The sequence below is a fragment of the Parasteatoda tepidariorum genome, chromosome 11 (genome assembly GCF_982258835.1).
Source record: "Parasteatoda tepidariorum strain Cologne lab strain chromosome 11, Ptep-v5.0, whole genome shotgun sequence".
In the NCBI taxonomy this organism is placed as follows: domain Eukaryota; kingdom Metazoa; phylum Arthropoda; class Arachnida; order Araneae; family Theridiidae; genus Parasteatoda; species Parasteatoda tepidariorum.
In genome coordinates this window covers 44,187,730-44,247,342 of record NC_141765.1, presented here as the reverse complement: position 1 = coordinate 44,247,342, position 59,613 = coordinate 44,187,730, and the positions used below count along the sequence as shown (strand labels likewise).

General features: G+C 28.5%; 1 protein-coding gene across 1 annotated transcript; it reads left to right on the top strand.

The window, feature by feature from the left end:
* The first annotated feature begins 16,416 nt into the window (after positions 1-16,416).
* LOC107450523 (fatty acyl-CoA reductase 1) lies at positions 16,417-59,103 on the top strand. Its single transcript, XM_016066338.5, has 12 exons — positions 16,417-16,620; positions 33,226-33,342; positions 38,874-39,049; positions 41,960-42,032; positions 42,256-42,365; positions 42,582-42,759; positions 42,872-42,916; positions 44,399-44,517; positions 48,425-48,664; positions 50,219-50,348; positions 54,641-54,768; positions 58,781-59,103. Exons 1-12 carry the CDS (start codon positions 16,519-16,521, stop codon positions 58,884-58,886), a joined length of 1,524 nt encoding a protein of 507 aa, XP_015921824.1. The 5' UTR covers positions 16,417-16,518; the 3' UTR covers positions 58,887-59,103.
* Positions 59,104-59,613: the final 510 nt, after the last annotated feature.

Here is a 59,613-nt window from a genome sequence, read left to right as displayed (position 1 = left end):
GTACTTCTGAGCATATTTCGATTGAATTAGTTTTTAATAGTTTATTATTTTAATTTTCTGCTTAAAATTACAAAGGTATGATTTCATAAGGATAATCGGCTTTTTACCGTTTTTGCCCCACTCGTCTTCCTGCTCTCAACAAAATGAAGGAATTTGTTAAATAAATAATAGTTAAATTGTTTTCAATTATGTTAAGCAATAAACTGTTTTGTCCAGACAGATTTCACCTCTGGTTAACGAAATCATTGACAGTGTTCAATAGAGTAATTACAAAAAGGCCTTAATATTCTTGTCTCCTTATGGCAAAATATTATATAAATTTTATTCATAATTTTTGAAAATAAAAAGCATAATAAAACTAATCAATGAACATAGTAACTACAACTATAGAATAATTTGTAACCCAAAAATTTCTTAATATATTTTATTTTAGTGTTTAAAAAAGAAGAAAAAAAGGTCTTAAGTGAGGAAAAGAACAATTTTTTTGGATGATGATCTTAATAACCGCTTGGCTTTAGAATCATTTTACTATTTCCTATTTTAAGTATTTGCTGTTTAAGAAAATAAGGCATACCGAGGATTTTTTCTGATTATAAATTATAATACAATTATATGTTATGATGCTAAAATTTAGAAATAATTTTAACTTTTTTAAGCATATTTTTGCAACAAAGCAAAAGCACCAAACAGAAGAAGCAGATCGCTGTAAATTTTTATACGTTATAAATTTTACATTTTTCATACTTAATAACGGCAAGATCGAAGTGGTGAGAAAGATAATGAAAATTTTATCATGAATCTGAGCTCCCCCGGGCCCGAAAACTTTTTTCAGTACACGAACGGAGTTCGCGACTGACTCGGACTGAGCCCGTCTCATCTCTATTGTGGTTTAATGGCACAAAAGCCGGAAACGGCTATTAACTCAATTACATGGTGGTAATTCGTCGAAACATGTTATTCAGCATAAAAGTCTATTAATCTAATTACCTGATACATTACAATATAACGAAATGAAGTTTTGAAGGAAGAAAAAAAAGAACATGGTCTAACTTTGAGACTTCTACCTTCGTAAGTCCCGCAGTGGACTGATCGTTAAGACACGGTTCCCAGCAGATCACTGAAGTCAAGCATCACTGGCTGCTGTCAGTGTGCGGGTGGGTGACCACTTGGATCAGTCTGCGTAGGGACCGAGGGTGTGCGGTATTGGTCCTCGTTAAACTGTGCTACCGTAAAGTGCTCGACTTCGCGTGCAGGTCGTTGGGCTACCGAAGCGGGGGTGCCATCCCTTCAGCAGAAGATCAAAATTGTGATGGCATGTCTTCGGATCATCCTCAGGGATGTTTCCCAGACCGTCGCCAATAGCCCGTTGTGCAGCTCTAGTGCGACGTGAATTAACAACAACAACAACAACAATCTACCTTAGTAAAAAAGTATTTAAAATTACAAAACATTTTCGGCTTATTTCCCTCATTTCACCCGATAATTGCAAAGATCGAAATGAAACTTTTATTTTTAAATTTTTTCTTTTATCTTATAAATAACACGGTCCAAGTCCGAATCCGGATCCGTGAGCTCAAATCGAATGAAGTCGAATGTGTATTTGAATGTTATTAGAATTTTTTTTTTCACATGAATTAATCTACAGAGATGAATTGGCCCTTCCAAATATATTTATGGGAAGAAACTTTTTCTGTTTTATACTTTTTTATTATTTCGAAATTTCAATAATTGCATATTGTTCGAATAATTCTGCTATTCCTACCCAAATAATACTTTTTATACTAAATATTTTTAATTTTATTGAAATGAAACATTTAATAATTTTATTTATATTTTTAACCTATTATAAGTGAAGTTCGCTAGATTATAAGTTACATTTTCTTTAGAATAGGGAGTATTTAGGAAATTAAAAAAATTTTAAAATATGTATAGAATAAGAAAATTTCTATTCCATAAACTTCAAATTTTAATAAATTTTAATTAATTTTAAAAAGGTATCTACTTTAATTAGCTTCGAATACGTATTCAATAACATTTCATCCTGGCTCACAGGACTTAATCAAATCGGCTGTTAAATTCATATAACCTTTAAAGCGAACATCATATAACCACTCTGTTTTTCAGATTTGCTTAGCAATCTTAAAAAGACTTATGTCTGGTGATAGTTTTTCCGGTGATTTTTTTCCCGAAATGTTTTAATTTATTTATTTTTAACTTATTTATTTATTTTTATTTATTTATTTATTTATTTATTACTATTATTATCAACTTTTATTTTGGAATTTGTGATCTATAACAACGGTTCCTAATATTTTCTTACTGCGGAACCTTAAATGATCGACATTTTCTTTAGCGGAACTCCGAATTAACAAATTAAGTTCATTAGCAATTATTAGCATATCAACTAATAAGACTACTAATTATTTTTAAAATAATTAAAGTTAAGAAAGACTCTTGCTGTTGGGCTAAAAGTGGGAGATTTTCCTTAATGCTGGTTAGTTCCATCAAAAATGTTCTCCACGAAGGCTAGTTTATCCCAATACTTGTTTTAGGAGTTAATTTGCCTTCTGCATTAGGTTCAAAATTATAAGGATATGGAGTTGAACATTGATAGTCGTAAACTCAGAATTGAGTCGGCTGTTCAACGGCGGTTATAAAATTGAAATAAAATGGGAAGAATGAAATTTTTTCATCGTTTAGCAAAAATAGTCTTAAAATTAAGTTTAATGTCAGGCAGTGGAATTCGTCAGTTTGGAGCGTCATTTGATTGAGCTCTAAATCTAGTTTTTTTTTATATATGCATAAGTTAAAAATAATATTAAATAAATAATAAGCTGAAAAAGACATTAAGATAAACTCAGTTATGGTATCGTTGAAATGAAAACAAAAGAGAATTGTTGGAAACGTTGAGAAAAATCCTCAAAGAAACATATTTCTTTGTTGTTGAATTTATTTTATTTAGAATTGAAAAGCTAGACGGGAAATACTAATGCAATTTTGAATGAAAGAAATACTAATGAATGAAATGAAATACTAAAGATTTGTTGGAAACGTTGAGAATAATCCTCAAAGAAACATATTTCTTTGTTGTTGAATTTATTTTGTTTAGAATGAATTTATTTTATTTATAATTGAAAATATAGACGGAAAATACTAATGAAATTTTGTGTAAATGCATATATGCTTTTCATAATTCATTTAACACACTTATATAAAAATTACTACGCGTATCTATATTTTAAAAATTTTGCTATTAGTATTATTTCACTAAGACATAAAAATAATCCTAAAATTAAATAAGTGATGGATTATTGATTGAATATAAATGTAATTAAAGATTTCAAAAATCATTGCTGTTGAAAAATTTCTAACTCTCAGATCCTCTGTAACCTTTCTACGGAACCCAAGCCCTAGATCTAGAGTTACGCGGAATACCTTTCGGAAACCGTAGATTCAGACTACCATGTATCCATTGTCTATTAAAATTTTTTAAAAAATAAACAATTTATATACCATCACGGTAAAGCACTTACTAATACGAGAATTAATTGAAACAAAGAAATAAGTGTGTAAACAAAATCGGTAAAAGATAGTTTCAAACTATACCTGCCATACTGATATTCATAATGTAATATCAAAGAGGCCTATGAGGAAAGGTTACACCCATTCTCAGTTTCACTTTCAACGAGTTTTTTAATTATTTTTTTATCAATGTTTATTCCATTTTGATCTAGAACATCAGTTTGAAGGGTCAGTGACATTATTTCACAAAAAAAAAAAAAAAAAATGCTTTATTCGCTTTCTTAGAAAATCTGAAGAAAAACCACATTACGAAATTTAAGGTAACACGAACGATTGGCTTCGTGAAGGAAAGAGGCTCTACAAAGGTATTAATTACCAGCTTTTGTTTTCTGTTCGTAAATATAATGATTTTTATAAGCGATGCAAGGAATGGTATAAGTGTAGATTTATATCCACTACTTTATTTATTTATTTTGTAGATATAAAAAAAAAACTTTTATTTACAGGTGAAGATTGAAGACTCAGAATTTCTTGAAAGTGGCAATTTAAATTTTAAAAAGTGAAGGACACTTTCCAATGACATTAATGAGGCAGTAATTTTTGTAAGGAGTCACAGTTCTGTGGGTGGTGTAAAGATATGAAAGTTAATGAGAAGTGAAGGATACTTCTTTAAAGAAGGCCAGAAGAGTTGAGTTAGAGTAGCAATTATATTATTTCTGCATACATTTATTTCATTATTTATGTCTTTGATTTTTTGGCACAGTTCACTCTTTTACTGACATAACAAATTGTTATTTTATTTAAAAAAAAAAATTAAAGTTATTTTTGAGTAAGAATTATTATTTTATTTTCGCCTTTTGATTTACTCAGACTTGAAGCATATCAACAATAAAATAAATATATTTTAGAACAAAATAAAATTATTATTATATTCAAAGCAAGAAATAATATTCAGTTTCTATCTATCCCATCAAAAAGTAAGGTGAAGCTTTCAAAATGTTAACAACATATAAAGAAAAACGTTATTAACAAAATGGTGTGCGGATCTTATTTTTTTGTGGTGATTAGGTAATCGTTCGATTTTAGGTTTTGTGGATTAAAAATCAGAGAGCTATATTTTTTAAAATTAATTTTACAAAATAACTGAATTCAGAAGAGGAATTAAGGAATAATGTAAAATTTTTTGTTATTCTTCTTCAAAAACTGTCGTATTTTTTAAAAACTGCGAATCAGATTTATAAGGTTGTTTGCTGGAGATAATCGTCTAAACTACTGAAATAGATCATATAAATAACTAGTATTATTTTCGATGGTATAAACTAACTTCATGAAATTATTTTAATATTATAAATTGTTTCCATTCTCGGTAATTAGAAGATATTTGTCGATTTTTTCTGTAGGTGCGAGGAAGATTAGAGACATGAATTTCCATAGTCATAATGATTTTCATAGTCCTAAGCACTAAATTATTAAAACTGTTAAATTTTCATAAAATTGTTTTGTAATTTTCACTACTAGGAATGAACTATTCTACATTTTTTCAAGAAATGTTTATTTTAAGTTTTCAGTGATATTTTAATTTTTCAAAATAATGTATCGAACAAGAGGATTCCTTATAGGAGAAAAACCTAAAATTAAATAAAATGTTAGTTATCAATCTATGAAAGGTTGAAACAGATAAAAAAAAAATTTCTTCAAATTTATGTGTATACGCACATTACATGCATACTAACATACAATATATGTACTACATATGTATGCATGTACATATAATTTATACATTGTTCGTATACTTGTACATACAACGTAGGTAAGTACGAATATATTATGTAATAACAATATATGTAAGCATATAAACATTAAGCTTTTTTTTCTTCTTATTCATGCCAGCATTTATATACAGTGCTCGTTCGTGTATACATACGAATACGCATACAGCGTAGTTAAGTGTGCATGTATGTACAATATATTTACTTATTTATTCGTGCAGTATTTTTACAATTATTCGTATTCGAGATTGTAATCGTTAGATTATGATTGCTGGTAAAAATGACTGCTTATAATCGTACATATTGATTACATTGATTGCTTAAAATTTCCATCATTTGTAACCATATACCAGTTATCGCGTCTTGAGATTACAGATGATCATAATAACTTTTTATCTGAAATCGTTACTTGTAACTTATAAACATGATTGCAAGTAGTTTATTACTACGTAATTTTTATTTGCAGTTGTCACAATCGTAGTCAATTAAGGTATTCCGTGCCCATTTCTGTTAAGCAGTGAAATTATTCACTTATTCTTGACTAATGAATAAAGATTCAAAATAATGAATGATTTATTCTTTATTCAAAATATTTCTGACTAATGAATGATTTATTCTTTATTTAAGTATTTTTGACTAATGAATAAAATCTTTATTCATTATTCAAGAAAGTTTTGAATAATTATTCATTATTTTTTATTCATTATTCTGAATGAAGAATGCCCATATCTGATGCACGCATATGGTTAAATCATAATAAGCAAATTTTAACTGTCGGTTTCTCATTAGAAAATATAATTTAGGTTCCATTTTCAATATCAACAACTCACTATTATGAACATTTTTTGGAATTTTTACAAAAACGATCGAATTTTCATGTCTTTATTCACAATAACAAAGTAAGAAGGACAAAGTAAGAATTGCTGTCATGCATTTCTTTTTTCAATTGAAACAATTAAAAAGGAAGAAATTGATGAAAACTTCGAAAATTTTAGTTAAGGGGAAAATTAGATTGTAAAATCATCATTTTTACCTTTAATTATTGTTATTATTGTTTCAAACATGTGTTTTTTTTTTCAAAAGTACTTTTTCTTACTTTCCATCTTCAACTTGCAAAATTCATAATAATTTCATCACTATTAAAATAGTCCAACCGAAAATTTTAAGGAACTAAAGGTTGAGTCGTTGTAAATAATGACTCAAGCTTAATTTTAAAATGTTTATTGTTTTATAATACTTTGAAGCATCAGAATTTTTGGTATGCACCTGATCTTTTAGTCTAAGAAAAATAATAATTGAATTTGTGTTATTAGGAGTTGCCTGTGCGAGAAGATACACTGTAAAAACTGTGATGCAATACTCCTCCGAGTTATGTGCTGAACAATCCAAAATGCCCTTTAAATGAACTCTTTATTTCAGGTTAACACCAAATCAAGCTTTCATATACACTTTAAGTTGTGTAGTTTGAAATCTTAACTATTCCTAACACCGATAAAGAGGAGCACCCAACAGTGAGATTACGTTCATATCATCCTTTCGCAGATTATATTTTCACCTCTGAAAACTCCTATGTTGACGAAAATTGAAATCGTCAGATACCATTTTCGATTTGATTCTCGGCTACTGTGGTTGTTCCAGTTTTATTTTTCACTTTTATTTTTCCTTTTTATTCGCAACTTCACATTTTCTGTTTCAAATAACTTTTGTCTTCCTCATTCTCTTCTGGTAAGTTTTGATAATCGGTGCATATTTTTGAATAATCGTAATATGCCGACTTTTATTACCATCTTCATATTTTTTGAAGCCAATGAAGTTTTTATCAATAAGTTTCATTTGAATCTCGATCATTATTTTAATCAGAATCTTATGCTCGTAAAAGCAAACATTTGTATTTTATTATTTTAACGGGGTTCATGCGGTTCTTAAAACATCAAGGAAACTATGGCATCGATATTGCAATTGTGAAGTTATCCTTAATTACAAAATTAAAATTTCAAAACTTAAGATTTTGTTTACAAGACATTTGGCGTTATTGAAATTGATCAATAAATCATGTGATAAAAGCTGATCAAAGACATTTGTCATCGTAGTTTTGTTGCCATCATTTCTGTTTTTTAGGAACCTTAAGAGCTCTGTTTAAAAGGAATCTATTGTATCAGATATTTATATGCATTGATGGTATGAATAGTAAAGTAAGTTTGTAATAAAAGAAATCAAGCATCGAAATTATAGTAGCGATATATGATGATACATGTAGCTGATCGCAATTGAAGAACATACTGAGCGACATCTTATGAATTTTACATTTTACGAATTTGCGAAAATCCGTTTAGAATGTATAGAAGCATCAGGATGCTATAAGCAAATTATCTTTATCCAACCACACAACTCACAAAGCTGGCAGAATGAAGCGATTTTTTTAATAATGAAAAATCAACAAGATCAACGAAACATCAAGATTGAGTTTTGTTTTTTGACTTACTCTAAAGGACTCAAAATTAAAAGATTTCACCCTTTATAATTCTAACTTTCGATGTGATGACCAGATTTGCACGTACTAAGACTCAATTTAATGGTCAAAGAGCGCAACCTTAAATATGTTTATCAATCAGAGAAGACGATATTTTACACAAGTTTATTAAGTTATGAAGTTATGAAACCAGACACAGTAACCCACTTTTACTTTTTCACTGCATTAACAAAACTCCTTCTGATCCAAAGGATTCAGATTTTTGACTCACAAAATCCAAAGCCACAATCTGGAAAATACAATAGTTTAGTCAGGAGAACGGTCAAAAGTTTGGACCATTTAATACGATACATAATGTATATATATATATATATATATATATATATATATATATATATATATATATATATATATATATTATTTTTAATTTCACAGTTTCTTAGCACCAGTACTACTTAACACCAAAAGTAGTGAACAGTGATCATTCTAGATGTTTCACTACTCAGGAATTTTCTTGGTTCTTGGTGTAGGGAAATGCTCAGTGGAACACTTCTACCGTAGATACCACCATTTTTTATGTTCAGGTACACGAAATTTCTTTAAAGTGTGGAATTTAGTTACACGTTTTAATAAACCGATTAATTTAATTATTCAATTATTTACTGTTACTAATCTAAAAGAAGTTGAAGACATGAGCATACATTTGCTGTTTTAAAATACCAAGGCTTATGACTATTTTCGTTGAATGCTTACATTTCATTCACAAAACAAAAAATAAGAGGTTGGTTTAATATAGAATTAGCTTCACTAACTGCTTAAACGCTAACAGAATCAAAAAACGATTCCTAGTCTCTGGCTCCATCTTCATATTAAAAGCTTGTCATGAAACAGTGATATGACGCTTATTTTCCAAAGGTGACACTTTTACATCAAATTGTTTCTTAGTATTGTTTACATATAAATACTTCACAAGGTTTCGGAATTTTTCACTAAGTGACAGCACAATACACAGAAACACATTTTTGTCTTTATGAAAACTATGGTGTTTTTCGTCAAAAACACTCTCCTGAATAACTGCAAAGTGGGATTCATCATTATTTTGTCCCATGCCCTTGAACTGTATTGACTATGATGATAGCAACATTTAGAAGAATTGAAAAATAAAGTTAAAAACGTAAATTAGAAGTTAAAAACGTTCAGTGATGAACTTTCTTTTTCTCTCCATTTTAAAATTTTAATTTTATATAGTTAAAGAAATTTTATAAAAAAATTTTTTTTTGTATATGCCAAGTTTATTGCACATAATATGAGCTTGATTATGCAAATAAGTTCAAATTAGTTTTAATTAACTTCTACTGAAATTAAGATGGTTTCTTTTCAAAAACTAACCCTTTCTTTAATCTTTATCATCTATTTTTCATGCTCTAATAAAATACCACAACCATGCTTTTGGAATTATTTGAAGATATTCTTAACCTAGTTCGTATCGATTATTTATTCATTAGATATCCCGATATCCCGATTATTTATTCATCAGCTTTTTAAAGAGAAAGAATTGTAAGACTTTCTTTTTTATGAGTCTGAAAGTTCTTTAAGCTTGCAAAACAATAAAATCCTCTAGTCATTGACGTTCATATTTTTATTATGTTTTTTAACTTCGGCATGGAGATGAGCTATGTTCTCTAGAATATCTACAAATGATTTTCCTTTAACTTTTTTTCAAAGCTTTCTTATTATTGTTGTGAAAATAATTGGCAGTAAGCTTTTATGAAAGTGAATTAAATCTCCATTATTTACAGTTTCTAGTTTGTGGTAAATGAACAAAGTTTCCGTTAATACCCGCCCAAATTAAGCATGTCATTAACTATTTTAAGCTATTATTTTTTATATATTAATAAAAAAATTCATGTTCGTGACATTTAATTTTATGAAGTCAGTATTTCCCTTTAATTAATTAAGAACCTGCAATTATCCTGCTAGAATAAATTTTGAAACATTTTTCGAAACAAGATGGCTTATACAACTTCATATAATAAAATCGTAATGAAGAACCCTGAAGTATTTATGTTCTTAACGATATTTTGCTAGGCCTTGCGATTTATTTTTAAATTGTAAGTATGAATCTACCTAAAAATGATTATTATGTAATCGGAACCAGTTTGAAAAGAATTTAAGTTTCCATTTGAATTTTATATATTGCTCAGATTATTTTAGAAAAGTAACTTTTATTTAATGTAATACAGAAGGATGTGACTTGATAATAATATAAGCGTGATACAACACACAGAAGTGGTGTTCCCCTAAGTGTTTCACTGCATCAAGATTGTTCTCTTATACACTACTTGGTGTAAAGTAGCCGTCACTAATTTTTTTTCTCTTTTGTATTCAGTAGCGCTAAAATTTAAAACAGTAAGATGCAATACATATAAGAGTTAATTTTTTATTTTTAAATTTATTTTTACGATGCAATATATAGTAAGGAGATAAGCTCGTAAATCAAACATACACTTAGCGCAGAGAGAATATTAAGACGAATGCGAACTAGATTTAACAGAATGGCAACGGATAGAAATTATACATGATAAAATCACTTGGTGCATCCCCCAGAGATTTAAAAATTAAAATATAATTTGAATTATAAGATATAATTTGTTTATAATTTGAATTATAAAATATAATTTGTTGTAAAATATAATTTGTTTTCCTTATAACACAACTAACAACATACATACGTATTTAAACGGAAACCTTTTGCTTTGGTTGATGTATAGCAGCGTCGAAGAGTTCCAATAACTCACGCCAGCTTGTATTAAAATGTAAACAATCTAGAGACAATATTCAAAGCTCACCAACATCGGTGTTTTCGGAAGTGACCTGATATAAAGTGCTTCTTCATCCAATTTTTCAGGAGAATAAACATCATATTCGGAGAGTTATTACACCGTAGTTTTTACAGTGAATGAAAATGTAGCCAATCCGATATTAATTAGTAGCTAGGCATAAAATAAAAATAGCGGTATACCTTGAATAACTTTATACCTAATGATAGGATTTTTATTATTTTTACTATTTATATTTTTAGCGGATTAGAATAAAAATTCCAATTATACATTTCATACATTCTAAGGAACTACTGAAAAAAATGGTGCCCAAGTGGAATTTAACAGAATTAAACTCTGTTACAAGTTATAAAAAGACCATTGCGTTATAGGATTTAAGTAATCATCCACGACTGCCTGCATTCTGCTTTATTTCGTTATCAAATTATACAAATATGCTTTCTTAACAATATGAAAGCTTTTAAAAGTTAAACACGCCAGACAAAAATTTAGTTCATGCTATCTTTTACGATATAGTCATATAATTATTTAAAAAAGGTTATAGTTTCGTAGTCTTGCTGGAATCCTAAACTTGGCGACACATATAGACAAATACGGAGAACATTCTTCATCAAAAAGAAATAACTATATGACGGTGCAGGAGCACTGGATTTGATTGGGCCACTAAAAATGGTGGTCTTATGCTCTTAACAAATTAAATGCGAGAAAAAGAATTTTAACGTTTGTTTCGCCGGAATTGTAATGGTTGTTAACGTTTGTTCGCTAACGTAACTTACATTAGAAGAAAATCGTCTGCGAGAAACAATATTTATTATTCTTTCATCAGTTTCTTTAAATGCGAACAGAAAGACGTACATTTGTTGCGATTTTCAGTTATTATTTTTGATAATTTTTATTAGGGTTCATGGATTATTTTGATAATAAGAAAGTAAGCAAAAAGGAGGCTGTGCAACGTAGTTTCAAAAGTTGGCGATGTTGATATGCGTTCGCGATGGGAGCTTGGCTATCATTTTCCGTGCACTTACATACAGACAAACTCTTTCCATGGGGATAATGTTTTTTTTCTTCTCTTTTCTATTTTAAGTTACAAGAGAGAATAGTAACAATAATAGTATTGTTAATTTATTGCTAGGTAGTATTAGTTAGGAATAATTATTGTTAATATTAGTTAAGGATGCACATTGTCCAGACACACTAGCATACAATAATATACAGAAAAAAAAGTAAACTTCAAACAAGAGTTTATAAATTTCCGTACATTATTTGTCAGGAAATTTAAAAACGTATAATATCGTAAAGTTTATATCGTAACGAAAAAAATTATACATTGTCCTTAACGTAACTTACATTAATTTAAATAATAGTGAAAAAAAGAGATGAATTATGATGGCAATAACCATCAAAATTATTCTGAATAAGAAAGAGAATATCTAATGAGATTTTTTCCTCGATTCTGTATGACCGTGACCTGTGAGTTTCATGGCTTAGACAGAAATAAAAATTACTTTTAATCAACTTTTTGTCTTAGGCGTATTAAAGTTTGAAAGAGAATGAATGAATTTAGGTAAATGAAGCTGTCATTGAAGTAATTTAAAGTTGGACAATTGTGCAATGCATTAAATGATATTTATTGACCTCTACGCTCGAAAATGACATTACTCTTTTTTAACTATAATTTTTTTGCTATAGATTCTTTTAAAAACATGTATGATTAAAGAATATTTTATCAATTAATATTATCATGTATATCGATTAGTTTTAATTTTTCCAGTAATTTTTTTTCGTCTTGTTAATATTGTTGCTTTCAAAAGATTCGAAAAGTAAATATATTTTATAAAAACCGTAAGTTGCAAATTCGCTACTTACACCGGATAACTCTAGATAGTTAGGTAAATTTAATTTAACAATTTGGTGTATTATATTTGAATATATGTAATCAAGAATAGGCTGAAACAAGTGGAAAAATATTTTTGTAGCAGTTGAATTTTTGGAAGAAAAAAAAAACATAAATTTGATATTTGAAAAGTTTTTAATATAATGCTTCTGATTTATTATTTTTTTGGTGAATTTAATGAAAATTCAATAGAATAAATTTTAATCCAAATTTTATTAATTAACCTTTTTATATTTGTCAGATGTAACCATTAAGCCGTCGAATGTCGGAAATTCCGCGAAGACCATCCTTAATATATATTTTAAAAATCCTTGGCAAAAACGAAGACAAAAGCAAACACACTTTGGGGTTCGCGAAGATAACATAAAGAAAAGGAAGAAAAAATAAAAACGTTTTCGAAATTTGATGAGTAATTGTTGAGGTAAGCGAGAATATATTTGTGGTTGTTGTTTCTAATGCGACATGCCAATACCAGCAAGCCTGCTTGGTGAAACCAATCGAATTTAAGGTAGAGGGGGTGCATTTCTTGTTTTTGAACTCTTGAAACATGCCAGCTGTTGAATAAATAATCCCAAGAAACTGAAGCTTTCAGATATTTCCTGATTAAAAACTTAATTCGCTTCAAAAATGTATAAATAAGAAATAGCAGTTGACATGTTTTAAGAGCTAAAAAACAGGCGCCCGTTTTCAAGGCTTGCCAGACGTAATGAGAAGAAATAAAAGTGATTTGAAAAATGAAATGAAAAGTTGTAACAAAAAGATAGAAAAATTGAGGTGAGAAACAAAACTAGAAGAAACACAGTAACCGAGATGAAAAACAGACCACAGTGGCTAAGAGAGGCAAATCAGGCGCTATGGAGAGGTGGTGTGGTGAGGAATTAATGTTGTTAACAAGAGAATCATCATCCATATGAATAAAACAAGATTCCAGGGCATCAAGATGAGCTGATGTGACTGAAGTGGAAATAATTTTGGCATTGTCGGAATTGAATTTATGTTAAGATTCCAACAAAGTACAGTTAATAGTCCAAAAAATCTGATAATGCCAAAATTATTTCCACCAAAATTTTTAAGCTAAAATTATATTCTTGAAAAAGAATATTATTTGAGCGCCTGAATCATGTTGACTGTTATTTCTAATCTGTACATTTTTGAAGCGAATGAAGTTTTTTAATTAATATCTTTCCGCTGCAGTTCCTTCTGGTTATTTATCTGATTTCTTTCATAATCGAAAAATCTACTCTAACTTTTATATCAATCAATTTCTAACTAACTATGGAGCCCAGGGTAGTTATCAGTCATAAATGTTCGGGAAGGACCCGACTGTAAAGTTTGCAAGAGTTATGAAGATATCGAACACATACTCACTGCCTGCTCAGTTTATAATGATTTAAGAATTATATTTTCCCGAAAAATTTCAACTTTGATACCATTAAAAGAAACTGGAACAAAAAGAAAATAATAGAGATTTTTAAAAGACTTTTTGGATAGAGAATTGAGGATTTGACCAAAACTGATCCTTCAATAGTATTCCCTGGATGCCTAGTATGGGAGGCGGGACAAGTTTAAAGCCGAGCTTTTGATTATTTAACATAATGTGCATACTTTTTGTCTTCATTTTTGACAAGGATTCTTAAATTGTATGAAGAGCGGTTATTGAGAATACTTTGTTTAAATTATGTAATCGAGTACTTTTGTCAACAAGAATTTTCAAATCATATGAAATAAATTTACCTCTTCAATAAATTTTGTAATTTTTTTTAGTTAGGTATCTCTAAATTTTGAAAAATTTTAGTAAGCAATATGTGATCATAATTCTTTTTTTTTTTTTCTTCATGTTTTCAACAATTTGTCGATTAAATTGTTTACTTGCCTGAAGGAAAATTGTATATATTTTTTTCTCAATATTTAGGATTTTCCAGCGAAGAAATAATTTTTTTTTCTTTTAACAATAATCAGGAAAATCTGTAGATACAAATTAAAAAGATCTGGTGAAATATGGATATAATAAAAGATATATATTAACTATTTATTGAGATCGCTAAAAATTGGAAAAGAAATTATAAAAACTTTTCCCTGCCACCGTACTATTCCATTATTTAGTATTATCTTTTTTCATATATTAAAAAATCGTAGGAGACATTGCCACTGTTTGGGTGCTCAACTTAATGTCTCATTTTGTTTTGCTGCTGTAAAACTATGAGACTTGGAAACTTGAAATTGCGAAGGTGTGAAGAAAAATTTTTAGGGAGTGCGATGGATTAAGAAAATGTAGTATTCGATTTATAGTTTAAGAAATATTAACAGTTTAACTTGAAGTAAAATATACTACGTGGGCCACCCTACGGCATGCGAATATGCACTTAATTTGAAGTCTGACGTGTCGAACGGGCCACTTTTATTTATAAACTTCATCCAAAATTATATATATATATATATATATATATATATAAAATAACAGGGCTACATCCCTGTTATCATTGTTGTATTCAGCTTTAATAATGAAGTCATAATCCATAATACGTTACATAAAGGTTTATTTAAAGGTAAGCTGTTGGTCATAACAGCTCGCATCCCCACTCCACAAGGGAGGGGCAAAATGATATTTGCTTTTTTGAAAAATCTCGATTTAAAAAAAAAAAAAAAATTATAAGAAGCAACTACAAGAGTTAGGATGAGCGGAGCCTCTTAATCAAAAATTTTGTTTTCTGTTCTGTGTATCAGGAGTAGGAAAAAAAAGTTTCAACACATAAAGTTTATTTTGTTGAAAATTATTTCCTGAAATTTCTGGGATTTTATAATGTATGTTGAAATTTATGACTCTGCATCTCCCCCCCCCCACCCTCCAGGCTTCGTCCTCGTTTCGAGGTAATGCAAGCATTTTTGTTTCAAGAATTACATGGAGCATTTTTTTTAATGTTCGTATTGTTTCAAAGGATAAGAAAAAGAAAAAATACATAAAAGTAAGTTATAAAATGATTTTTTAATTTTTTGCCACAATTTACACGCAATTTTTAAAATAATGAAATCGTTCTCGATTTTATCCATTTTTCCTCGTTAAACATTTCATTGATTTTTTTTTATTGAAAAATATCTGAGAATCTCTATTAAAAAACATTAAAATTGTTTTGTTACTCGCTGCCTCTCATTTATTATAATTTATTTTACTTTCAATGTATTTCAGTTACATCAATTTATGAGTGCCTTTTAAAGATTTAAATTTTTTTTTTAAACCTGGAAGCAGGTAATTTTTATTCAAATAACTATTTTTTGACAGCTAATAATGCTTAAAATTATTTGTTTTTAAAAAAAGCTTGGTTTAATTTAAATAGTAATTTGATTTTGTAACTCATTTTAATATTGTTAAAGCGGAACAGATATTTTATGGTGGTAATAACTGCAGGTAATCTGCATTTATAATCAAATACATGTCTAGGTATCAACTCTTAATAATAATAACAATAAAAATTGTCTTAACAAATTGTATACGGAAAAAAAAATTCGTTAGAATTATTGCTTCGGAAACAGTATAACCTTTAAGAGTGTTAAATTTGTATTCCTTAGAGATATAATGATGCATAAATAATGTATTTGAATCAATATTTATGAAATACAATGCCCTTTTATAAAACGAGGAAATAAGTTTTAAGTAGCTTTCCATTTCCAGAAAAATGAAAAAAGAAAAGAAGAGAAGACAAAAAAAAAGTATGGATTACTCATTCCTTGATACTAATCTCTTTCATCTTACACTCCAACAACACTCTTTTTTTTTCTTCTTCATAATAAGAGATCATCACTAACGAAAACGAACTTTAAAGAATTATATGTATATTGGATCTAAAAAATTGCATATTAGAGGGAAATCTATATGGTGAAAGCAATTAACGTAGCTGCAGGGGAGAGTAAAAACGTCTGAGTAAAATCTTCAGGGTCACGTTAGAATATCAGTGAAAGGGGTTCTTTCGAAACGAGTTGTTTGTTACTTAAATGCATGAATGACCAGTATCCTTCCTAATTTCAACAATGTTCCCTCAGAGTGAAGATCGGGTCAATTTACGCCGCGTTCCTGACTTTTATAATGGAAAATCTATTTTCATAACTGGAGCTGCTGGATATTTAGGAGTTGTGAGTAAATAATAATTTTCGTGTTTCCGTTTTCATTTGAACGAATTATATTTTTATTTATAATTACATATTTTAATATAAATTTTTATTTTTGACATATATTTGAATTTTTTGACATATATTTGAATTTTTTTCAAATTTTAAATGTATGTAATTAGCATATATTTAAAATTTGATAAATTTGTTCTACTATTATTATTTTATTTAAGATCTTTTTTCAACTTTTAATTCCTGAATTGTGACTAAATGATAAAAAGATCAATTAATTTTAAAAGATTTTTTTTTAATTTTATAGTTTCTTCAAAACATCAAGGTTATTTTTAATGCTTTGACGGCGAATTTTTATTGGACATATTTTTCATAATTTTTTTAATTAATTTTTAATAATTTACATCAAAATAAGTAAAACATATTATAATTAGCATTTAAATAGTTTACTGTTAGGAAATACAGGAAATACCGTTGTCTTTTTTTCGTCTTAAAGGCAAAATTTTCCAATCACAGCTCACTTCCAAACAAAAATATATCAAATTTGCAGTTATTTAGATATAAGGGAAACAGTAATTCATCACTGACATTTTTTTTAGTTTACAAAACTCATTAGTCATAAATTTTTGAATAGGAATGAAAGAAAAATTTCAAACTACTCTTTTTTTGGATTTTACATTTTAGTACAAATATTACTCTGATCTTTCAGTAACCATTTTTTTAGTAACCATTAGACTGTTTTTTACAATTATTAAAATATCAAATATATTTTTGCTTGTAATTAGAGAGTCATAAAATATATATATATATAAAAGGTTCACCGGTGACCCAAAGGATTAAATAATACGGATGAAATTTATCTGATCAAATTTGATACACAATAGCACCTGAAAGAAATACTGAGATATTTAAGTTGAAAAACAAATATGAAAATCATACACCGGTGAGAAAATTACGTGAACAATTTTTCAAGACCTATAAGCTAGTTCATTTGACGAGTATTTGAAATTGTTAACTGTTATATATATGTAGGGGAGAGTCGGGTAGCCCCGCTCACTTAAGGAGTATTGCTTATATTTCTGTATAATACTGAGTAATAATCAACATTTTTGCATGTTTCTATTGTTTTATCATCTAATTAAATAATGCAAAAAGAATAAACCAAAAAAAGAATAGTTAAACTTAAAAAAATAGAAATTAAAAAAAAACATGTTTTTCAGCTCTTTTCAAAATGTGTCGGGTAGCCCCGCCCAGTTACAAAAATTGTGTTTTTTGGCTATTTTTTCAGGTGTAAATGAGAATGACCAATGTATTGACAATAGATAAACTTCATTTATCATTTTTATAACAAAATTATTTTATTTATTACATATTTATATACTTTTAGTGAATTCTATCATTTAATAACAATTATATATATTATATATATTAATATATTATAATATTAATATATATTTATATTAAATATTTAACGGAAATAATTTAATTTAAGCAACAATAATTAATAACAATAGTTGTTTCTCAATATAAACCTATTTGGTTGATCTCTTCTTATAAACTTAATATAAAATACTTCGTATAAAATTACAAATTCACTTTGTATTTTGATTGCATTCAAATGCTTCTGTAGATTGATTCGTTCACAAATAAGTGAGAATAAATAAGTAAGCAAATAGCTTATCATAATATTTATGATTTCTTGATATTAAATTTAATTTGGATATATCAATTACATTTTAAAAATATTTAATTTTTCATTTTTAAATATATAAATTTATGTTTCATATAATATTAAAACATATATTTGTTGTTAAAAATGCATATAACATTCAAATTTGAAGCAATAAAATAATAATCTTTGCAACCGTACATTTATCGACGAAATAAAATTGGGCGGTGATACCCGACATTCATGCGAGCGGGGCTACCCGAAATCCAATTTTTTTGTAAATTTGTAATTACTCGAACAATTTTTCACATATAAACTTCTTTCTTTGTGCAAATTAAACTTAAGACTACATACTTTAATGCTGTATGTATAGAAAAAATTATTTTATTAGCATTAAAATGAAGTTTAATCGAAACATTCAACCAATTTTTCTTAATTTCACGACTACTGTGTTCAACATATTTTCAAAACCATTGTTTACCATGTTACCAGCTGCATAAGTACTTGAAACTTTGAAAATAATCTTTTTTTAATATAACAATTAATGTCCGATGGCCCATGGACTTGAAAAAATATTCTATACATAATATGAAATTGACAGTGGGTATATAATATGAAATTGACAGTGGGCGGGGCTACCCGACTCTCCCCTATACATATAAACCCAATTTTTATTTCCAAATTTTATACATATTATAGTCAATTATATTACTGCGTGCGATTGGCGTGAAGAAATAAGGATAGTCTCGTAAAATTCCAAAACAAAGAGAAATTAGAAATACAAAAAAATGTATGAATTCAGTTATGAATTTCTAAAAATCTATAATATTTGTTACTAATAAAATCAGAAATAACTTTTCTAGACCAAAAACTTGATTGCTAGAGATTTGACAGTAAAACATTTTTATCTATAAATAAATGGCGAAGAAAATTCTCGAAGGGAAAAGATACATCTATTTTTCTTAAACAAATATTTTAGCAATGTCTTATCTAAAAGCCTAGCTTCCCTTTTTTACTTTAAAAATACCTGTATTATCTTTTGCCGATTGAGTTGATTTTTGTTTTGCAAGTACTGTTTGAAGAGAAGAAAATATAGATATGTTAAAGGATGTCGAGTTCAATCAAAAGCTGTCTTATGTCAGTTAATATATTTTCAGATGTTCGTTTTCAATATCTAAAGGTATATCAACAACAGAAATAAAATATATTTAATGGGTAATGCAAGTCACTCATAGTTTTTTTAAATATTTATCTAGCACTTATTATTTATATTATTAGCCATATCCCATACATTTTGTTTATTGTCGTTGTACGGAGGGCAAAAAACGGGAGGAGTTTTGAGAACAAATAACAGTTAAGATTTTTAGATTTAATATAGGCTAAGATTTTCTTGCAGTTGTAATCTAATAGGATAACCTTGACTAGGATAATTAATTAATGAAAATGATAAATTAAGCTGTGAAATCATATGCAAAATCCTAAATTTTTAAGATATATATGATCTTTTTATTTTAAAAAGGGATATCGATTTTTTACTCTCAATAAATGAGGTAGCCACAATTAAGAAAAAATACATTTTATACATTCAGCATCATATACAACTTATTTTGGAAATTTTACAACATGTAAAACTGCGTAATTTAATATACTAAAATACAAAAATGTGAATAAATTTAGTTAAATGATTCCCAAGAAATTACAATTGATTTTTTTTTAATGAAAAATAATTAGACTGCAGCTTCGTTGGAACTTTATTTAAAGAAGCTTATCATTAGCATTTTTCATTGACACTACTACATTTGGCATTTTATTGAATAATAACAGTAGTAATATTTTTATAAATAATAATAGAAAAATTATTATATATAACTAAAATTTATTTAATGGGAAAAAAATTTTCTTTCGCATAATTAATAGTTCCAAAAATTAAATTACATAAGAAGTTGCGATTAAATTGAATTAGTAAAAAATATCTAAAGTAATTTTTGAAAAGAGGGAAGGTTTCAGTGCTTATAATTAGTTATTTGTTATCAAAATTATACGCTGTAAAAATTTACCGTATTTTTACAGACTTTCCCTTTACATCTGACGATTTAAAGCTGTTTTGTTAAAAACGGTTTTTCTCTGTTTTTCATCCTAATCGTAAGCGGATTAAAATCGTCAGTTCAAATTCTAGTTTCTGCTGTGCAGTTTTGCTTACCATACGATAACTCTACCTTATTTTAAAAAATCATTTTGCGATTATTTTCGATATTTGCTCTTATTTTTCGGCAATTATTTCATGGTTTTGAACATCATATAAATAAAGTTGCGATTCGATTTTATTGCCGAACTGATACTCTACCTGATTGTTATAATTCTTAAGATATAATTTTTTGGTAATTTAAGTTGTCACGCATTTTTAGACTGGCGGCCAGTCTAGTTTTAAAGATTTTTACACTTAAATATTATTTCAATAAGTAAGTCTTTTAAGATAAAAACAGTTTTCAACATAGTGAGACACAGGGCCGGGATAGTCTGGTTGGTAGGGCACTGGGCCCATGTCCAAGAGGTCATGGGTTCGATCTCAGCTGGCCGAAGATTCTCCGTGTAGTAAGTGGTGTTACACGTTAAATCTGCTAAGTCACAATGTCCTCCATGTTCCCATAAAAACATACCTCTGGGGGTACTGATCCAGGAGTTTCCTTGTATTCTGGATTGGTTCAAAATTAAAAGGCTACGGAGTTGAACATTAGTAGTCGTAAACCCAAAATTAGGTCGGCTGTTCAACGACGGTTATAAAATATAAAATAAAATAGTGAGACATAGATACTAGAGCAGCTGTAGCTCAGAGGCCAAGGCTCTCGCCTCTTAAATAAGATGACTCAGATTTGAATCTTAACGTCAACCGGCCGTACATATATGCTGCTCTTGATTTACAGTGTACTGTCTGAACTCGAATCTACACTAATAAATTTTTTTACAACAAAAAGAATAGTTGTCAAAATAAAAATAAACAAATTAAAAAAAATAAAAATAATAAATATCCCAAATAACTTTCTATCTAATGATTGCTCATTTGCGTACTAAGATGTTGCATAACGTACCACGGCCATCCGCTAAACTAAACAATCAAACATTTTTCAGCACGTCCGATCATCACTTATTCCTTTTAATTGTTAAGTAGTCTCGATAGGTTCAGAATAATTGCAAGATACTATTGTAAAAGTGCATATTGCTGAACAAAATCTACTGTGTGCGAAATAAAAAAGTTAACACCTTGTTTAACTTTTGAACTAATGATTGAATTTTCACGCACATACAAGGACTCAATCTTGATGGTTAGATAGGGCCGCAAATTAAATATGCTAATTAATTTATGTTATGTTACATGAAAAAATATTTATTCTGAGTAAACATATCGTTTTTTAGACGGAATCGGATTCTTGACCCACAAAATATGGTGAGGGGGGGGGGAAAGCCGAATTCTGGGAAATATGGTGCCAATAGGTAAGTCAGGAGAGCGGTTGAAAGTTGAACTTTTATGTGTCAATTATGCTTTCGGCGTATTTAGCCATAACTCGAGAACTTCTGAAGCGAATCGAAAATTTTTTGCACACGATTATGAAACATAAATTCATGAAAAGAAAAACTTTTAATAATTGCTTATAAGTTTTTAATAATAGGCGAAAACATTTTGAATTGTGAGGTATACACATTTTTAGATCATTTTAAAGAATGAAAATTTTAAACGACAAAATACCAAATTTGAGCTCAATTGGTTGAGTAGTTCTTGAGAAATAAAATTTTAAACGTACGACTTCTTAAAATTGGCTGTAGTCTGGAATATAAATCTAAATATTGCGTTTGCACGCAACCAGCCAGCTACTGTTGAATATATATATATATATATATATATATATATATATATATATATATATATATATATATATATATATATATAAGTACATATATATATATATATATATATATATATATATATATATATATATATATATATATATATATATATATATATATATATATATATATATATATATATATAAATTCAACAGTAGCTGGAAATATGATTCATTCAGTAAATGCTGTTAACCTTTGGTTGAAAAAATATTTCGACCCATCGTAATTTGGCGTTTTCTACACCTCGTGCTTCGTGGCTTGCATTACTAAAAAACTTTTATTTTAAAGGAGCATTTTTACATGTTAGTCACGCAAGCCTAGTGTATTAAATACAAATGCTTACGATTTATGATAATAACTTTTTTTCAAAACCACTTTTGGATTTTCCAACATTACTGAATCATTGCAAATAATAAGACGAATGTATGCAATATATGAAACTAACGTATGCAAAAAATGAAATTCAACAAAAACATTTATTTGTGAAATTTAACTGGGGTAACTGGATTAATTTTGTTTTTCACAAATGAACAAAAATGAAATATAGTTTGCCTTCAATATTTTGGAAATTAAATTCTATTGCAAATAAATAAAACATAAAATATTTAAGATACTTATTTATAAATATTTAGATAATATTGCTTATAAACGAAAAAATGTATAAGTTAAATAGCGAATTAGTGCCATTAAAACTGTTAAACGAATTGATTGTTCTATGTAAACACTTTATGACGAATTTTAATATTGATTGCATTATAGATTTAATGGAAATCTGCATAGAGACAAAGTTTATACTACTAATTTTATGTTTTCCTCACTGCAGCAAATTCCGGATCAAATTACTGTAAAAAGTACGAGCACTTAGGGTGCCCGTTCTTTTCACCAAAAAATCCATTTTTACCCGAACATGTTATGGAACAAAAAATCTGATATGCCTTAATTTCTAGAGTAATAATTACCGTAAAATAACTGAATCACTCTAATTAAATAAATATTTCTGTGAAGTTTACGGTACGTTAAAAGCGGATTTTACGATTAAATGGATTTTACGGATGATGCACCCAAGTGCCTGTATATTATACCGTAATTTAATCAGGAATTTTTACAGGGTATATTCATGCGTTTTTAAATATGATTTACTAGCTGTTAGTCAAAACTAAGATAATATGTGAGAAATAATTACATATATATTTGAATTAATGAAGCGTAATTTACAATTATAATTTCAATTAACTTTTATAACGATAGAAATATATTAAAGATACAAATATAATAAAGATACAAATATAATAAAGACACAAATATAATAAAGATACAAATATAAATGATGATCAATTGATTTGAAGCATTATTGAGGTTACTATAATAGGAATACTTGCTCGGAATATAATAATCACGCTATCATCGTTTCCAAATTTCCAAATTCAGTACATTTGCATCAATAAGTTTTGTTGCAAAGTTTGTTAGATGAAATATTCAATTTGACTCTTTCAAATTCTATGAATTAATATTATTATTATATTTAAAATTAATATTTAAATAAGTGTAGTATTGAAGTTTTTCTTTAAAAATCTGCTGTCCTGTATAAATACTTGAAGTATCAATTGAGAGATTGAATTAAATAGTAATACTTCTTTATTTCAATAAAAATATAAAATACAGTTACAAAAAAACAACGAAGAAAGCAAAACATTCCAAGACTGACAATAACTTGCGAAAAGAATTTTTTCTTATTAAAAACCTAGGCTGACATATGGTCCCAAAAGAAAAATTTAATATTCCAATTTCTCAATGGTTATAGTTTGATTCTAAGTTTATTTCTAGAAATCCTTGTTAACCCAGTCATATAAATTTCCTTTTTAACTTAACTTTTAATTTTTAACTTAGTCATATAAATTTTATTTTTAACACTCATTTTGAATGATTTAAATATTTATAGAGAATTTGCATTCATAGGTACATCGCGCTGAGAGCATGTAATAATGTATAACTTTTTTTTTGAACGTCAGTTGTTGAATGTCATAAACGAGTTAAATGACATGATGTTTTAAATGCCATACCATAACACATACCATAAATGACATGAAGTTTTCTAAGTTCACGTGAAAGGTTGGAGAGTTATACAATGTTTTTACATTTTCTTTCTTCTAAATAGCTTGAAAGACAAAGATTGTATATATAAAAGATTGTATGCACTTTTTCATGACATGGGATCAAGTTTTTTTTCCTCTTTTTGCATGCATTACAATAATGATTTCAAAGTAAACCATAGAATTCACTAGACAAAATTATTCCATGTTATTATTTTTAAATGTTAATGACTCTGTTTTCCTTCAAATAGTACTAATAAAAATACTTCCGAATAAAATGAAGAAAAGAAGAAATAATAAGTGAAAGCGTTTTAACAGTAATGACCTTCTTAGATAGACACGCTTTTGAATAAATCTTAGCACTTTAATATCAAATTAATCAAAAATATTTCCTAACACGTGAGACAACTCGTGACAACTAAACATAGATCAACTGTTAACCAGTTCAAAAGAATATTTCGAGGAAACACAAGAAAACATAGGCATAAGATTGAGCTTAAGGTTAAAAATGTTTTCTGGAACGAGAAGAAAGGTCATGTGTGCTGGATGATCTTTTCACTTGAAGAAGCAATCTCAGATGACTTTTCTGTCATTTATCTTGTCTTTTCAATAAAAGATAAAATGGACGGCCAAGTCATGGTAGTTAATGACTTCAATACAATTTTTCCAATATAGTGTGCTTTCGATTTTGATTCCAAAAAACCTTAAATTACTCATTCCACGCCCATTTTAGAAAATATTGGAAACTCAAATTTATTTTTTAGATTTATTTCTTCGTAATTCTTGCTCTGTGTAAGTAAGATAAATGTGATTCTAATTTTCTATTTTATGAACAAGAGAAATGCAATGCAAATCTAAAAGAATAAAACAGCTATTGTGTGGATTATTTACATTTTTGGCAAAATAAGCATCCGGTAAGACTAAAATGACGACAATTTGAAGATGCTCAAATTTACCTTAAACCAAGTTTGTGATCTAGTTGTACCACATTATTGCGTAATCAAGTAATCATTAGGAAGCGTCTTATTCATCTTGATATTTAAAACAGGTTGTATCTAATTTGTGATCCTTGCTCGTCGAGCACAAATGATTTCACTAGTGCAAATCTGTTAAAATTCGAAAAATTTAAAAAAAAAAATATAAAGTAAAATTCCTACATTATCATGTTAATCGATAAATTATCAAGGTCATCTCAACATTTTTTTCAAATTACACAAGCCTGAGATAACTGTGTTTCTTAGTTTTTTTTAGAGAATTGAGACCTATGAACTTTTTTAAAGATAAATTCAAAATTGATTTTCAATTTCGCCAGCATGTCAGAAATTTTTTGAGAATCGTTAGTTTCCAAAATTGCTGGCCTCTATTGCTGATACCGTGTTCTTATATAACAAAGCATTTGAATGCGGGGCGGAAAAGGTTTCTTCAAATGAAATGAGCTTAACTTTGATATTGTATAGTAAAGTATAGCATTCCGCCACAACCAATTGTGTGTTCGTGATTTTTTAATTTTTTGTCATCAACCTCAACATCCAGTTCTGCGCCAGGGGAGTCATGAAGATTAAGGCCCTACCACATTTCTGTGACCAACAATATGATTGAGGTAATGTGGTCAGCACTGCGCACAGGCCGCCTTTACCCCCCAGCTTCAGACTAATAGTCTGAAGCCGGGTGGGCTTCAAGACGCCATTGGAAACTGAACCTCAGTTCTTCACAATCACAGTTCAGTGCATTAAACACTGAGCCATCGCGGCTCAATATTTATTGAATTTTTATTTATTTACTGTAATTATTACGTATTTTATTTGGAAGAGACATTCTTCCCTTTAAACTCTTCTTTCCTCTAATTTATCTTCAGGAAACTTGACGAAAAAAAACTATGCAGAAGCACAAAAATTTAGGGTATTTAATGAGCATGAAAATTTCTTGCAATGCCACAATATGACCATTTTCTAGGAAATCCTGCTGCTCTTTAAGGAATTGTTGGAAATTTTCGGAACTGAGGAAATAAATAAAAATTTCAACTGGATACCAGATAAAAGAAGATTATGTAAACAGAAATCAGATTACTATGAGGAAGATTGATTACTACTGCATGGACGATATATGGGAACATGAAAGAAGGAAACCGTTGAAAGCATGAGTGGAAAATGTAAAAGAGTGTCGAAAGAAATTTCAGCAGAAAGAAAAAAATTGCCAGTATCTTGGACTGTTAAATATTAAGGATAAATGAAGAAGTAAGGATGGTTTTAAAAAATATGAGATGCCTCATAAAAAGTAAATTGATTATAATGAATAAATTAATGCCCTAAAATAAGCATGAAGGCTAACTTTATGGTAGTTTTCATAAAATAATTTAGTAGCTAGTGAACTCCCGCCTCCCTCTTCAGATTTCTCAACTGTGAAGCTATGAGAATTATGTAAATACCTTTCAAAGAATCAAAATCGAACCTTAGAATAGCATAGGGAAGGTAAAAAAAAACTTTTGAATCTATTTTGATGTCTTGTATTTTCTAAAATTTTCAAGCTTGCAAAAACTTCTGATGCAATGAAATGAATTTTATTTATTTATTTTTTGGATTCAGTATGAAAAACTGCATGGATATCAGCTATGGGAATTCAAAGTTTGCAGGATTCTGTTTTTGTAAAATATTCCATAGGATAAAATATAAATTTATAAAATCAAAAAAATTCAGTAGTATACAAGTAACGTACATATATATACAATCACCCACATTTTGTTATTATTTTTTTCTGCTATCTATCCATATCTTTCGATGTCGTTCTTAAAGATTAAAAAAATAGTTTCCATTGTTTGATATTTTTTTATGTAAATTTATAAAAACAGTAAATTATAAAAAGATATGAATGAATTTGGTATTGTACACAAGCATTAAAGTAAAAAGCTTAAAAAATAATATCAACAGTTTTTTAATAATACGTGAAGTATAAATATAAAAATCAAAACAATAAGTAATTATAAATGTACAAAAAGCACACATCAACCATGTAATAGATAATTTTTAATTCTATCAATTTAATGACCAAAGTATTTCTAAGAGAGACAATGTTTTTCTTTTAATATGAGATATTGCGTTTTGATTTCATCCTTTCAATATGAAACCCTCTCATCGATCTTTTTATCATTTTTTTCTTTGATTTCCCAGATACAAAGCAATTGTTCAATTTCTTTGGTATGGCATGTATCGAAATGCATCCTCTCTAAAATTCGTATGTCTTTAAAAATATGCATAAAAATCGATCTTTGTTAAATCTGAAACTTAAAACCATTTGAAATATTGTAATGTACTCAAAATACAACTTTTGCACCTTGCATCGAATCTTTCTTCCAAACTTCGAAATTTTGAGCTTGCATACAGTAAAAAAAAAAGAAAAAAAGTAATAGATGAAATTATAGTTTATTGAAATTTCTTTTTCACACAAAGCATATGTCCCTAAAGGGAGAAAAAATGACCTTCTCTTGTCGATTATTAATTACGTATTTTATTCTTGCGTTTAAGGAAAATTCTAGAAACGTCTTTTACCCTACCAAAAACTTGTTTACTAGGAATTTATATAAAAATATATTTCCGCGAGTGTTCATTCTCAACTCACGAATCACCAATGAAAAAAAAAGTGGTTTTCTACATTTATTCTCACTTCAAGAATATCAAAACAATTAAATCTTTATTCTAGAAGCAATTAGAGTATTATTTATTATTCGCCTTAAAGCATTTATATAGAGTTTTCCGTATATTGATGTAAAATGTAAAATTATATAGCTTTAAATAAAATGTCAGTGAAATAAATGGGATATTGTTTTTGAAGACACTGAAATGTTTTCGTTTTAAGTTTTAGAGTATATTAAAGCTTTTAAATATTTGAAAATTTTATTTTTTGTGAAAATAATAGCAGATATAACATCTACTTACATAAGTTGAAAAGTGATTTTAAGAGTTTAAGATAGTTGATATTTCATATTTCATTTTGATATTTGATTTAATATTTATATTCGGTGAAAATAATTTCGATGATTAAAAACTCATGTTATTATGACATAGACTGCTATATTAATTAAATAATTAATTTTTGAAAATAATTGATCACATTATAAAAAATGTACACGTCTAATTACAAGTATTAGTTATGAATTTTATAATTTTAAATATTTTCTATAATTTTAAACAGCAACACATAACTATAGCAAAAATTTTATTAAAAATAATAAAGGACATTTGATTGTTAAATAAGTCGCACACATTTTTAGATCATTTGATTTGTTTCTGCACAAATTTTGATTTTTAAAAATTATTAATTACATATTTCAAGTTTGCACGAATAGATACAAGCCTCGATTATAAAATGTAAAAGGTTTTTTTATTATTTTAAAAACTAACGTGCAAGTATAGCGATAATTTCATTACGTAATGAGAAAATTGTCTGTTAAGAGTTTAACAAGTTACACAATTTATTAGTTCAAAAATAAGCAGTAGCTTAAGAATTTATATTATCATACGCTATCATATATGCTTTAAAATTTTAATTTTTTCCAAGATGACCATTTTATTGTTCATGTTCAGCAATCGTTCATGTAAGATTTAAAAAAAAAAAAAAAAGAAAAAAAAAGTAAGCGTAAACGTAAAAATTAAGGAATTCGTTACGTCATAACGAAGACAATGCCCGCCGTTGTCTGGCTGACTTATCCACAACTTTATCGAAGAATCTTACAAGTACAATGAAAATCAACTTTGCTTGTGTGCTTAGCTTTGCTTGTAAAGCTGATAGCTCATTTTAAGAACAAATTAACATAAATGGTGATAAAATTCTTTCTAGTAGGGCAAATATAATCACCGTTAAGTGTTTTGATTAATTAAAGTTACTTTATTTAAAAAGTGTGTGGGGAATTTTATTTATTTGTCTTGCAAATTTTTCCCTATGAAAGATTTCAAGTCATAAAAATTTCTTGATAAAAACAAATATGTTTAAAAGAAAGGAAAATTTCCTAGTAGGAACAAATATATCATTAAAAAAGTTCCTTTGTATCACTAAATATGTTTCTTTCCTGCTGTTATTTTTTGAAGCTCCATTCTTGAGACTAAACTTTCAGAATTGATTAATGTCAAGGACTAAGTTTACGCGTAATTCGTATGTTACATTTGTGGTTGCTTAGCTAATAAGCTTAGTATTTTTTATTCACTGATTATAGAGTCCTCGGGGGTTTGCTTAAATTACCGTAGTGTATGGTCATGACATTCCTGGTAAAAAAAAAATGCATTTTTTTGTTAATTAAAAATATACGGTTTGTAAGCCATTCATTTAGTAATTTTTCAGTTCATATGGCAATGATTTACCTGTAATTCAGGTTTTCAGAATTGTAATTCTTGTTACCACACATTTAGTAAAACATACAAATCTGAAAAGTAAATTTAACCGAATAAGTGGTTTTTATGCAAAACTCTTCTTAAGTTTCACGATAAAATTACCAAATTTTTCCTAATTTACCAAATGTTATCACTCATTATGAAACATTTTTTGTTGTTAATTCTATCAACATCATTAGAAAGCACTTCGGTAAAAATTACCGAGCTTTTGGCCGTACATCTAAAAGCACGGTAAATTTTACCATAATTCTGGTAGTTTCGACCATACTCTTCGCGTAGTTATGACTTCATTCAACTCAATATAGTTCTGAAATTTTATTTGCGTGAAAATAATTTTGTAATTTCGTGATTTAAACTCAAAATAAACATTCTTTAAAAGTAATTTTTTCATAACTTGTAACACAAGCCGAGTTTTGTAACACTTTAATAAATTTCATGGGACATTTTTTTTAAGTTTTCACTATTGTTTTGAGTCGCTTCGTAGCGAGTAAGACCAAAGGAAAATGCAATGAACAATTTTTAATTTTAATATGATTTATAATACTGTTCTCAACCACTGGTCCACAAATGCTATTCATGGCTCTGTAATCTTATAATTACAGAAGGAAAACTTATTGAACTATCTTCAGATCTAGGATTAAGTTCACACTTTAATTCAATGAACAAATATTAAATCTGGATAAAAGCTAAAAAAGATATCCCCATCTTTATGCAATAACAATTAAGATTTTGTTGCCTTTTTCTTCAGCTTACATATGGGAAACAACATTTTTAGTTATGAGTGATACTAAAACCTATTATCGAAATCGAATTAATTTTGCGGTTGCCACCTAGAAATGACTAGTTGGTATTAAATCCCGTTATAAATGTCTTGAATAAATTTTTTTTTATTAACACTATCTACTAATGGTAAAATAATTTGGTTTCCCTATTTTGTTTTTTGAATACGGAAATTAATATTTGCTTTAGAATTAATATAAATTTTATTAATATTTAAATAGGTTTAGGCTCAAACTCTTTTTCATCGTAATGAGTATATGAATGACGAGAAAAAAAATTTGTACATGTAAAAATCATGCCATTAGTCCAAGGAACATGTCCGCGTTAAAATGCAGAAATATTTAACCGGTCCTTCGAGTAAATCAGGTTGAGAAACACTGATGTATAATATTAATAAAAAAAAAGTTTTCTGTGAATTTTAATTATTATTTGAAAGTATAAAGAGAACTGATTCCAACCATCAAAGAAGTATGGAAGGAGCGGGAAGTAAATAAGCCTTTAATCATTGATACTTAATATTCTCTAATAATTCTCGAATAAATATGTAAAGAGTATCTAGAAACGTGTGAAATATAAGGTCCTCACCCTATCAGAACCAGATAAATACAATGCGTGGTATTTCAGAATTTTTGACAATGTAAACAAAAATGAAAGTAAATTTTTTTATGCAGTCTTATTACAGACAAATGTACTGTATTAAATTAACTATCTAAAACTAAAAAATTTATAATTTTATTATCGTTTAGTAATTTCGAATTCGAATATATGCTTATATGCACTCTATAACAAAAAAATCGACGCACCAAGAAGCAATCATACGATTGCTTTGAAATTTCGTATGCATTAATGTTTTGAGCAGATCAGGCTGGAATGATGCCGACTGGGGACCTATAGTCTTCAGCGACGAATCCCGCTTCCAACTGTGTCCTGACGATCATCGAAGACGCGTTTGGAGACGCACAGGGCAGAGGGGGGATTCTGCCTTCACTATTGCAAGCCACACCGGCCCTCAACAGGGCATTATGGTCTTTGGTGTCATTTCCTTTGACAGCCGGACCCCTTTGGTCGTCATTAGAGGTACACTTACTGCACAGCGGTACGTCGACGACATCCTAAGACCTGTTTTGCTACCGTTCCTTTTGCAGCGCCCTGGGCTGGTTTTTCAGCAGGACAATGCCAGATCACATACAGCACGTGTTGCTATGAGCTGTCTGCAAGCTTGTCGAACTCTTCCTTGGCCTGCCAGATCACCAGATCTCTCTCCCAACGAGCATGTCTGGGATATGATGGGAAGGCCATTGCATCTGGCACGGAATGTTGATGACCTCGTTCGACAATTGGATCGAATTTGGCAGGAAATACCGCAAGAGACCATCCGGGAGCTTTATCGGTCTATGCCACGCCGTGTGGCAGCTTGTATCCAGGCTAGAGGTGGGCCAACACCTTATTGAACTTTTTACTGAAACTCTGCAATAAATTATTCAATTGTTCTGAAATTTGAATCATTTACTATTCTGTACATTGTCTTCCTATCCACTAATTATTGTTTTAATCGGACAACTCCTTCTTGGAGCGTCGATTTTTTTGTTATAGAGTGTATGTACTCTATGTAATTTTTTGAGTTATCAAGCGTTATTTTCTCCTATCCAATAAATGTGAAGAGGTTATTTCTTAGGTTTTTTGAAAGATATTGCGTTGTAAGTAATATTCTATGTCAATTTATTTTTAGAACTTTAATGAGCAATGACATTTAAAATAGATTATTGGAACTAATAGACTAATGGAAATAAATAAGACAGCTAATTTCTGCCGAATGTAAATTTAGTGACAAATAAAGTTTTTTTTAATCGCAATTGTTGTATCTAAAATGTCCAAGGGGAAGTTTAATTCTATCCAGGAACGCGATTCTGTTTAGGTGCTTAAGGTAGTGTTTGCAAGTTCAATTTTGATACTAGTTTTTACAGAATTTAGGGAAAGAATGCCTCAAATTTATATCCCAAAATCAATGAAGAATCTTAGCGTTTACAAGCAAATACCATGCTAAAAATATGTACGAAATACAATTAATTGCTAAAATATGTACGATTAATTAAACTTATCTAATTTTTACTACATTGCAAAAATTTCTGGACCAAAGTAGGATAAAAAATACCGGCACTCAGGATGCCGGTACTTTTTCTTGCAAACTTCAATTTTACCGGAACATGTTACGGAACTAAGAACTCTTAAACCATAATTTTTACCGTAATAATTACCGCATAATCACTTAGTCACTCAATGATTTTATTACCATAACTGTAAAATCGATTCTTTAAAAAAGCAGCTTGCACCGCCTTATTCCATTCAGATCCGCATTGAACCAGATAAATGCTCTCTAATACACTGTAAAAAATATTCTGAATCAAACTACGGTAAAAAGTACCAGCACTCAAGGTGCCAGTACCTTTTACCTGAACATGCTACGGAACAAAAAGTCTGTTATACTGTAATTTTTACAACAATAATTACCGTAAAATCACAGAATCACTTTAATTAAATAAATATTACTGTAAAAATCACGGCATAATATTTTACGGAAAAAATGGATTTTACGGTAAAATAGATTTAAAAGGAGATTTCGGTAAAATAGGCCCCCAAAGTGCCGGTATTTTATTCAGCAATTTTATCCGGAATTATTTATAGTGTAGTTGATATCGTGGGTTAAAGTAGACATAAAGCAAATTTATATCTCATTTATTTCCAATTTTATGTGAACAGATTATAAAACATATTAATGACTATAATTTTTATTCAATTTTAGATTATTCTAGAAACTCTTCTGAGAGCATGTCCAGGCATATGCTCCATTTACATTCTACTGCGAGAAAAAAAAGGAATACAACCAGAATGTAGAAAAGATGCCATTTTCAAAAGGAAGGTAAGTGATATTAGATTATACGGTTCTCTAATTTGCATATGAATCTAAATTTCACATACACAATTTTTATTTCCCATTAATTTATTTCGCAAACTTGATGGAATTTTTTTTTCTCCATTGAGAATAGTTATCACGTATAATTTCTTCCGGTATATTCAATGATTAAAATTTCATCACAAAATGAAGGACTTATAAGAGGTCATAGACTTTGAGAAATACTGGTTATATGAGAAAGACATTTACCTCGAGACGAGTAATATTGCTTAATACTTTGATTTTACTCTTAAAAACACTGAAGGTGATACCCAATATGGACTTGACCCTTTTTTATCCTTGAATGTCCTTTAAATAAATATTAAATTATAACATATTAATTTCGTTGTATATTCAAAATAAATGAAAATTAAATATAAAAATAACTTTTGTAAAGATAAATTAAAATAATCATTATTATTTTTTGGCAAACGTTACCTTTTTTTTCTCGTTCTCATAGTTGAATCCACATCAAATAGTTTTGAGTTCGCTTTTTTTGGTGGGTTTTAGTAACTATTTTTGTTATAAATATTACATATATTAGTTAAGAGCGAATATTATTTTCTTTTCGATTTTTTTTGTATTGGGCAAAAATAAAATTTCAAGAATTCGTAAAGTGGTGAGGTGTTAATAAGAATGAGAAGTATATACTTCATTTAGAAAATGAATAAATTTGTAATTGTCTTTTTTTTTCCATACATTTGATGCACTTTAACAAAATTGTTATATTTTTTTTATAACAGTTATCATATTTTATTAAAAAACCTATTATTTTCTGATTTTAGACAAAAATTATCTTTTCTTGATTTTTTTCTTGATTTGCAAAATAAATTAACTTCGGTATAATATTTTTTGTAAAGCTAAAGGTAAATTAAAATGAGTAAATAAAAATAGTTTAATTCGAGAAAAGTAAGAGCTGGCTTTGGATACTATTTATTTTATGAAGTGCAATATTGGAATGATTTTTAAAATTACAATTATTTTATGAATTTAAGTTGTTTTACAATTTTTTTTCTAGTGAGCACCGAAATTATAATACGTGTCGTAATATGATGACATAATACAAAGATTCGAATTATATTTAAGTAAGTGATTTGCTTTCATCAAAAGATAAATTTTTTTTTCTCGACTTATTGTTCTTGCAATAACGCTGAAGCATTTATTTAACTAGATTCGCCACAAAGGTTGAACCTCGTATTGCTAATGACAAAGTGGAGAAAACTGAAAAAAGGGCAAATTTAATTTTCAAAATAAAGTTCAAAATTTCAGCATTTGTAAAATTTCCCCTCAAAATCGTTTCAGAAAATTGATTATAATTTCTTTGTCAGAAAGGTTCCGCATCATAAAATTTCTCGATTAATAATTACTTGTAATTATCGTATTTATAATTTCACCCATAACACTATCATAAAAAATTTTCAATTTCTAAATAAGATGCAAATTTGTATTACCATGAGTAATTAATCTTAATAATTGCAATTAAATTGTTTAATTTGTATTCAGTTGAATAATATATTCAATTTAAATTAGTTTAATACACATCTTTTACATTTAGTTTATTCTAAAATATATATTTTGAGTTTTTTTATGTATGATTTTAAAATTTTGTTGAAAAACATGTGAAAGAATTTTAAAAATATAAATTTTTAACTGAATTCTCACAGGTTTTTGTCGTCAGGCCACACTCAACTATTTGAAACACTGGCATTACTCTGTAATATCAAAATTAATACAACAATTACGCATGAATGAAAACTATTCACGCATATTGAGTTCGACAGTTGTTATTTAAATCATTATGCAATAGATTTTTTCTTCGTTATTTGAGAGATCAAAAGAATCATCTGATGTTCACATTAAAACAATTTCTTGCTTCTGGGAAAATTAGCGATGTCATGATAAATTTATGACATCACTGATTTAGATTTCATTTTAAGTATGCTAATTTTTCTTTTAATATGTTATTTTCTTTAGCTTTATATTTGATAACCCCCTAATCTTTTACGAATGTCGTGTTAAAAAAATGACTATTGATAATATAAATAAATGTCTATGTTAGTTGATTAATTTATGAAAATCAGTAAGTAGAGTACATATTAGAAGGGTACAAGAACACACTACCAAATGTCTTAACATATTTGGAAATTTAACAATTATTTTCAACGGTTCAAAATATTTTTTGTTACAGTGACTCAAATTGAATATTTTAAGAAGGTAATTTGCAGCGCTCCTAATAAAACACTTCCTTGGAATTTTCATGAAATATATCGTTTATTTTTTGGTTATAAAGGCAATAATACAGCAGAGGAAACAGAATTCATAATTTTTTTTAATGTAGTAGTATGTAACTATTTATTTCTACATACTATTTTAAAAATACTAATGACAGGTTCTGATGACAGGTTTAAGCCACATCATGGAGTTTTCATTTCAAAGACTTGGAAAAATATATTGAATAGATACGGGCCACGGTGGCGCAGCAGATAGAGCGTTCGCATCCCACTGAGGTGAACCAGGTTCGAATCCCAACTGTGCTCCCGACTCGCATTGACCACTGTGTTAAAGTAAAATATAGTCAGTGCAAGACTGATCATGAGTTGGAATTTCCTTGCAATCGGCCTAACCATGGGAGGATTTTGGGGATTTTCCTCTCCATTTAACGCAAATGCTGATTAGTTCCCTCAAAAAGTCCTCCACAAAGGCTAGTAAGACCTTATACTTGATCAAGGAGCACCCTTTTCTTCTGGATTGGGTTCAAAATTACAAGGTTAAGAAGTTGAACAGTGATAGTCGTAAACTCAGAATTTATTAGCTGTTCAACGCCGGTTTTAAAAGGATTAGCCAAGTTTTTTCTAAAGGTGAATTTTTTTTATATGAAACACTTCCTAACCATTGTTTCCAGATAGGTACTTAACAGGTTAACAGAACTCGGCAACAGCATAATACACCGAAGCATCTAATTACTTTAAAAAAATCGTGTTTTTTTATTTTATTTATTTATTTATTTTTTACCAAAAACACTCTCTTGAATAATTTGAGAATATTGCTTTTCATTAACCCCTTAACTTGTGCGCTCGAGTTAATTCGAGAGCGCTAAACAGGCCAAACTGTGCACACTCGAGATAATCCGAGCAGCGTTGTATTTTATGCTGCTATAATTTTTCCCACTCGAATATAATCGAGAATTGAAAATAACAATGTGTTTTTTTAATATAAAGCGTTTTTTTCTTCTTTTCTTTTTTTTTCCTTTTTTCTTTTTTACATTAAAACGATTGATTTTTTTTTTGCTGGTTTTTTTCAAAAAATCTGCGCATTAAGGGGTTCAATTGCTTCCAAGCTTATTATTATACAGGATATGAGACCTTCACACCTGTCTGAAAAACGTAAAGCAATTATGAAAACAGAATGTGAAATAAGTGTCAATCATTTCTATGGAAGACTTTATTTGCATGAAAAATTTGACGGAGAGGCATTGGATACCCACTGTTCCCCTTTGGTTTCTTAAAGGGGATTTTGATAGATTGTAAGCGAGATTTTTTATGACAAACATTTTTTTAAATGTTGTTCCTTAATGACTTAAGTTATGGCAAAAAGATTTTGAAATCATGGGGATCTTTGAAGAAAGTAGATTTTAGTGGAATTCTTTTTCGACCAAATTTGGTATAATAATATTAAATATTATAGAAATTAAGAGGCAAATCCTTGAAGCATTGATTTTGGAAAGAAGTAGAGCATCTTACGTTTAACGCTTGACTCGACCTTGATTAAATCGAAATCTAAATTATAATATACAGAGTTAATAATTTTATGATGCATATGCAGCTTATAATAATGAATGTAATTAGTGGCTTACATCTATCTACCTGAAATGATGCTTTAGGCATTTAGTTTGGTAAAAAAGAAAAAAAAAATCCTACATAAATGAATTACAATTTCGTTATTGTTCCAGCCTTTAAGTTCTTCACATTTAATTTTTTATACCCAAAAAGAAAATATAGTTGATAGATTAGGAATCATTAATGTAAATAAGCTTTTGTAAATAATTTAGTCAATCATTAAAAACAATTAATAATTTGCTTTTTTATACTGAGTTTTAAAGCGATAATCAAAAAGCGATTATGACGAAAAATTGAATAAGTAGTTTTTAACAACTTACGTTGGTAAATATATAAAACATATTTCTTGCAAAATTTAATATATTTTATTTCATTTTGTTTTACCTTAATCTTACTTAGAATTCCATAACCTTGACATATTTTGTTACTAGCAATGAATTGACAATTACTCCTTGACATGAATTAGTTTAGCTAAATTCCGATGGTTTTAATATTCAGACACAGAAGAGTATTTTAATAAAAATATTATTGTGTCTTTAGAAAGTTCTACTGAAAAAAATTAAAAATTTTTAGTACGCGAAGACTAACTTAAACAAGATTCTGAGGTTTTTTGAAAGTGCGTGTTTTGTAATTACTTAATTGCTTAATTAAAATTCACTGTGAGCAAAATAATTGAACTTCATTTGCAATTATAATGCTATACTCAATGAAATACAATTAATAATATTTAATATTACAGGACGAAAATATGATTGCGAATGATGCAAAAATATGAATGCAAAAATTTGATCAGCATATAAATTTTAAGTTCTTAGATATCTGAAAGGAATACGATTTGTAATGTGAATGTGTATTTCAAATAACCATTCAAATTTTAAAAAAAATTGTTTCACTTACTTAAATAGAACGTTGGTTTAACAGTTCTTACTTTATTTAGTTTCCTTCTTTTTTATCTTTTGTCCAGAGTAAGCTAAAAAAAAATTTAATAAGCTCCTTTTCGGGAAAAAATAAAAAAATAAGCGATATTTTAAACAAACAAATTTAATAAATTTCACATGACTGATAAGTCTTAAATATCAAAATAGTTTCCTTAAGAAAATTCTTTACTCCTTGTATTCATTTTAATATCCCTGTATATCTAAAATTAAGAACCAATTTTCCACAGTGTAAAAATTTCGTATTAAATAACGGTAAAATGCAATGGGTGCTGGTACTTTTTACCGTAATATTCATTTTTACCGGAACATATTATGGAACAAAAAATCTCACAGTGATATTTACCGTAAAATCGCAAAATCACTCTAGTTAAATAAAGACTATTGCAAAAGTTACAGTTTAATATTTTACGGTGAAAAAGGATTTTACCATAAAATGGGTTTTACGGATGATGCACCCAAAGTGCCGTTACTTTATACTGTATAGTTTGATCCGGACTTCTTTACTGTGTATTTACGAGATTAAAACAGATGAAGAGACTAATATTTTCACAAATTTTAAAAATAAATATTATGGCTATGAATCACAAACATCAAAGCGCAAAATCTACATTTTTATTAATTTAATATCTTTAATTTTAGTTCGACACTTATTTTTATTTTACTATGCCCAGAGAAGCATTTATTAATATTGTAAACCCCTTTGCAATTAATGTGTTTCTTATAGATATTTTATAAACTGAAAGAGAGACAACCAGATGTATTTAAGAAAGTTCATGTTGTAGCAGGAGATGTGACATTGCCTAATTTAGGAATGAGTCAAGCTGATCTCTTAAAATTGATTGAAGAAGTTTCAGTGGTTTTTCATTGTGCAGCCAGTATTAGTTTTCTGAAACCCCTCAAGTAAGTTTCATCTTTTGATGAACCATTGATTGTCGTTCAGATCATTATTACAGTTTATAATCAGGTCATTATTAGTCTATATTCAAGTCATTAGCAAAATTATCGGAAAATAATCACCAATTATTCGTTAAGACGGTTTTTCAAAGGCTCCTATGAAATGCTGTTTTTTTTTACGAATAATATGCTATTTTTATAACTGCTGTGAGTTAGCAACAATTACTCATGACTGTTAAATCAAGTTTAGCCCAGCTAACGCACTCCATGCTTATTCTGAAAATGACGCAAAACTTCAACATAGAGAAAAGCCACAGTTTAGTAAAAATGAAAAGCATTTGAGGTCTAATTTTTTAACATATAAAAACTTACTCCAGTGTTGCATTCAAAAAACGATGTTAATTTGGGATGACGGCAAATTTATCGCAATCTGTAAATATTTTATTATTTTTTTGTTTATGAATTGAAAAAAAAAAAAGAAATATCCTAAACTGGTGCAAATCTTAGACTTTTCCATTTCCCCACACGAGAGAGTTTGAAAGAAAAAAAACGAAGAGAAAGGAAGAGAAAAAGAACTGATAATAACTGAGAATTTACTTCTTAGAATGTGCTTATAGAATATTTTCCTCTTACTGTCTATGAACTAGCTTGGACTTGTAAAGAAAACTAAGTTAAATAGCATAAAATTTTTAAATTATGGTTTCATGAACATTTGAGTGAAAATAATAAGCACTTAAAATTACGTTTTCTCATTTGAAATCGCAAAGTTATTTCAAACGATTTCTTGTTTGAAATTTAAGAGTCTCGTTTGAAGTTTGAATCTCGTTAAATCGATAAATCGATAGTTCTAATTCACCCATCAAAATGTTTTCACAAAAATACTTGTAGAATGCAGGATTATGCGAAAACTTGCGGAATTTATCGCTCAAAAGATAGAATTTTTATTCTATTATATTTAATCTTTAAGTTTTAGTTTCTTAAAACGCAAAGATTAAGGTTTGTGGAACGATTAGGACTTGGCAACTTATTTAGCCTTAAAATTGAAGTTTTTAATAATTTATTACTTTCAAATTACTTTGAAATAAATAAAATAAATTTTGTATCTAAAATTTATTAAAAGCAGCCAGCTATAGTTCGTTCACCAGGAGTTGGCACTTGGCTCCACCTCCTCGGACGAAGAGTTTATTTCAGAGCAGGAGTAAGAGGAGAAACGTTTCCGGTCTGGAAATTGAGACAACCCTTAATGCGCGCCAAACGCAGACAGTGAATTATTTTTTAATCACTTATTTTAATCGCATTATCATCTGCTATTATACCTTTCGTTACTCTAGCTAATTAAATATATTGCTGCAAAATGTCTTAAAAAGGACAAACTATTCACTCAAAAGAGAGAAATATCCTCAAATTTATGAAATATTCAATGTTAAAAAAATGCTCATAAAGGTTGCAAAATAACTATTTTTGTCATACGATCGCCAAATATAGACCTCTTTCAGGATTGCTCGCATCCTTTTCCCAAAAATAGCGAAATAGTATCGTCGGATACCACGTGATGAAGGCGGAGCCAAGTGCCAACTCCTGGTGAACGAACTATAGTTTACCTGTGATTATACTTTTGATTTATGGATCAAAATTACTGTAAATGAATATCATTTTCTCAGTAATTCTTGGAAAAGGAAACAAAGTATTGAAATGAAATTGTTGCAGATTTTTTAATTTATCTGATTAGGGACACATAGTCCAAATTTGAGACTTCTATCTTTGAAGAAGAAAAAAAAACGTTTTATTTTGCATTACTGTTAATTAGACTAATTAACCCTAATTACCTTAATTATTACTACATATCGGAAATGAAACGTTTTAAATTTTTATATTGATCTCATAAAGAAGACATTGTCCAAATTTGAGATTTCAATTTCTATTATTTAGCATTACTGTCAATTAGGCTAATTATACCGATAATTACAAAATATTGAAATGAATTTTTTTAGTTTTTCTATTTATTTTATAAGAACCGAACAGTCGAAATTTTAGCTATCTAACTTCATGGGAAGTGGGAAAATTAATGAGTGATGAGTCAGGGAGTAAAGGCTCTGCCTTTTATATACACAGATTTTCAAATCTGAAATCTATTTACAAAACAATTCAGTCCGATTGGTGAGTGGAACTTCGGCCAACTTCTTTGTGAGTTCATTAAAATTCATGGATGCCAAATATATTTATTTTATAAAATAATAAAATAACATTATAAATAAAAAGACTAAAAATGGTTTTATAGTTTAAATGTGTAGAAAAATGTTTCAAGTTTCTTAAATCTAACGCAGGTATATAAATTAAAAACAATCTTATTTGTCGGACACGAAAATATGTAAAAGTATTCGACGAAGTGTTTTTTTTTGGTTAATATTAAAAGGTCATGAAATTAATTTATAATTATATATTTTAATAAATTCATTTAGGAGTTTCACAATTTTTGGTGATGTAATTTCTTACATCTTTGAAAATTTTAGAAGAAACGTTGTAACGGATGATTTAGTTTGAAATTAGGTAGTGTTCATATCTGGTTATCTCATAATATTTTTTTTTTCTAATTGGTGGACATGAATGTTGTTTAGTGTTAGTTCTATGAGCTATCAAAGAATTCGTAATCTATATATAAAAAATAGAATTTAGGAATTTTGAACATTTTCTCACAAATTTGAAAATGTCAGTTAGGTTTTAGAAAACAAACAAACAACTACATAGAATAGTACCGTGCTTTATTCTATAAAAAATTGAGGCTGATCGCTTTTTCCCCTTTTTCATAACAGTTAGCTTAATTATAATTTAAAAAATCGGTTTATGCATCTTATTTGTTTTGAGAAAATGTTCTATTTATACCGTTCTTACGTAATTATAAAATTATTTTTTTTTTAGGTTTATGGTCTTGCAAAATTCAAAAGCAACTTACAATGTTATAGAGTTCAGCAGAAAATTGAAGAGAATAGATGTAAGTTGAAAATAATCTATTATGTATGGTATTCCTAAAGTTTTTTTTACAACTTCAAGCTTTTATTTTAAAATATGAAAAGATAAGTTTATGGAATTTAAAGGTCTATCAAAATCCATGAACTTATCCAAATATTGGATTTGATGGAATAATATTTATCAATTTAGAAGACAAAATAAATATAAATCATCTGAATCTAAATAAAGGTTTATATATATTTCAGGCTTTAGTGTATACGTCAACCGCTTATTCAAATAGTAACAGACAAAGGAAGATCGAAGAAATAATTTATAGATTACCATTTCCTTCTCAAAGATTTTTGGATGAATTGGAGTGAGTTCTTACTACAAATTTAATTTCTTTTATAAAATTGCTTTAATAAGTTTTATTTGTTAAAAATGGTTTTTAACAAAGGTATTTTTAAGTAAAACTGAAAACACGTAAGAAAATAATTTTCTAAAAAATCATCTTTATAAATTTTAACTAATAATTTTTTTTAGTTTATATATTTTTTTAATCTAATTTGATTTTTCAATTTTTATTCAACAGCAATGGTAATAATGATAATTTGAATGCTTTAATGGACATGTGCAAACCCTCATGGCCGAATCACTACACCTTCAGCAAATGTTTATCAGAAAACATTATTTTAGATTACGCTTCAGATTTACCAGTAGCTATTGTTCGCCCATCTATAATACTATGTTCATGGAAAGGAATATTGCCGGTAAGTTAATAATCTATCAAAAAAGTAGTGATTCAGATGAAATTTAAGAACTTCCTAAGTTTCTCTTCTATTTACAACAGAATAAAACATTTTATTAAATTAATTTTTATAGGGATATATAGAAGAAGGCTCAGGAATGGTAGATTTAGGAATTGCAGTAAGTGTTTTTTTTCCTTATTTTTTTATTAAACGGGAGACAATTTTACTTCCATTAGATTAGTACAAAATCACGTTTGAATTAGACCTATGGAAAGTTCAAAAGTTTTAAATGTTCAATCTCACCAGAAATGCTAAAACAGTGGTTATAGTTACACACAGCTGGAAAATTACCCGAAAAATTATTTTCTAAAAATATTACGAAAATTTATTTAGTTGTAGCATCTGAATTGATTCGGAACAACTTATATGGACTTAGATTCTTTTCTATATAAACTACTATAATATGGAGAAAAAACTTCTAAACAAGGAATTATTTGTGAAGTTTTTTTTTCAGAGCCTCAACAATTAAAAAAGTTAGGAACTCAGTTTCTATGCAATACTTACAGAATAATCACGTTTAGCTTATTTATTTGAAGGACTTGTTGTAATGACAAGAATAGATTTATGAACTGTTGGAGACAGCCTAATGCAATTTAAAAAAGCAACAGATTCGTATAATTTTCTCCCACACTAATTGCTACACAAGAGTTGACTGGTTTTACATTAGATTCTTTCTTTAAAAAAATAATAGGCTCTTATTAATGTTCCTGGCAGAGTATAAACAAGAAATTTAATTTAATCATTCTTCCGAAGCTTTATTCTTTACTTTCGCTCATAAAGGGCAAAACAATGACAATTGATCGCGACGGTAACTGTTTAATATGTAACAATTAAAAAATATTTTTTGCTATTTTCAATTTAATAATTCCATAATTCCGCAAAAAAATTTACTCCAGAGAATATTTTTTCAACAAAGTGACTTTTTTGTAACCTACTTGTGTCTAATATCCTTTTAAATGACAGTGGCTTTTTTCAATAAGAAAAAAAGTGGTAGAGCAAGTATTTCATTATTATGATTTATTTTGAAGAAACAAGAGAGTTTTGTTTAACACAATATATTAATAATGTATAAATTTAGCTAAATAATAATTAAATACCAGATTTTTTGGATCTAAAATCATGACACGGTGTATTTTTAACGATAAAATGGTAGATAATAGAAATATCAGCATGATCTTAACAACTACATTATCACTTTTTTTATTAATGCGCTTTTCATGCATTAACACCACCTTTTGTGGGTAGACATTAATGAGTTAATAAAAAGTAATGCTTCTTTGAGGACAAGAACGGTGGATACAAATGCATAGGTCTGTCTCATTGCACATTGGAGAGAGCCGCTCAAATCTTATTTTCATAAAATAACATTTTTGATTCAGGAATGTTTATTAATATTCAATTTTAACTTCCTTGAAGGCATGCCTGTTTTCCCAGATTTGTTACACAAGTCACTTATTTCGTTTGATAAATCAAAATACCACTCGAAATTACTAGTCTTGGCATACTTTTGTCTATAACTTGCACACTATCATTATTTGTTATAGTTACGTTAGATTTTTTATGTTTGACGAAGTCATAAATGATTACTATTTATTTTTAGGTTGGTAAAGGTTTTGTCCGAGCTATTCCTGGCGACCCAAACACTAAAATAGATTTAATTCCTGTCGATATTGTGGCTAATACGCACATCGTAACCGCTTGGAGTGTAGCAACTGGCAGGTAATTTTGGCATTATCATACATATTTTAAAAACTTAATTCTATCAAAAAGAAAGATTTTTGTTTTTATTGCTTTGAGATTGTTCTACAGAATATTTAATTTCATTCGTTTCTAATTAATTGATTTTATAGGTTCTTAGTTTTATTTTTCTAAATTAATACATTTTTAAAAATATTTGCATTTTTGCATTTTCTATTAGCCTTACAAATAAGACACTTGAAATTTATTATTGACTTTCGAAGCTCATTTAATAAAACTTTCATGTTATAGGGGAAAAAATGGAAAGTTTGTTCATATGAGAACATTGGCCAACGCTATCTTTTACATATTTAAACATTTATTCAGCTGATGAGAATCAGATTTCTGAATGGTATTAAGAAAAATCACATGATGTTTCTGTATGTAAACCCCAATTTTTAAATAAAACGACTGAGAAATCACACGTGATATCATTTTAATCCAAATTTTTATCTTACTTACTTTTAAAAACTTGCAAGTTTTCTTTTTCTACCCTTGCAAATTAATCAATATATATGGAAGTTTAATTCTGTGTATTAATATGATAAAAACTTATTGTTTACTTTAATTTCTCTTCTAATGTTTTATTGCTCCATAATTTTTTTTATTTTACTTTATTATTATTTTTCCATTTTTTTATTTCATTAAAAAATGATTTAAAATATATACTAAAAACACTATGTATTCAAATTAAAAACATTAAAAAGTCAAAATTCACTAATCGTTGACTTTTTTTTTGTTTACAAACGAAATAAAAAGTAGAACGTCGGTGAGTTTTCGATTATCATTAATTTTAATATTATTAATATTATAATTCTGCGTGCTTAAGAGGACGCCATACCACGTGAGAAATTTTTGATTGCAAATTCACCTCCATTACTAATATAAAATTTAAAAGAAATAAAAAGTAAGCTCAGACAATCATAGAGTAAGCCATGAAGTTAAAGTTTTTATGGCTTAGAAAAATATTCAAAATACCAAAATACAAACAAATTATTGGAAGAGATCTTCTCCTTTGCGTAATCTTGCATTATCTTCACATAATTTATTTTTATTTAGCTATTTTAAAAATTTCTTTTCCGTATTTTGAACTTCATGGCTTACTCTAGATTTGTCTGAACTCATTTTTTCTATACCTTGAATTTTAAATTAGTTATGAAGGTGAAAGAGAACTTGCAACGAAAAGTTTCTCCCGTAGTATGGCGTCCTTTTCAGAGAAGAGACGTAGCTCGAAATGCATATTTAAGAAAATCGACACACCAAAAATGTTACTTTTCAATTATCAACCGAAATTTAATAACTAAACTAGGAATTTTGTACTTAGATCTCCTTGCTTAAAAAGCATTAAGCATAATTATTACTGTCAGAGACTGATTAAGAAATGTAGGGGCCCTGGGAGCGAAACTGTTATGGCACCCGAATCATAACTTTAAGCCAAATTTAGATGTTGTTTATTTACGAATTGCTTTTAAAATATTTATAAGTAAATTATGATGCATTTGTAAATTTAGCTTAATTTTATTTTAATTTTTGTTTACTCAAAATGCTAATATACAATTCTTAAGGAAAAAAATTATTTGTAACATTTAGTGGGTCCTAAAGAATATGGGGCCCAGATCTCTTATTTCTTATGATAAATCAGGCGCAGATTATGGGGCAAAGTTTGAGGTTGGAGTGACTGAACTAATGACAACCTTTTATTACCATTTCAAGAAAGACTTATTTTAAAAAAAATGTATTAAAGGATCTAGGCAAATAGACTACATCTCATTACGAATTTATTTGGATTTGTTAGTTTATTCTTTAAAGAAAAACAATTTTCATTCGAAAAGTCTGAGAAAGGAAATCAAATGCTATATCCTTTTTTTTTTAAATAGCTATGTCCATTTTCTTAAGCACGCATTTGGAGCTGTGACCATTTTCATAAACAAGACATTTTGACCCATGTCCAGAAAAAAATCTCACCGACGAGAATATGCAAAATTTAAATTATAATTTTTGAAAATGTATTGAAAAACATAAAAGTAAGTAGAATAAGTAAAATCAAATAGAAAAATAATAATTACTCATTAAGTGTTAAATCTCTGAATCGAACTAAAAACTCAAATCACTTTTATTGTGTTCGTCGAATAGCAAAATATAGTTTTCATTAATCTGTGTTTTAATAATATGATTCATGTAGAAAAATATAAAATTCAATTTTTGTTATAAAAGTTGTAAAGGAAATAAAGAAAATCTGCGAATTCTAAGAAAAAATAATAAATAAAACCTCTTTTTGAAATTACCTTTCGTTGTTCTTCTCGATCAACTTTTTATGAACCAAATTCCAGCTGTACTGAGAAAATATCTGTTCAAGCTTCCAACAGACTAAAATTTCTAAAAGAATTCTGAAATGGTTCCGAATTTTATTAAATTTTATTATTATCTTCTAGAAATTCAATTAAATTCTAGCCATGTATAAACTTTTGCACATAATATCAGTAAACTCTCATTGTTTTTCATAAGATAAAAGCAGCCATTTGGAACATGAATGCATGCCATGAAACAAGAAGCTTCTGCCTGCGATACACGATTCAGTCTTTAAAATAACGTCTGCTTGTTCTTTAAAATAAAATCGTCTGCTTTGTTTAAAAGCTTATGTTTCATAGTTTTTTTTTAATTACGAAATCGTTTTCAGTTTATATTTGAAATTTCAAAAGATTAAAATTACAGAAAAATTAGCAATTTTATGAAATAGTGGTCATTTTAGAAAAAAAGAAGAATTTATTTTTTTCGCATTATGCTGGAAGTATTTACTTGTCATTGAAAATTTTTATCACTAGGTAAGAGAATAGACCTCAATGAATTCAGTCGCAGAGAATTTTCCGAACAAAAGTATCAAATTTTTTAAAATATAAAATTGTTCTCTAAGATTTTAAACTTGTTTTCACAGAAATAAATGCACTTGCATACTAACTTTTGTTCCTCAAATATATCCTCTCTTAAATATATAAGATTTTCGGATGCTTAGATAACTAACTCTATGTAGTGCTACGTTGAGTTCTGAAGATAATTATCAATATCTAAAGTTGGTGCGACTTGGTGGAAAATTTCAAATTTTTTTTTTTTTTTTTATCTACGTCATAATCATAAATATTTCTTCTATTTATCAAGTAAACATAAATGAGTTCCATTAAACACTTTTTTTGTAAAGTTTAGGGTTACTTTCGAGTCATTATGCTTTATTTATAGCCGGCGTTGAGCAGCCGACCCATTTCTGAGTTTACTACCATTAATGTTCAACTCCGTAGCCTTGTAATTTTGAACCTAACTCAGAAGACAAGAAAACTCCTGGATTAAGCGTTGGGACAAACTAGCCTTCGTGGAAGACTTTTTGATAGAACTAACACAAATTAGCTTTATATGGAAAGGAGAACTTTGAAAACCTCCCACGGTTAGCCTGATGGCAAGGGGATTCAAACCCATGATCCGTCTACCACTGGGGATATCTTACGTCAGCACTGCGGTGATTACACTATACTCGTATATGCAGTAAAGTATGCACTGTATATGCTGGAAAGTTAACACTATATATGCAGTAAAGTATACACTATATGTGCAGTAAAGTTTTTTCGAAACACCGTTCAAGTGCTTTTACAATGTTCATTACTATTTCCAACAAACAAAGCAATAACTAGACGGCGTTGCTTAGCATTACTCTCTAGAGTCACACACATTTTGTTAGCAGTTGTTTACGTCAAAGTATAGTTGATTTTAACACTACACGTCAATTATTAGTCTATGTGACTAGCTGTACACTTAAATTATTTGTGTTTGTCAGCATCCAACTTTAGATACTTGTTAAACTTTTATTTTAAGCCTTTGTTATAATCTTTCTTATCACTTTCAGATCATCAACTCCTTTGGTTATTAATTGCGTAGCAGGAGAGTTATTGCAACCAACTCTTCAAGAATATCATGATACATTATTTAACATGGCAGTTAATAACCCACTACCAAGATCTTTTCAGAGACCGTCATCATCAATACAGAAGAATAAATTTATTTATGCGATAATCGTGCTGTTTGAACATTACATACCAGCACTGGTGATTGATATGCTACTACGGCTAAGTGGTAGAAAGCCCAGGTAATAATTTATAGCCATATTAATTTTATAAAAAGAATAATTAGTTGATTTGTAAATTAACAGAGCTCGGAATTGTTTTTTTTATTCACTTATATTATTTTGAGATCTGTAATGTTCAGTGTGTTTAACTTCCTTTCATAAAAGAATTGTTAATTTATATCGGGTAATACAGAAAGAAATTTCCGTTTATCCGTTAAATGAAAAAAGGAACAATTATTTGGAAGTAACCTTTATTTAATAAGGAAATATAATAGATAAACTATTTTATGACCTGAGGACTACTTTTATTTTTTTTACTACCTTAATTTACTTATCTAAAACGGAATTTGCCTTCTAGATTACTTGATATATTAAGGGCGGTTATAACAAAGCACCATGCGCATGCAGTTAAACCTATTGCATAGTATTGCTTATTTTCCCTCTGTGATTTTGATTATTTATTGTAATAGGCTTTATGGTCTCGGAGGAAAAAAACAAACAATTGACAACATATTTTTTTAAATTTATTTATTTATTCTTTATGAGCTGTCAATATAAAGGAAATCTTTAAATCTTTCTTTTTTCATCAACGTTTCAAGGACGTTTTCTTTTTTGTCATCAAATGGTACTTGTTTATTAAAAGGTCAGGTCTTTTTAATAAAATGCTTGTTTATTAAAAAGACCTGAATGTGGCAAACTTATTTCAGCTTGGAATGTATTTTTTCACTATTATTGACTAGTATTTATTCACTAAAGTGAATATTAATCAAGTTTAATTTAACCTTTTTTGGTATATTAGTTGAGTTGCTTATGTTACTATTCATAATGATTTTGTCGCGTTAGAATTCTCAAAAATTAAGTATTTCAAATGTGACAAAATATGTTTAGTTGAAGTTACATTCAAACAGATTAGAACTTCCAATCACGCAGTTTCTTTTTTATATGCATTACTTTAAGCTTTTTTTTATTAAATTGATATATCTTTATGCACTGACGATAGTAATATTTATAAACATTTCTTTTTAATCAACTATTCAATTTAGTGTAAATTTTGCATCACTCAATTTCGACAAGAAATTGTGTCCCTTTTTTGGAAGAAGGAAAAGACGGCTAAAAAATTGTTACAATTTTCAAAGTGGGTTTAAAATATTTAGTCGGTTTTTCATTTATCAAAGAAAAATGTTTTCAAAATAATACTATAAATTTTGTGGTTGATTTGAAAGTATTTTGATTAAAAAAAATAACATGAAAATCCAAATATCGGTTTTTATGCTCAAAATTTTGTGTTTAACCAAAATAGGTAAAGAAGTTCAACTTTTAGCTTTCTACAGTTTAACTTTTTAAGTTAACTTCTAATTTTACTTCTCTCTAGCACTATTAGTCATAACACAAGTTTCTAAATCGAATAAAGCTCAATTAGGTTTATTTTTTAATGAAATAAATTTATCATTTTAATTATGTTTAAGACTTTTGAATGTAAGGTAAAAATAAGACTGACTTGAAAAGATTAAAAGTAAGAGCATAAGTCAAGAATATATATTGTATCAGGCTAATATAATTTTGACTTCATTTTAGGATGCTATCTCTTTACCGGTTTTATGATAGTGCAGTCTCAGCTTTAAATTTTTTTCTCACTAATTCCTGGAATTTCCAGATAGATCGCTTCAAGAGTCTTGCACAGCAACTAGATCCAAAAGATGAAGAGGTAACATTTCATTTTAAATATTAGAGAAATGTAGCACTGAATAGAACTAAAGTTTTGATTATTTAATTTTAAATGAAGAATTTTTTTTCCAAATTGCAAAACTTTCTTTCTAATTAGCATATTTTATATAGGTTGTATTAAAGATTAATTATGAGCAGGGGTCTAAGAAAATTTGACATTTCCAATAGACAGGACCATTATTATGAAAGAGAAATAAATATAACCACTTTGTGCTTTAGGAAATATCATAAGGACAATCAACATTTTATATTCAATATTATGCAAAAATAAATGAATAAAATAGTCAAAAATATAATATTTTGCTAGCATATTTGTTAGGTCTTTAAAGTCAGTAAATAATTTATTATATTTAGCCATATAGTGTAATGTGTCAAATGATACTTTCATGCATCGTGACACATGTAATCATCAATTTTTAAATCCCATTTTACTAATATTAAATTTGAGAGATTTTATAGTTCCTTGTTGACTCTTGTGCATTTCATGTGTGATCAATTCTATATGATTTTTAAACATTTTTAATTTGAACGAGGGGGTAACCAAACATTGTAATCTCGGAGAACCCATTGCAATCGGGAAATTATATTTCACACTTAATTTTTCCTTCGTTGTGGCTTAATCCCCTATATCAATCTAGGATTGCTTAATCTTACGTTTCATTGGTGCTCCATTTGCTCGTGTAACATCGCTTCTCTGTATTAAAATATTTTTCAAGAGTACTATAAGCTAAGACAAACAAATCGAAAGACGGATCTCAGTGCAAACGATAACGTAATCTGAAATAATGAAAAAAAAAAATTCTTTACGAAAATATTCAGGTATAATGCACCAGCTGCTATTTTTTGACGCCATGGGGATCAAGCAAGTAGTTTTTTTTTAAACCCATGATCATGAACAAGTTTCATGATAGAAAATGAAAGCGAAAATCCCTAAATGGAAAGAATTGTAATCCAGATGGAAAGGATAACGAAATTTCCCGCATAACGAGTTTTTCGATTATACGTAACGTAGTATTTGCAACATTATGAATTTTTCTTACTGTTTTGAGAATAGTACAAGTAAACGTATTTCTTTCCCATCTATGGATGATGAACCATTGCTCAGACCATTGCTTGATAGAAAATTTATTTCGAGTTTCGGATATGCGTATTACGCAATATATTTCTACCATTGGATGCCCTGGTTAATGAATAAACAATCAATATGTGCTTATACAGTCAAACCCCGCTATAGTGAACCTTCGAGAGACCGAAATTTCTGTTCACTATAACCGGGAGTTCACTATATCCGTTACACAGGCAGTTTAACTAATGGTTCCCAAACTCCTCCCTTTTATTACACATTGTTCAAATAAATGACTGAAAAATATTATGTAGTAGCAAAAAATGTGTTGTTTTCCATTACTCTTTGTTTTGCGTACAAAAAAAAATTAGTAATCGTTAGCTGATGAGCAATCCTCAACATCAGATATGGAAAAACTTCCCGACTCTCAGCTAATGTTTCCTGAATTTCTGTTATTCCGCTTTTTAAATCTGTCTAACCTGCCATTAGAGCACATAAAAGTAGACTCATAAAATCGCTTAGCAAATTTATCGTACATTTGTTTAGATACTTCGATTGGTGAACCACTTCAGTAATGCTTCCTCAACATCCTTGTGATCTGCTTTTCTCAACTTTTTTCAGCCATCTAAATTTTTTTCATGAGCAGAAATTATTAATTGCCTATTTTTCCATATGTTACAAACTGCAGATTTGGATAGTTTATATTCCCTGCAAATATCAGCTTGATTGCATCCATTTTAAATTTTTCTGATTATGCCCATTTTATCATCAATGGAGAACGTTTTACGTTTACTGCTCGCCATTGTTAAATTTGAGACACTTGTTTGCAGGATTTTTTAAACTGAACTGAGAGCAAAAAGGAGTTGAAATGAGAGCCTTATCATCACATATTAGTGTCCAACCCTTTGACTAATAATGAATAATTTGCTCATTCCCTCTGACATAAAATGCATACTGATCTGACATCGTCTGCCTGGGTTGGAAACATCTGCTTTGTTTGTTTAGGGATGGGAAAGTGAGATAAAAGAAGCAAACAAGAAAAAATGCTTATCGCTACATTCCCCTCCATAGATGGTTTTGAAAATCGGTATATGTATTTTTTTTTAAAGTAGAAATTTCAAAATTATTACAAAAAAAAATCAGTTGAAGACAGAAAAAAGTTCATTATATCCAACTTCCGAACTTTTTTGGTTCACCATATCCGCAAAAATTAACATTATCCGCGTATAGCAAGGCACGGGACCGAACATTTCGTTCACTATATCCGAGAGTTCACTATAAACCGTGTTCACTATAGCGGGGTTTGACTGTATATTTATTAACAAAACGTAACAATTAAAAATTTACAAATTAGACTGAAACTGAAAATAATAAAACATGAGAAATAAAAAACAACAGGAGCTTTCGAGAGGTGCTCCTTCCGGCGTAAGTGTATCGAGAACAACTGAACCAAAAATTATTTTGATTGGCGACGGATTGGCTTCTCCGAAAAGATTCAATTCGTAACATTGCTAATAACCTAGTAGTGTATCTTTAATATGATATTTACAAATGAATCAAATCATCTTTCCTCTTAATAAAAGTTTATTGATATTGTTTTGTAAAAAATTCTGATAATAAGGCAGTTTTCGCATTGCAGGTATTTTTGTTGTTTTTTTGTTAACTAAATGATGTTTTGCAAGTTAAATGTTAAAAAAAAATAGTGACTTAAATGATGTATTTGAGTTTTCAGGATAATAACATTTACTATCTGCATTACTAAAAAAACATTAATTTTATGAAAATAATTTTTAAAAAATGACTTAAATGATGTATTTGAGTTTTCAGGATAATAACATTTACTATCTGCATTACTAAAAAAACATTAATTTTATGAAAATAATTTTTAAAAAAAAAGTTAAAAATAATTGTAAACTCCTGTAATCCTTGAATTTAAAACCATTTCTGTTAACTATTCTGTAATTTGATAAAAAAAAAAACTTCCTTCATATAATTTCTAATCTCTGCATACAACTTAAACTACATTAATAACACGTATGCTAAGAGTGCTTGAATTAAAATGTAAGCGAGTATGAAAAACGCTGTTTCTAGAAAATGCTATAAAAAATTTGCATAGGCAGTGCTTCTGTAGCTTTTGTAATGAGTGAATGCTAAATGTTAATATGATTAATACCAGAACAAGTGCAAATAATAATAGGAATGAATAAATAAATTATTGATTATTTAATGACAAAAAATTTTCATACTTATGATTCAAGAAATTTAAACGTGTTAATACTATATGTAAAAAATTGTTTTTAATGTATACATTTCACTTTTTTTTAAATCAGAAAAATAACTCAAGAGGCAGGTGCAAGCATTTAACTGTAAATTTTAGTATATAATTTTAGACAAAAAACACTTTTAATTATTTTTGATTCAATATGAGATTTTACGTATTAAATTGTAGCCTAAATGATTCAAAGAGGAAAAGCAGTTATTTAAATAAAGTATGCCAATTAGAGGAGAAACGATTAATTAAACGAAGAAATTGGATACAAAACGTAATCAATCTGAATAAACATACCTTTTTTGTTGAGGAATTCAAATCAATATTCTCTAAATATTTACTAAATAGCAGTTAAAATGGGCTTAATATTTGTATCCTTTACATATACAATCTAGAAAACAGTTTGCATAGTTTAGCCAGAAGTGTCCTTTATTATTTTTATATTTGCGTTTTTCACTATTTCTCAACAACTGATTTTGTAACTCGAGAAATGTCTACGCAGATTTTTAAAACGTAATTTCTTAAAGATAATTTAAAACCAAAATTATTTTTAATTATTAATTGTAGTGTCGACTAACAAACGGAAAAACAAACAAATGCGACTTTCTTGAATCATGCTATAATTAATATTAAATTAAATTAAAATAACGAAATCAAGAATTTGAACGTAATTTGGTTACCGAAAAATAAAAATAAAAAATAGATATTTTTTTTTAAAAATAATTAATTCACTTTATATTTGCATTGAATTATCTTAAACGAGTTTTAAATTTCGGAATTCCAAACATTAGATCAAAATTCATTAGGTTTGGAGAACCTTTATTTTTCTTTTAAACTAATCAATTGTGATAAAATAAGTAATTGACTTTTTAAAAATTAGTAACCGTTAGTGCCTTTTATTTCCTTTTCCTCACAGTTTATATAATAATTTATATTGCAGATGCTTTATGTTGACACATCAGAGTATAGAGTCTCATCAGTATCAGAAGTATTACCAATTGGATCACCTTTTTATGAATGGGATATTGATCGAAAACCAATGACCGAAAGAAATCGAATTACCTTTATGTAAGTATTTTTATAATCATTAGATGTTTTAATTCTATAGTTTTTACTAACATCGAAAAGCCGTCAGAAAAAAAATCATTATTTAAATACATATTTCAAATATACAATCTGTGCTTTAGAACAGCTGTCCCGAAATGATGCTCCGCTGCTATGGTTTTTTGGAAGGGTCACAAGGGTTATAGGATATTTTAAAACATTAAGGATCAAGTTATTGGCCTGTACTATTATGAAGGTTTACCTAATGTATTTATTGAAATTAACTGTTAGCAAATGAAAATCGAAAGAAAAAGCCAAATCAAACTATGAATGCTTGGTTAATACGTATTAGGCCGTATGCTCATACATCCACATAGAAAATTTATTGATACTCATCGTCACAACAGAAATCACGGCAACATGAAGATCAAAAATGTAGACTCTTAAGGGGATGTTATACCATGTGAGAAACTTTTCATCTCAAATTCTCTTTCTCCTCCATAAGTAATTTAAAATTTAAATTATAGAAAAAATGAGTTCACGCAACTCCAAAAGCCTCCTCTCTTTCTCCTCCATAAGTAATTTAAAATTTAAATTATAGAAAAAGTGAGTTCACGCAACTCCAAAAGCCTCCTCTCTTTCTCCTCCATAAGTAATTTAAAATTTAAATTATAGAAAAAGTGACTTCACGCAACTCCAAAAGCCAAAGCCTAGAGTAAGACATAAAGTTTCGAATACTGATATTTTTTAAATTTTTTTTTTTAAATATCAAAAGGGGAATTAATTTTGAGAGGATAACTTAGGATTATGCAATGGGATTCACTCCAATAATTCAGTTCACTTCCAATAATTAGTTTGCATTTTGATGTTTTCAAAATTTTTTCAGTAATTTAAACTTAGTTTGACAGAACTCACTTTTACTATAATTTAAATTTTAAATTAGTTACGGAGGTGAAATAGAATTTGCGATGAAAAGTTTTTCCTGCGATATAGCGTCCTCTTAAATACAAGGCGCCGAGTCACAAATGAATAAATACTTATGAGGCATCGAATGAGGCTTGTGAACAGTGCCGTAACATTTTTGGCAAACATTTTTGGCGGGGACCCTTTCAGTACTCCATCTCTAACTGTCATTTTAGCTATTTATGTATTATGTTAGTGAATATATTTATGAAAACAAGTTATTTGTTCGCATATAAATTTGATTACAAAACATTGTAAGTTTTAAACATGACAAAATGCAAAATTTCAGCGAAATCGATTAATCCTGAGAAATTAAATTTTAAAAAAGTCGTACTTATAAAACTCGATTTCTCAGGAACTAATGCACTATTCAACCAATTTCACTCAATTTTGTATTTTCCATGTGGAATTAGATACTTTAAAATGATACAAAAAAAAAAAAAAAAAACTATATGCCTTACGATTCAAAAGTTTTCAGAATATTATTGTCCCAAAGGAATCGTTAAGACGCGGTTCCTAGCAGATCGCCGAAGTCAAGCATCACTGGCTGCGGTCAGTGTGCGGATGGGTTACCACTTGGGTCAGTCTGCGTAGGGACCGAGGGTGTGCGGTATTGGTCTTCGTTAAACTGTTCTACGATTAAGTGCTCGACTTCGGGTACTGGTCACTGGGCTACCGAAGCGGGGGGGCCATCCCCTCTACAAAGGATCAAACCTCAAGGGATGTTTCCCAGACCGTCGCCAGTAGCCCATTGTGCAGCACTAGTGCGACGTAAATGATCAACATCAGACTATTATTAAATAAAAAATAATAAATATTTACTAAAAGATATTTTTTGCATGGAATTATCTTTAGATAACAGAATTTTATAATCGTGTGCAAAATTTTTTTAAATTCCCTTAAAAAACTCTCGATCGGTAGTGAAATACAAAAAAATAAAATTAACATTTGGGGGTCCAAACTTTGGATAGCTCACCCCACCCAACTATTGGGACCATATTCCCCAGATTACAGCTACCTCCTACATTACGGGGGTTAGAAAATCGAATCTGTTGAACAAAAGTTATGTTTATTCAGAGAAAGTATGTTTTTGCGTCTGATTGCGTAACTTAAAATAAAATATCGTGCACTAATTAATTTTCATATTTGATGTCACACCCTCGAATTATTAAGATGGAGTCCCAGAACGTGAAAATCCGATTATTAAATCAAAAGTCATTCAGGGTGGTACTTTTTTGGTTCACTGTACGTAAATGTTACCAATTTACGACATCTCACTGAGGAAATATGACTAGGGGGAAAATATTCATGCTGTCTACTCCTGTCCCCCATGTCCACAGTAGCCTCCTTTTCCTCTAAATATAATGCTAATCATAAAATACCAATTTCTACTTCAATTTGGAAAATAGCTAGTAAATTGGAAAAAAAGTAGTTTCTTTTTCTAAAATTCTCAATTCTACTTTACTTTATTGTAGCGAATGTCAAATTTTCAGAAGGGGTGGGGCACATTATCTTCCATCTCAATTAAATTTCAGAGGAAAATAAAGTTTTCGATTTGGAAAATAGCTTTAAAGTCGAAAATAAGAGTTAAATATAAATTTTACTTGCCTTTATTCCTGCGAATGCCTGAATTTCAGAAGGGGCGAAGTATATTCTTCGCCCCCTCACTTTAATTTAAGGGGAAAATAAAATTTTCTTTTTGGAAAATAGATTCAAAGTTCTTTTTTTTTTTAAAAAAAAGGAAAAAAAAAATTACTAGACTTTATTATTTCAAATGTCTAAATTTCAGAAGATACAAAACACATTTTAGCCCCCCTTACTTTATCTCAGAAGAAAATAAAGTTTCCTATCCCCTTACTATAATTTAAGAGAAAAATTAAGTTTTTTATTTGGAAAATATCGTCGAAGTTATGAAGCAAAACAATTTTCTTTCTCTAAAATTTCCTACTTTACTTGATTTTATTCTATTAATGTTAATGTCTAAATTTCAGAAGATGAGAAGCAAATTCCCCACCCCCTCACTTTTATTTCAGAAGAAAATAAAGTTTTCTATTTGGAAAATAGATTCAAAGATGAAATTTTTTTCAGTTACCAATTTCTATTATTTTTTAGCTCTTTGAAATTTCAAAAGGAGCGAAACACTATGTTCGCCCCCTCATTACTATTTCGGAAGAAAATAGAGTGAAAATTGGAATTAAAATATTTTTTCCACTTTCACTTTACCTTTCCAAAAGTCAAAAAACACATTAATCGCCCATAACAAAATAAAGTTTCCTACTTGATGTATAACTTCAAAGCTGAGAAAGAATAGCTTTTTTTTCTTCTTCTCTAAAATTACCTATTTTAATGGACTTCGTCTTGGCGAATAACTAAATATCAGAAGAGGCAAAGCACATAAATGTTAGTGGAATATAAAGTTTTCTTATTTAAAAAATAGCTTCAAAATTGAAATTTTTTTCTTTAAATTACCGATTTTACTTTATTTTTGTGTGTCTAAATTTCAGGAGGGGCGAAACGCATCGTTTGCCCCATCACTTAAATTTTAGAGGGGCCCTCCGCCTCCCCCTGGTTGGCACGCCACTGGGTCTGACGCTAGATAGTAGAGGAAACAATGTATACCAGAAGTGCAATGTACAGAAAGCGTTAACAATCAACTACATGCAGCTGTGGCCTTTCCCCTTCTCTGCAAAGCGTGTTTGTTCTTATGAGAATGGGAAATAATTCGCGAAAAGCTGTTATACCGTTTTTTACCCTTTCCTTTATGTTATAGTAGGTACGTAATTACAAAAAAGAAAATTTTCAGCAACTCTATCTTAACACAATTTCTTTCCTACGTATATATAATTAGAGTACTGTATTTTGAAAAAACATGATGTGGTCTCTTCATATGGGGCCCCCTTGACCGTCGGGGCCCCGGGGCGGTGCCCCGGCGTAGTTACGGCCCTGCTTGTGAATATGTTAATTAAGTTTAAAACTCATGAATTCAAAAAGTTTAAAACATAAATAGAAAAAACAAAGCAGATATTTTGAAAAAAAATTATTTCAATAAAATATATTTTATTTCTATTTTCAGACGCTACTTATTTACCAGTTTCATCAAGACAATTGTGCTGGCAGGTGTATTCTTTTTGTTTTACATCATAATATCTAAAGTTTTACAAAACACGACTATCTTTTAAATATGAATTTCATTCATAGTATTCATTTTTGTAAATAGATGAAGTAATTTAGTTATTTTAAAGAAACATATAATGATGTGCTCATATTTTAAATTGTCCTCAGTGTGTAATTCATACTAAATGAATTGTGAATTTCATATACAGATTTTATTATTTTATGTTGTAAATAGATGAAAGTGTTGGTATTTTCAATAAAACGTTTTCATTCAGCGAAAAATGAATTATGTTTATCGTGTTTATGTTACAACTAATTCAAACAGAAAAGCAAAACAATATTTACACTATACTTTTTAATTTCTGGTCACTTAAACCAAACTTAAGACTAAAATTGGTCATTCCCCTTCAATTTTAATATATTTTACTTTAAGCTATTTCTACGTCTATTAAAAGGTATCTAAAGGATTTGTTTTAATAAGTATTGAAAAAGACTTCAAAATATGCACCCCTAATAGAATCCAGTTAACATGTCTTATATATTAGTGAATCGGAATTTGATAGTTATAGTGGTGGTAGTTACACTATAAATAGTATTTAAGTAATTATTCAGAAATTTTTCAGTCATAATGAATAATAATTATTTCTGGGATATTCTAGACACTGGACTGTTTTTCATACCCAACTGTTATTCACGCTAAATTGTAGTAGCACAATTAATTTTTAGAAATTTTAAATTCTTTTGTCCAAGCACTACTGTCACCAGTTATATCAAATTCTAGAAAATTATACC

What these genes read in the sequence shown, in the direction of transcription:
- LOC107450523 (XM_016066338.5), top strand. Translation starts at nt 16,519, where the DNA reads ATGTTCCCTCAGAGTGAAGATCGGGTCAATTTACGCCGCGTTCCTGAC. An exon ending in ATGCCATTTTCAAAAGGAAG is followed by an intron (nt 33,343 to 38,873) that starts GTAAGTGATATT and finishes TGTTTCTTATAG; the next exon opens with ATATTTTATAAACTGAAAGA. An exon ending in TAGATCCAAAAGATGAAGAG is followed by an intron (nt 50,349 to 54,640) that starts GTAACATTTCAT and finishes TTTATATTGCAG; the next exon opens with ATGCTTTATGTTGACACATC.